General features: G+C 41.3%; 1 protein-coding gene across 1 annotated transcript; it reads left to right on the forward strand.

The window, feature by feature from the left end:
* Positions 1 to 15,263: 15,263 nt before the first annotated feature.
* On the forward strand, positions 15,264 to 56,931 carry LOC147636913 (phospholipid-transporting ATPase 1-like). Its single transcript, XM_086800505.1, has 7 exons — positions 15,264 to 18,111; positions 18,359 to 18,707; positions 18,849 to 19,698; positions 46,554 to 46,677; positions 46,778 to 46,997; positions 47,487 to 47,954; positions 56,368 to 56,931. Exons 1-7 carry the CDS (start codon positions 16,299 to 16,301, stop codon positions 56,567 to 56,569), a joined length of 4,026 nt encoding a protein of 1,341 aa, XP_086656631.1. The 5' UTR covers positions 15,264 to 16,298; the 3' UTR covers positions 56,570 to 56,931.
* Positions 56,932 to 72,089: the final 15,158 nt, after the last annotated feature.

Below are 72,089 nucleotides of genomic sequence, written 5' to 3' on the forward strand. Positions count from 1 at the left end.
AAAAAAAAATCTTGGGATTTAAAACAATTTTGAGAAAATAAGTCTAAAAGAAATTCCCTTATGACAAAGGAAATTATTCACACACACACACATATATGAAAGTCTTGGATTTAGATATAGTTATTGATAAGTACTATGTATATATAAATATATATAAATCTAAATTCATTGTTCTTTTGTCTCTAGCATTGGATCAATCTTTGAGGCATACAAAATAAGGACTTAAGGTTTACAACTTTAATAGGGAAAAAAAAGGTCGTATTTCCTTTCACCTTATTAGTTGATGGTCGACACTGTTGTGTAATGGCTGCTGCCTGCCAATATTTGAAGTCAACGTTGGGGTCGCATTACCTTGCACTAGACAACTCAATCAAAATCTACAGAAGCCAACTGGGGAGAAAATTAACTTGGAGAGAGGCTTTTAGAAGCCTGGTGGCTAGAAAAACGCAACAAGCTAGGGGGTAAAGAGAGGTGGAGTAGAGTAGAAGGTAGAAAGGAGGGGAGTTCATGAGGATTAGAGGGCCTTTAAGGTTTTGTTGGGAGAGGAGGTGGTTAATTAGATGTGGCCAATGATCAAAGAGAAGAGAGAAGGCTCTCTCATACCCTATCACATGGCTATCTCATGCCCCAAGTCCTTCAACTCCTCTAATTTAAGTTAATTAAATGCTTCCCAACTTAGACTAAGGTTAGTTAACCTTAGTTTCATTAATTCCCCTTTCTTCCCTTTTGTCCCTTTACTTATGTTTTTTGTAACTATACTCTTGAAAAAAAGAATATTGGTCCTAAAAAGAGGATCATCTTCAAAAATCCGAGTGGCTAAACCTATTTCTTAATAACATCGTCTTGAAGGGCCACTTTATTATTTATTTATTTTGTTGTATGATGTTGAAATAGAGCCAGTGCTAGAGCTAGTGGTCGAGTATGAACCACTAACCTCACTTTAGCATATCCCAAACCTGATCCTAGAGCCAATTATAGACCCACATAGGGAACCTCAAAGTTTGCCCAAGGCCTCCAACAAACCCATAACCATTCTTAAGAGATAGGGACATGCAGTCATATAAGGTCTTTGTATCTTAATGTATGACCTTGTAAATAGACCATCATCTCAACTCCCTTGGCCCAAAGATTTTCAACCCATGCCCATGCTACATATGTAACACTTCATCATATTTGTGACAATATTCAAGCAATTCGAGCTTGGAAAAGATAAATTTCAAGGGTGCTCTACCTTGACTATGTGTAAAAGATAGATGTAAAAACCATGTGTAATCAGCATTGTGAGGAGAAAATGTGTGCTCCTACACTTGCCACGATCAAGTAAATGATGAGAGGTTATGGATCTAACCCATCTATGTTTAGTGTCTCTTATGTCTTGTGGGTGCAAGGGTATCTCAGTGTCCATGAAGGTGGGCAAGGTTTAAGTAAGGTCTAGCTTTTAAAGATAACTTGCCTAATCTTCTCAAATCAAGAATCCTGGAGTATAGGGGCGATCATGTAAGGAAATTTGCATAAGGGGAGTATAGGGGCAAGCATGTAAGGAAATTTGTCACCAAGGGGAGCATTAAAATATGGGATGATGGGTTGGGGGCACAGTCCTTAAGTTTGGATACATGTGTGGAGGTCTAGATTGGGATGATGGGCAAGCAGTATAGTCCTTAAATTTGGATACATGTGTGAAGGTATAAAGGGCGTCAATTTAAAGGTTTTTTGGTCATATTACATAGAGTGTGTGATGGAATAATACTCATCATTAAGCTATAAAACTAAGTGCTTGGGGTCACATTTGTATGGGAGATTATTAATGCAATTATGCCTTGAGTTTATCTCTTGCTTGATAGTTTATCACTTTATGAATTTTTAACCAACATGGATTTAGTGCTTTGTCATGATCCACCTTAGATCTACTTCGGTTTACTAGTCCCGTACTTTGGTTACACCTCACTAAGCTCTTATGATTAGTGAGGCTTTTACTTATGCTTTTAGCATGGGAATATCAAGGCTTTAGACAACACCAAAGAATTAAAAATCTTCATTACAAATATTATAATGAAGTAATGAAAGATTCCATATTCTTAATGAATGGAAATAGAAAAATAATATACAAGATACATTATATAATCCATAAGATGTACAAGATTCCAAAGAATAATACAAAGATCAAAAGGCTGAGTATCTTGGCCAATTAAGTTTGATCAACTAATGTGAGGATTTATAAGTTATGGGAGTTTCTCATTACTACCTAAAATAACTAGAATCAATAAAAACTCACAATAGCCTCAGATGTTTCTTTTATTTCTTATGCAAAATAAATTTCACACATGTAAATGGATTCATTTTTTTACATTATCACTTTATTAAGTTCTATATAAGTGGATACATGCCCACATCATAGTGAAAGTTCCTTTTTTGAGAGAAGCAACATGGAGAAAATTGCATAATGATATGTTGTAGAAGTTTCAAACTACAAAAAATGATAAGAAAGATTTAGCAAGGGATGTTGCTATGTGAAATTCATGGCAAGGTATAGTGGAGTATATAGTTTAAAAGTAAGTTTTTTAAAATAAAATTCTAAGTGTCTTTATGATAGTAACATGTTCTAATAAAATAAAATTTTAAGTTTTGCCATGTTTATTTCACTAGCTCCACTCAAATGTCAAGGGAGTTTGAGGAAAAAAATCTTTGAGTTATATAATCGTGATTTAAGGCATCACCTCAATTACAAGTTAAAATGATAGCATTAAAAAAGAGAACCGTAATTATCATCATGATTTAAGGCATCACCTCAATTATAAGTTAAAATGATAACTAAATAGTAAGAAAAATGAAAGAGCGTCAAATTTACATGGCACAATGAAGTATTGCACCAAATTATGTTCGAGGTTTTGAGGGTTGTGAGTGAAATGTGTCCATGAAGATGAAAAGATAACCCCCATCCATAGTGGCTTTAGTATCCTAAATCTCTAATTATTATGCTAATCCTAATCATGATGCCAATGACTGTAGTGGAAACTCTTTCTTCTTTTGCCTTGTTCTTTACCAACTGCTCCCTCCCCAAACTTACTCATTTAAATGGAATAGTAGGGTATACTTCATGAATGATCAAGCATGAATAATTTCTCCCATCAAACTTTGGCCCATTAGAGAACCCCTCTTGATTGTGAATATTTTGAGTGCATCGCTGTCACCTAAGGTAGTGATTCTTCTCATCAATGTATTATGATGATGTAGGTGTAATGGGTACTTTTGTTAGAAATGCATGTATTCTTGTTGTACACATCTTTTGTAGAATGTGGTTTTACAATTTCATACTTATTATTGAAAAATGAGATTTGCATATTATAGGATAAGTGGCTTCACAATTACATAATCGTTGAAAAATGAGATTTGCATCTTTTATAGGATAAAGTGGTTTCACAATTACATACTTATTGTATGCATCTTTGTATATGTGGTTTCATAATTACATACTAATTATTGTATGCATCTTTTGTAGGATAAGTGGTTTCACAATTATTTCACAATTGCATGCATACTATTGTAGGGTAAGTGGTTTCACAATCATTTCACAATTACATACATACTTATTATTTCACAGCTACATACTTATTAATGAAAAATTAGATTTGCATACATTCATAGGTCACTTTGAGAGTAATCTCACTTTGAGGGAGAAATTACCACTATAATTTATTTAAATAGCATTTTCTCTCTATCAAGGGGAATGGTCTACACCAAAAAAGTGATGTGAATTATGATGCTGGATTGTGATTAATGAAGAATTATGTAAACGAGAATTTTTGAATTTATAAATTGTAAAATCATTACCAACAACTTACTTGACAACTAGAGTCCATTAGGTGGTAACTATTTAAGCCCTCTAGCTCGTAAGGTTATAGAATTCTAACCATTTTTTTAAATATATAGTCTATTCTCCAACATGAGTTTGTAATCAATTTATGTATGTTACCATATCATTATCTTGATTACATATATTATGGACTGACAATCATTATTAAAGTTTTATGTTTTATTGAGTGGAACAAATTTGGCATTATATAAGAAATAATGTCTAACTTTGCTTAGAATAAAATCATGTTACTTCTATAAGGCACCCTTAAGATACTTGTAGGAATTTTGTCTAACTTTGCTTAAAATACAAGCATGTTACTTCTATAAGGCACCCTTAAGATACTTGTAGGAATGTTGCTTACTCTTACAATCATTTATACATATAAATAAGTGTGGATTGCATAATTAATCTTGGAGTTATTCTTGTACCTCACATGCTAAGTACCTCACAAGGTTTATGCTTGCTCTTACCATCATCTATAGCTAAGTATAACTATATAATTATTCTTGGAGTTTTTATTTTACCTCAAATCCACACTTTGTCATGATTATGTTTTAATACACATTGAATAAGATAATATGGGCATTACCAACATGATAGAATATTGTTACATACATATAAGCAACCATGGAGTACACATACTATTACATATACATAATTACATAAGTACTAGTTAATCGTGGTTCTCACACAACCAATTTTACGATTTCATTAGCTATATAACCTCAATGTGTGAATATTCTAAACTTGGGTATGTATCTCTTCCAAGCAATTTACCATCCCAATTATATTTAAACACAATTACCTAACTTAAATAATCCATCACACCTCAAAATCTCAAGGTATGATAAAGTTGTAAAATAAGTGTTTTACTAAAGTAGTTACATATGAGCAAACATGCATCTACAATTAAACTATTGTAATTAGGAACAAATGTAGTTTAGCTATTGTAGTTAAGGTCAGCATAGTTCCAAAATGCTAGGTGATGTGCAAAACACAAATTCCAACTTTAACTAGTATGAAAATCAATGCTGCTTGTTAGAAAAAACACTTAATTTATCATATGCTTGTATCCATTTTCATAAAAACTAAGGAAAAATCATACATTGGTTTTTCAAAAAGCCTCAAATTTGTAGAACAAAATCTATAAAGGCTAGAGAACAATGCTGGAAAGATATTCAAATCAAATAGTCAAAGTAAACACTTTCTATGAAGGAAAATCATTAGATATTTATTTGAGGGGGTGAGGGGATCAACGTTAGGACGTGATTCATTTCCCCATCTGAGTACTCTAAACATGATTTTCTTATATGTTTGTTTGGGGGGGGGAGGGACTCAACGTTAGGACAGGATTCGTTTCCCCATATGAGTACCTCTATATATGATCTTCTTACATACATGATTGGTGACACATCTTGTTCTCTTCAAATGTTGTATCGCATAAAACACTGATAAAGGAGACCAAAAATTGACTTGAATTTTGGTTCAATGTCCATTAATCAAGCTTAAAATAGGTGCCTTTTGAATGCCCATGAAAGTAGCCAACATCTAGCCTTGTAAATTAACTGTCCTAGCCTATTTGTGTTGAATGGGTATATAATAGAATTTCAAGGATATAGAGTTTGGTCAATTACAAGAACTTAGAGGGAGGCAGGGGACTAACATTACATGTTATATTTGCAAATCTTTTTTTAAGACAATAAAAAATAGAAGCTTAAGTTAATGCATGTATAAGTTTTTTAAAAAGGGTATAACTTTAAGTATTCCAACTTTATGGCATGCTTCATTATCAAGATTTTATGGTCTACCCTCCCTTTTCTTAAGTATGTCAAAGCTTTAAAAGATACCCCTTTAATAATCTTTAAGACAATTTATTCAAATTTCATTATATTTATGTTGTGCTCTACCAAATTAAAGGATGTATAAATCTTTAGGTTGATAAGATCTAATTAAAAAACATTGTTGAGTATTCAATATGTTGAGATAGTATGCACATAACTTGTCATCTATCTCATATCAAGTAAACATGGTCTAAACTATAAGCATGTGTTAAGTACTTTGCATGTATTGAGTAATGTTCTTGACCAAAGAGCTTATTGTCTAGGAGCTCACAAGGGGTGAATTCCAACTCATATTTGGCCCACCACTCTCGTGTTAAAATGCCCTAGCTATATACATGACTAATTTGAAACAATTATATTATGATGTCATCTAATGGAATCATAATATAAAGTAAAGATAGTTAGCATCACATTTTGCCATGTAAAAGCTAATACTTTGGGGACTTCAAAAAAGTAATGTTTAATGCACATCATGAGTGTACCTTGTCGTCATTAGCATGGTTATTTTTTAATTAATTAAAAAGGAGGCTTACTTTAAAATTATTTATCCTAAAAAGTAGTTGCTCTTGGGAATGATCATCTCGCTAAGTTGAATCCCAATAAAAAGTCATATCTTAAAAAGTAACTCGTGATGCAAGAAAACTACTTTCAATAAGTTAGCTAGAGTTACAATCTTGAGGTTTCTCTTTGAATGGATATGCTAAGCTATAGAACCTCCTAGTAAAATTCCACTCATGTGTAGATATAACATGAATGGATATGGGTGTGACATACCTTGTATTCAGCAAAGGTTGCAAAAATGATGTTACTATTAAATCATAGTCCTAGAACTAAGCACACATGTGTCAAAGACCTAACAAGTGCCAAGTTAGGGAGGAAATTTTTTGTGAGGCTCTATTCACTAATTACATAGTGTTTGCTATCCCACCAAGTTTCTTTAAAAAGATACATATACATACAAGTAATCAATATATAGGGCAGTTGTGTCTAGAGGGTTAGAAAAACAAGCATCACAATAAAGAGGAAACAAAATGGTTACAAGAGAGAGAGAGAGAGAGGAATTTTGCTACATAAAAATGATCTTCTTTATGAAAGGAAGAAAAGGAGATGTAGGGGAGAAAGTCGATATGTCACATAGCTAATGTCTTTGTGTTCAAGTCCAAACTTAGATAAAAACAAGAAAATGGAAAAAAATGCATGGGTGCTGGTAGTAAAGAAGGCATTGGAAGTTAGAATGAGACACCGTGGGCTTTTCCTTGCACCACCAACCTGTTCATACTTTATAGATTAGAGATTACAAGTTTACAATATAACAAGCAAATATTTATAGGCTTCTCTTACATCAAGGGTAAGACGATGGAAGTAGTCCATATACATTAGCATTGCATTATGCGCCCTTTGAATATTTCGCACCTATTATAGTGTACAAACTTTATGATCTCCCTCTTGGAGGTACCCCTAACGTGGAATCAATTATACCAACAAGAATAAGCATCCATAGGTGTATGAATTCCTTCTTAAGGATAGGATTCCAATAAGGTCTAAGTTGAAACATAATAGGAAAAATAAAACTCACCACCCTTAATATAAAATTAATATTAGTCAAAGAGTTTAGGGATAAAAGGCTCTAAGATAGTTCCTCTTTTGACAAGTACTACGAGAACTCTGCTTAGTTTTGGCCCACACCACCACCAAAAATCCTACCCAACTTAGTGGTCACCCATTGGCTACTAATTAATGTCATTTTCCTCCATGGGTCCTCTCTTTCTCTCTCAGAGGCACCCCTAATAAAACAAAGTGATCACAATAGTGTAAGCAACACCTTTGAGAGATGGAGTTACTTGTGTATGTCCTTTCCAAGAAACTCAAACATGGTTGTGTAAACATCAACTTAAGAATGGGAATCCAATAAGGTTCAATTAAATTGTAATAGAAAAAGAAAATCACTACTCTTACTGTAACATTGAGAGTTATCAAAGACTGCATGAATGAAGGGTGCTATGATAGCTTGTATAATGGGAAATTTTCTCAAGTTAATGCATGCCATTGGTGGCTGAAGTTCTACCCAAATTGGTGGTAATAATTGGCCACTCCTTATTTTGCCCTGTCTCCTTAAAGTTGCACTCTCTACAGAGTTGTAATAATACTTGTTTGGGGATGCTACAGTGCAAATAGAACTCAATCAATCCCCCCCCTTAGTCGCCCCCTCTCTTTTCATATGTGTAAATAAGGGGGAAGCCTTGCCCACATGAGTAGTTCCCCGTGTCTCTACATTCCCTTCATGGTTGTTGTTGCCTTGCCCAAAACAACACCTCCATTTGTGCCCTTCTTTGTAGGAGAGTGTTGAAGAAAAAGTAAATCACCACTCCTAAAAGTAGTGATGCTTTTGTGTGCTTTTTATCCTTCTCATAAGAGGCATTGAATTGTGATGACATTTTAAAATGCTTTCTTCTCCTCATCAAGGAAATGGGAATATCTCCTCATCCAACTTCACAAGAACTGGAGTTTCTTTTTGAATCAATGCAAATCATACCTCATGATTATATTTGTTATGATGAGTGAGGACCGCCTCTCTAGCTCTAATTTTGATATAAGTTGAGTAAGTTCTTTAAAAGAAAATTCTAAGAGTTTCTTTATGTGATAGTTACATCTCATAATCGCTATTCAAAATAAAATTTTGATTAAAGCCATGGCATTGCCATGTGCATTTCACTACTCAAATGCCAAGGTTTATCATCATGATTTAAATACCATAATGGTTGAAGCACAATTAGAGGCAAGTATAAAAAGGCATCAACTCAATTAGAAGCTTTGAAAATAACTAAACGTATGAGTCAAAGATCATCAAAAATACATGGCACAATAAAGTATTACACTAATCAATGTCCAAGGTTATAAGGGTTGTATGAGCAAAACGTGTTCATGAAGATGAAAGGATAACTCCCACATCCAAAGTGGCTTCAAGTCCTTCTACCTTATGTCTTTACCACCTCCCCCCTCCCAAACATCACCATTTTTGTATAGCTCAACTTCAAATTCAAGTTGGAAGGAAGCTATGGTGTATAGAAGTGGATTAGAGACATGTTTTAGCATGATGATGGCTTAATGACAATTAGCAAGGATGACTAAAGAACACATATTTTTTGCATTAGATTGGTACCTCTTATAAAGGATACTTAAGTACATCATTAACTTGCTCTAAAACAAGAATAATCAATCCCTAATTCTCTCAAGGATTCACCTCCCCTCAGATCTAGGTTCATTTAATGCTCATAATTTACTAACATGCACACACTTGCCCATTTGTTCTAGGCATCTCCTTTTGATGCTATTCTAAGCTAATTTTTATCCCTTACATCATGGATTATGCATACAATGGCTCATCCAATCACATACCTTTTGATTTTTACACCCTTCATAATATTTCTAAGGTTACATGCTCCCCCCTTAATTAACCCTTCATCACTTGTTTTTCAATAGCTCATAATTCATGAATTATCAAGCATATAGGGCAAGGAATGTTATCTCCCATCAAACTTTTTTATAATTCAAGAATGATCAAGCATACAAGGTCAGTAATGTTATCTCCCATCAAACTTTTGTCCATTAGCAAAATCCTTTTTGTTTGTGAGTGTTTTGAGAGCATCACCAAGGTAGTGCTTCTCATGAATGTGTTATGATGAAGGTGTAATAATTATTTTTGTTATGCATGTATACTTGTTTAAGCATCTTTTTTAAGACAATATGTGGTTGCACAATTACATAATTATTGTTAAAAATGAGATTTCTAAACAATATGTGATAGACTACCATGAATCCATTATGGAGGCTCATTCCATTGTTTATGATTTGCCCTTGAAGCAATTCCTCCTTTATAAAAGCTGCATAATAGCAAGCTTTTTTTAAATATATCATCCTTGTTGATGGGGTTTGAAATTTTCATCGTTGATATAATACATTTGTAGAAAGTACACCATATTCAAAACTCTTCATGTGCTTGGGTCACTTTGAGAGTAATCTCACTTTCATGGAGTAAATAGCATTAGAGTTGCTATATCATCCTTGTTGATGGGGTTTGCAATTTTCATCGTTGATATAATAAGCACATCATATTCAAAACTCTTCATGTGCTTGGGTCACTTTGAGAGTAATCTCACTTTCACAAAGTAAATACCATTTTTTACTCCAAAAAGTGATGTGAATTATAATGCTAGATTGTGATCAATGAAGAATCATGTGGATGAGAATTGTTACATTTATAGATTACAATTTCAATACCAACAACTTTCTTGCACAACTATTTAAGCCCACTATGTGGCAAGGTTATAGTATTCTAACCATATTTTTACAAAAAAAAAAAAGCCTATCCATGAGTTTCTAAACAATTCATGTATGTTACCATATTGTTATTTGATTAAGTCTCATATGGAGACACAATCATTGTAAAAGTTTTGTGGTTTATTTGGCATTATAGAAGAAATAATGTTCAGCTTTGCTTAGTATACAATATTACAATATTACATTTGATCGTCACACTATTACAATAATGTTCAGCTTTGCTTAGTATACAATATTACATTTGATCCTCCTCCAAAGATATATCTAGGATTTGCGCTTGTTTTAGCATTATTTATAGTTAAAAATAGGTGTGGATTGCATAATCAATCTCGGGGTTATTATTGTATTTGTGCTTGCTCTTGTCTAGCATCATTTATAGCTATAAATAAGGTATATTCTTGGAATTATTATTATACCTCACATCCAACTATATTCTTGGAATTATTATTATAACTCACATCCAACTATATTCTTGGAATTATTATTATACCTCACATCCACACTTTATTTTTAATATGTTTTAATACACATCAAATAAGATCACATGGGCATGCAACAAGTATAATGTTACACATATTGATACACATGATTTTGATGCACAAGTTTTTGAACCACGGAGTGGATTTCTCAAGGAGATTTCACAAAAAGCAATTTCATGATTTTATTAGCTAAATAGCTATATATCCTCAACGTGGTAAACATTCTAATTTTGGGTAAATAGCACCTGTTCTAATGAGATTACCTTTCCAAGTATGTTTTGGCATAATTAACTAACTTGGAAAATCCACCACACCTCAAAATCTCAAGGTTATGGTGGCCATCCTTTATACACAAAAACTTTATATGAAACTTACTTGCATGTATATGGATCTTTCTAAAGAAATTTGGAGGGAGAATTACTCTTGCTATGACCAAAACTAGTGAATAGAACCTCACGAGCCACTTTCTCCCAAAGCTGGCATTTGTTGTCATGTCTTTGAAACATGTGTGCTTGGTTCTAGGAATATGATTGAATATTGACATTAGTTTTGCAACGTTTGCTAAATACAAGTATGCCACACTATGTCAACTCTTCAAAGCCACATTATAAGTAGGCAAATGGAAGCCTTGCTCTAACATCAATGGTTAAAAACCAAAGTTCTAAGTAGGTCACCATTCATGTTATGTCTACACATGAGTGTGCTTCCTTCAATGGGAGGTTCCATAGCTTGGCATAACCATTTAAAGATGAAAACCTCAAGGTTATAGGTGTTCCCTAATCTAGCTACTAGCATATTGAAACCACTATTCTTGCAATGCGAGTTGCTTTTTTAGATACAACTTTTTCTTGAGATTTAACTTAGTGAGATGACTATTCCTAAGATTAATAGCTTCTAAGATACTTTAAATAATATTAAAATAAGCCTCTTTTGTAATGTAACTGATTGCAAAACCATGCTAAACAACAAGGCATACTCATGCTGCACATTAAACATTGCTTTGAAGTCCTTAAAGTATAGACTTGTGCATAATTTATGCTAGCTATATTTACTTTATATTAGGAATATATCAATGCTATAATTGTTTCATATATTAGTTATGCATGGAACTAGGGCATTTTTGTTAGATTTTGGGGAGACAGGCCATGTGTCAAGGTTTGTCCACCTAGCCATCCCGAGGAGGATCAACTCCCCCAAAATGTGCACGGGGGATATTAGTTTCCTCTACCTCCTCACTCCTTTATATGTGCAAGGGAAATAGCCACCACATCCTATGAGATAGAAGGGCCAAGCCTACTGCCATGTGTTAAGCTCAAGAGAGGGGAGGATATTTCATTTCCAACATCCACCCTAAAATGGAATCACGCGATTAGCCACTTGGCAGGTTTTTACCCTCCTGCACCACACAACCACTACTCCTAGAGCGAAGGCAACAAAATAGGCCAACCTTAGTGCCAATAGATAGGTACGCATGGATCACAGATGCAGCAGAGCCAAGTGATGAAGATAGGTAGGTGCTAGCCACCAACCTTGCTCTGATACCAGTGCTAGATTTTAAAGAGACGGGCCATGTGCTAGGATCCCCATGCCCGGCTACCTAGCCATCATGAGGAGGACCAGCTCCCCAAATGTGCACAGGGATACTAGTTTCCTCTACCTCCTCACCCCTTTATATGTGTAAGGGAAATAGCCACCACAACCTATGGGATAGAAGGGTCAAGCCTACTGTCAAGTTGAAGAGAGGGGAGGATGTTTTATTTCCAACAATTTTCACATGAGAGTGGTAGGCCAAATGTGAGTTTGGATTAAACTAGGAGTCTCATTCGTATGAGTTCCTAAATAAGAAGCTCTTTCATCAAGAACATACCCATATACAAAGTACTTGATAACAAATATATGCTTATGGATGACTATAGACTGTCTTTACACAATATTTTGATGTTAAGTTATGTGCAAACAGTCTTCATAGACAATCGTCACATACAAATCTTCATAGATTGCCTTTACGTGATATATTCATGTTAAGTTATGCGCAAACTCTCTTCACATACAAATTACCACAATGTTTCTTTTTAGTCTTATACATCATTGGGATCTTGATTCTTATCAACATGCTTTAGGCTTGGTTGAAGCACAACAAAAAGAGAATAAAATTTTAAATATATGGCCATAAAGATCATTAAAATGGGGTATCTTTTGAAGCTTTGACATACTTAAGAAAAGGGAGAGTAGACCACAAAAATGAAGCATGCAATAAAGTTGAACTATTAAAGTCATGCCCTTTTTAAAAACTTAGACATGCATTCACTTAAGCTTCTATTTTGTATTATGTTATAAAAAGAATTGCAATAATACCATGTAATACTAGCCATTACATGATCCCCACCTTTTATGCAAGATAGCTCCCTCTTAGCTCCTGTAATGGACCGATCACTATAGTGTTAAAAGATACAATTATATTACACCCATTTAACACAAGATATGCTTGGAGAGTTGATTTACAAGGCATTTTCAAGGCTAGTGCTTTAAAAGGCACCTATTTTACAAGCTTGATTAATGGACACTAAACCAAAAATTTTACTTCATTTTTGTTTCCCTTATCAATGTTTTATGTGATACAACTTTTTGAGAAGATTGAGACTCTTACCATGTGCCACACCGGCCATGTATGCACGAACATCATGTTTGGGGGTACACAAATGGGGAAAGGAATCATGTCCTAATGGTGAATCTTCAATCCCTTCGCTTCTAATGCTTTTCCTTTATATAACGTATTTACTTTAATAATTTCAGTTGAATAGTGCTCCAACATTTATCTCTACCCCTTATAGGTTTTGTTGTGCAAAAATGAGGAGTGTTTAACAAATTAACACATGAATTTTTGTTAGTTTTTATTACGGTCGACATTAGCATATGATAAATTGAGTGATTTTCCTAATAAGCATTGGTTTAGTAGATTCTTAAATGTTGCCCAATTTCGACATACTAATGAAAAGGTTCCAAATACATGGTGTATTATTTGAAAACTCTGATAATCCATACACAATTTACTTTTATTACAACTTTTAATTATGTAGATAAGACTAGTTAAAGTTACAAGTTGTGTTTTCTGCATAACCTAGCATTAATACAGTCTCTTGTCCCTAACTTCAATATTTAGTTGTAGATGCATTTTCACTCTTATGTAACCACTTTAATAAAACAATTACATTTGCATAGATTACAATGCCAACCATGAGCCCAAGGTGAGTCTGGCATGAAGAGGAAACCTAATGGTTACAAGAGAAGAAGTTGCTAAATGAAAAAGAACTTATTTATGTAAGGGAGGAAAGGGGATGTAGGGGAGGAAGTTGATATGTCACACCATAGCTAATGTTTTTTTCTTCAAGTCCAAAGTTATATAAAAAAAGACAATGAAACAATTGCATGGGTGCTTGTAAAGAAAGCATTGGAGGGTGTTAGCAAGTTAGGATGAGACACCATGACCTTTTCCTCGCACCACCAATATGATATATTAAAGGTGTTCATACTTTATGAATTATAAATTATATGTTTGCAATACTACAAGCAAATATTACAAGCTTCTCTTGCATCGAGGGTAAAGACCATGGAAACAATCCATATAAATTAGCCTTGCATTATGAAGCCTTTGGATATTTCCCACCTGTTAATAGTGTGATCAATCCAACAAACTTTAGGACTTATATAATAATATTTTGTTGTTAATGAGAACAATGAAGACATTATCAAACAATCTTGTTCATCGCATTAAGACTTGTATTTATTTTTGCATCTACTTATATCTCTTTGGCTAGCTTATGAATGTTAAGGGAGCATACTTTATGTGATCAAGAAATGAGCACTAAGGAAGCATACTTCGTGTGACCAAAGACTATGGAAACATTTTCATAGACAATGGTAATGCAAAGCTAGGGCCCTTGTGCACTTGCCATGAAACAAGAAAAGACAAAGATCTCCACCATTACTAGCCCTTAAAAAAAACATTAATCTATAAGCCATTTGGTGAAGAAGTCATGACAACTAAGTGTATGTGAAGACCCTCAAATACCTCATAAAATATGCTAAAATGTCTTAGAAAAAAGGTTACTCTTGCATGACCAAAGTAAAGCTTCAACTTAGCCTGCAGAGACAGGCGTGTAGCTCGGCTCGTAGAACAGTTGGGTTCCACAATGAGGACCTGGGTTCGATACCTAGGGACTACAGGACGGCGGCACACATGGCACGCACAAATCCACCCCCCCCCAAAAAAAAAACCCTCAACTTAGCCAAATCATGGTGTGATTGCAAGGTAATGAGCATTTAGGAAGCATACTTTGTCGAGCGAAGCGTGATGGGAATGCATTTCAAGACTACACCAAAACACGCATGTGGGTAGGGGAAAATGTCTTCAGATGGTATAATTTCCATTATTTCCACAATGGTGACATAGATAGATAGAGTTTTCAACATCATAGCCAAGCTAGCGGAGCACATCAGTATGACGCAAGGAGTGGATCGATCTTGGCTTGGATTTTCATGTTGAACTGAGTTGAAGTTCCATTTCCACCTTGAGCTAGGTGGCTAGAAATAGGGAAAAAAATGAATTAGATCATGATGTACAGGGAGATTATATAAGTCCGGGACAATCACTAAAGAAGGAAAAAAAAGAAATGTGGTAAACCTTAAAAAAATGAAAATGTAATATTTTTATTTTTATTTTTTGTTTTACACAATTGGAGGAGGGTTGTGTGTGAACGTTCCTTTTCCGGGAGATCGGTCGAACGTGGGAGTTTGCTTTTGTCGTTTGGCGACCATGAACTCTTCGTTGTCACTTGTGTCGAAGTATTAGCAGCGTCATCATCATCAGATCGGCAAAACGCCATAGCCAGCGAACTTCGAGCTTCGTCGCCATCGCTGCAACAGTCCTCCATCTCTTTCCCATTGTCAAATTATTGCCATAGTCAGGTATTCTTTCACTGTTGCCTTCATTTCTCAACGCAGCAGATCGGAAAGATCTCCATTGCCACGGCGCTTGGAAGTCGCCATCGCCTTCGCCATAGCCACAGAGAGCTTGGAGCTCCCCTTGTCTGTAGCCATAGACAAGAGCGATTGCAACCTGCCATTTCCATTCCATAGCCAAGGCCAGAGCCATAGCGAGAATATCATTTCATTACCGTTGTCTCCATAGCCAGAGCTCGCCGTGAGTTCTTGCGCCTTTCAGCTCGCCAGATCTCGATCTTCGTCCGTCGCCTTCTCTTTCTCTGCCCCCCCCCCCCCATCGCTGTATCTGACCTTTGAATCCTCGTTTGTTTTTTCTTAGATCCCACGGCTTTGCAGAATCTCAGGAAACCCCAATCTTCGACTCCGTGTCTTAGAGGTCCTAATTGCCCCAGCAAACCCCCTTTTTTTTTCACTCTGCAAAGGTTAGGATACCCAGGAAATTCTAAATTCCGCCTCCACACCATCTCGGAAAACCCTAGTTTCTGATTCTGCATTTCTAAAACCCTAACATTCCAATTGTGTCCCCGACAATGGAGAATGCAGTTTAAAAAATGGCACAGAAGCGGTTGCAAGCGGATTCTCAAAGCTTGACGTTCAGGATTATTAGACCAAGAAGAACAGAAGAGAAGGAAGAAACAGAAGAAGAAAAGGAGACAGAAGGATTCCTTACTGTGGAGTGAAAACTGAAAGTCCAAATTTTTCTGTTGCAACCTGCATTGCAGACTTTCCCAAATCTGAGGTATCCTCGAGCTTTTCTGCTCTTGTTTTTTGTCTGTTACGTCTAAAATGTCATTGAGCGGCCATCATCTTCTTGCTTCTCCGTCACCGTCTTTGGGAAGCTTACAGCAGACCTCACCGTCGTCGCCCGCCATCAATGGAGGTTTCGGTTGCCTGTGTATCAATGCTGTTCCTGCAGCACCAGGTGAGGCTAGAGGTTCTTCATTGCGGGAAGGTCACCCCCTTGCTGCTGTGGTGGCATTTCCCTTCACAGCTCCCAATGATCTGACATCTGAACCAGAAAGAATCCCTTCTCTGAGTTTGTCAGAACCAGACACAGGTTCAAAATTTGATATGCGCCCATCCGTCTCTCACTCCCGTGCCTCCCAATCTGGTTCTTCGTCTCAACTAGATGTTTCAGTTCCCACTCTTGAACGATTTCGGCCAGAAATAGGCCGTCCTTCATTCGAGCTTCTTGAGCCATGGGACTCCAAATTTTCTCACAGAAGCTCACAGGCCTCGTCTGCCCTGCCTTCCGTAGATGTAGCGTCATCTAACCCTCTCCAGAGTGAAGAAAAACAGAAAACCAAGCCTCGCAGAGTGTATATCAACAATCCATTGAGGACAAATGATCATGGTGACATGGTGGGTAATAAAGTGAGAACTAGCAAGTACACCTGGCTTACTTTTTTACCAAAGAATCTGTTTGAGCAGTTTCGTCGGGTTGCTTACATTTATTTTCTGGCCATAGTCATTCTGAACCAGATCCCTCAGCTTGCTGTTTTTGGTCGAACAGCATCTCTTTTTCCTCTACTGTTTGTTTTGGTTGTCACAGCAATCAAAGATGGATATGAGGACTGGGGAAGGCACAGATCTGATATTATTGAGAACAACAGGTTGGCACAAGTGTTTTCCCAAGGAGATTTCCGACCCAAGAAGTGGAAGCGGATAGAGGTCGGAGAAGTTGTCAAGGTTGATGCCGACACCCCTGTCCCATGTGATATGGTGTTGCTTGGAACCAGCAATTCAAGTGGGGTTGCTTATATCCAGACTCTCAATCTTGATGGGGAGTCCAATTTGAAGACTAGGTATGCTAGGCAAGAGACACAAGCGAGGCAGCCTGACATCAATCCTTTGTCGGGCTGTCTGGTATGTGAGCCTCCAACTAGAAATATTTATGAGTTTTCAGCATACATGGAGTCAGACAGTGGAGAGATTGCACTAGGGCCTTCGAATGTTATCCTTCGTGGATGCGAGCTGAAGAATACCTTATGGATAGTTGGGGTTGTTGTTTATGCAGGAAAGGATACAAAAGTGATGATGAACAGTGCAGGGGCACAATCAAAAAGGAGCAAACTTGAATCTCAAATGAACAGTGCTACAATGTGGCTGGCTTTCTTTTTGCTCATAATTTGTTTGGTGGGTGGTTTGGGGATGGGGCTGTGGGTTGGCAAACACCAAAGCATGCTCGATTCTTTGGCTTACTACCACAAGATAGATATGTCCACGGGAGAGGATGTAGAGTTCTACAATGTAGTAGGGGAGGCAGTGTTTGCATTTTTGAGCTTTGTGATAATGTTTCAGGTTATGATACCGATCTCACTGTACATATCCATGGAGCTTGTTCGATTAGGGCAGTCAACTTTCATGAGTAGGGATATAGAGATGTACTATAGTGGATCAGATACACGCTTTGAGTGTAGAGCATTGAACATCAATGAGGATTTGGGTCAGATAAAGTACATTTTTTCTGACAAAACTGGGACCTTAACCCAAAATAAGATGGAATTTTACACAGCAAGCATAGATGGTGTCAATTACAGTGATGGGGTAGCAGATTATAACATTGATGTCTCTTCTTCACAGGACCTGACAAGAAGAGGTGCGTGCTTTGATATGAGTTAATACTTGCAAACACAATATATCAACAATGGATCCCAATGCCTAAAAAGCTGCCCAACTGAAAGGAAAAAATAATTACACCACCGCCACCACCTCCTCCACATGCCAAACTTCCTCATCCCCAAAGTGTATTATCTGTGACACAGCCTTTTTAGGCCCTCAAATTCCCATCTGCACATCAATATTTGCCTTTTCTTATACTCGTTTTATTTTTCGGTGTTTTCTAGATAATCATGGAGCAAGGGCGAGGCCAAAACAGCTTGTGAAAGTGGACCTGAAGCTGCTGCAATTGTTACAAACTGATCGCCAGACATTAGAGAAGAAAGCAGTGCAAGAGTTTTTCCTTGTGTTAGCTCTGTGTAATACAGTTGTTCCAATCAGAGTTGATGAGGAAACTCCAGTTGATCCCGAGGCCCCCATTGTGGATTTGTCGCCTGAAAGTTTCCCATTTATAGAATATCAGGCTGAATCACCCGATGAACAAGCCCTTGTTACTGCAGCAGCATCATATGGTTATGTTTTAGTGGAGCGAACCACTCGGCATGTTATGGTTGAAGTGCAAGGTGAACTTCAGAGGTATTGTGCTCTTCTAATTGAATGCTTCTTGTACTGGTTCAGGCGCACCATTCTATCTGCTTTGATCAGACTTTGAGTGTTAAGGCTATGGGGATAACTAATCATTTCAGCTTTTATCTCGCTTGCTGATTGGGTATGCAGGTATGATTTATTGGGACTTCATGAATTTGATAGTGTACGCAAGCGTATGTCTGTGGTTGTTCGATGCCCTGATAGATCCATTAAAGTGTTGTTGAAAGGTGCTGATACAACTGTCTTGGATCTGGTTACAAAGCATACAATTGCAGCAGCATCTGAAGCAGAAAAACACAGTGCCAGGGTTTTGTCCTCCACATTGGCACACCTCGATGAATATGCCAAAGCAGGGCTGCGAACACTTGTAGTGGCTTCTAAAGAGTTGTCAGAAGCTGAATTTCATCAGTGGGAGAGCAGGTATTCAAGTGTAAGCACTGCACTGGGCAATAACAGAGTAGTCTTGCTGCGTAAAGCTGCAGAGAGTTTGGAAAAAGACCTAACTCTTTTAGGGGCAACAGGAGTAGAGGATAAGTTACAAGATGGTGTTCCAGAGACTATTGCTGCATTAAGAGAAGCAGGAATGAAGGTGTGGGTGCTAACTGGAGACAAGCAAGAAACTGCCATTTCCATCGGCTTCTCTTGCAGCCTATTAACACATGACATGGAGCAAATTATTATAAGTGCAACCACGGCAAGTGATTGCAAGGATGCAATCCTTAAAGCAAAGGAAAGTGTTGGAAGGCAGAGAACCTTTTCTTTGCAGAATTGCAGCAGCAAGGTTTCTGAGAGTATGCAGTCAAGTCCTCTTTCTAATGGTGCTATGTTAAGTCCTCGCTCACTGGAAACTCTCTTGCATGCTGATGGAGACAAAGTTCAGGAACCTTCAAGCTTGTACAATAAGAGCAGTCCACCACTGGCTCTAATCATTGATGGCAACAGTCTTGTCCATGCTCTAGCAAAAGATCTTGAGCAGGAGGTAATACCCATCTCATGCTATAGCTGTATCTCTTCTCTGAAAAGCATTTGTGAACAATTTTTCAATGTGAAGTAAGGTTAAAAACACTGTAATTGCCAAGGAGGTGGTAGCTCAAGTGGTGAAGTGTTTGTCTTGGGACTGGGAGGTCTTGGGTTCAAACCCCCACTAGGTGCTCCCTCAGCGGCATCGCCTACGGGTAGAAAAAAGTGCCTATGGGCAGTGAAACGTGCTTACGGGTGGTGAAAAAACGGTAACTATGGGAGGATCTTAGGCCTAAGGCCAGTCCAAGAAAAAAAAAATAAAAAAATAAAAATAAAAACACTGTAATTATCTCCCGGACAGAGCTTACGTCCTTCACAACATACAAAGTGACTTGTAAATACCATTAGAGAGGTTTGTTTAAGATAGATTTGAAGTACGGGTGCTATAGAGATTGTTGAGTACCTAGTAGTTGGATGTCAATTGTAGACACCACCAAGAGAAAGGACCATGGAGGGTGCAAGGAGAAATAGGACGACACTACATTAGAGGCCAAAGTTGGTTTGGCCTTTCTGGTACACTGTGTGTCCCGGACTAATGGTCGAACCATCAACAAGAAGCCACTCCTACCGTTACTTCCTCCCCTTGGGTTTGCTTGACACGAACCAGATTCTAGGGCCCAGGGGTCTTGACACATGCTGCGTTACTCTCCTTGGACATGTGCTCTTCTTCTGGGAATGTTCGTGGGTGACTGTTGTAGGCCGAAGACTCAGTGATGTGTAGCATGGGGGTACGGGCGGGGACATAGGGGGCGTGTGAGTATGGTGTGTGGCTGGTAAGGTACACACTGGATGCCCGGGGTCACTGGTACATATAATGGTTGGGTGGCTAAACATGGTATGCCAAGCTAGGCAAAGTACACACTGGACGCCCGGAGTCATTGGTATATATAATGGTTGGGTGGTTAAACATGGTATGCCAAGCTAGGTTCATTTTAGCTATTCTTGAGTTCTTCTTCTTCTCTCACGTTTTTTTATATGAGGCTAGATTTAGAGAGCTAGAGCTCCTTGCATGGAAGCATGACACAAGTAAAGGTGGAGATTCCAAGACTGAAGGAGCTCCTAGGAGACGCAATCACCGAAGGTGGTGGTCTTGAGGAGGTATTGTTGCTCGAGATGCAGCTGTTAGAGTCAGAATTCGAGAGCCAACAACAAGAGCAGGAAGATGAGGTTAGCTTGTTTGTTCCCATGGAGCTTTTGAAGAGTCTCTCGAAGTTCGATACGGAGGAGGACGAGGCTACTTCCCTCGGCTTATTTGTTCCCATGGAGCTTTTGAAGAGTCTCTCGAAGTTCGATACGGAGGAGGACGAGGCTACTTCCCTCGTAGACGATCCAGTAAATGAGCGAGAACTTGGAGATCGAGAGGGTGGATATGGAGCTGAGTTTACAGATGGATTGGAATAGAAGTGGATCAAAAGTGCATGATTTGCCCTAGTGCTCTAGGTTTAGGAGGAGGGGATGTCATGTGCATTACCCATGTAAGTACCACGTGGACATGCTGCCTACTTGTAGCCGCCTTCTAGGCAAAGTACATGGCAGAGTATGGCATGTTTGGAACTGTTTTGGCAGCCCAATAGGTGCCTGGAGGTGCCCAAGACATGGACCAATAGTCGGGACACAAGTTTGGCACATTATGAGGCCTTTCTAATGACTCTTTGGGATCTTAAAATCCCTAGCCGACTTGAATACGACTTGCTATCAATTCCCTATATAAAGGCAGGTCAAGGGTCAATCTTGATCATCTTATTCTTGCACACACAGGTGTTGACACCACTGGATAGAAGGTGGTACAAACACAAGCATCTGGAGATCCTCACAGAGATTGTGATGATCTCCAGAGGTTCGGGGTCATGCTTGACTATCTCATTCTTGCACACATAGGTGTTGACACCGCTGGCTAGAAGGCAGTCCTTGACTCCCAAATGCAAGCATTGGGAGATCATCACTGAGGTTGTGAATAAACAAGTCATCTTAGTAGAAAGGTATGCATAAGCAGAATCTAAGCCAAGATCCAAGTACATTGTAAATACAACATGTTTTTTGCATTATACAGTAGATCAAGTCTCTCTCTCCTTCTCTATTGTGTTTTGCTCAATTTCGATTAGCATTAATTTCTCATGTACTTAGCGTTTACCCTACGTTTAAGTCTTTTTGCTGCATCACTCATGTGACATACAGTGCCTAGTTTTCTTCAACTGAGGTGATTTGATGGAAGAGTGCAGCAAAATCACAATCAGAGATTGGACGACCGAGGTGGAAGAGGAGCAAAGTTGCATCACTCATGTGACATACAGTGCCTAGTTTTCTTCAACTGAGGTGATTTGATGGGAGAGTGCAGAAAAATCACACTTAGGGACTGGATGACCGGGGTCACCGTGGTGGAAGAGGAGCAAAGTTGCATCTTGTTCCCCTATGTCCAAGTTAAGCAGGATGTGCTGTCATGTGCATCACACAAGTGAGTGCCGCGTAAGCATGGTCCCATCCCAGGCATCAGCCGCTCAAGGGTAAATTATAAGGAAGAATAGATACCTTTTGGGCAGCCTGAAGGGGATCAGCCCCGGTGTCCAAGTCATGTGCCCGAGTGTGAAGCAGCATTTTATGGGGCTGTGTGTTGGCCGACCAGCAGTGAACTGTGACGGGCCTACAGCAGCTGGCCAGTCTATTAGAAGCATAAAAATAGAATGATGAGGAGAAGTTGTAGGCATCAAATTGCCAGCAACGCAATGTGAGATCCTAGAGAAGCAGAGATGAGTCTTGCATCAGCAGAAGGGAGTTCCTAAGGAGGAAGATTCAGCCTTGGAACAACTAGGCCAATAACCTTATCCAGTCGCGGAGGTGATAACCTTTGGTGCCAAAAGGAATGCCTCGTTGAGGTTTATGCCATTTGATTAGTGATGGAGACGATACAATGTTTTGTTGCACTGAGTTTTAGGAAACTCTCCTACAATTCCTTACCTTGTATGCTAGTTTTCTTATGACTTCACTAGTATTATAGTCTCCAGACTAGGGTTTTCAATAACCGTGAGGTATGGACTTCGTCCGGGCTATTTTGCTCAGCATACTAGATCAGATTGTAGTGTAGATTTAGGATCATCATTAAAACCCCCTCTCATTCGTACATGGCAGGATTTATGCCTTTTCCCCTTCACATTTCACCAAAACTTACAACCTTTTTTGTGCCTTTGTAACCCCTGGTTGGACTTCATGTTGTGGCTACTGGTGGCATTTTGGTAAGCCTCCTTATCTCCTTGGGAAGGTGGATCACTTCTTGTTGCGCACTTTGGCAGTCCATGACACCATGTCAAACCATCATTTGCGAGAGAGGTAAAGCACATTTATGAGCATTTCCTTATGGTTTCTTTATTTGCCATACAACCTCATGGAGGACGAGGAGAAGATGAGTTTCTTGAGTAGATGAGTTTCTTCAGTCTTTCTTCAACCATGTCAGCATAAATGGGAGCTTTCTTGAAATCCATAGTAAGCTTTATACTGTTGCATTATCTTTGATGGATGATCAACTTTTGCATTGCATCCCTTTCCCACACAATCTCAACATTTATTGTCCCATGGTCAGATTCTGGTATCCATGACCCCAAACATACTCTTGCACATTTGGATGAGTTTTTTTCCCACGATGGTTAGGTTCCTTTTGATCCACTGACTTTCTTTTGCATTCAAGGCTATTGGTTCTTGTACGTAACCTACCTTGGCATGAGTGAGTCTGCCGTTACAGTGGCAGTTCGTGCTTTCATGTGTCCCAACATGACATCAACTCCCTTGCATCTGGTCCCTTGCATCTGAATATTTTTGTCATCCTCAAACTCCACAAAAGGGTGGTCACGGTTGAGTTTGGTATAAAAGGTGGATGATAGTGATTCAGACGCTAAAATCTAGGCAGATAGCCAACCTAAACCCCAAGTTAACAATTTAACTCTCGGGTTAGCCTCAGGTACATAATGGTGGAATCATCTCTGTGGAATGGGGTCAAGGGGTAGCCTCTTATGCATCTCAATTTGGACCCACATGTATCTCTTCTTGTACATCCGCTATAACTGTTGAGACTGGATTTTAAATGTCGTTTGATCATGCATGTGATACCACCATTTCTGTCACGACCCTGTGTTTTTCTCTGGACAGTATGCAGGTGGGCACGGGGACATGGTGGACAGTGTGAATGGCATCAGTTTGGAGTTGAAAAGGAAACCCATGTGTGGACAACCCCAAGTGTGAAAGGGACAAAGAGATTTTAATTAAAAAGGTTTTATAATCTTTGGGGGCCCAAAAAGGCTATTTTGGACAGCGCTACTCTTGCTTTTGGAAGAAGTTACTGGCGGGCTGCTCTGAATCATGGAGAGGCGCAGCTGAATATCATTCCACGCCTGCTTTTTGGGAAGAGTTCATGGGCTGGCTGCCGCGCTACAGAGAACAGTATGCTAGGCGCTTGTTAAATCTCTCTGTCTTTGGCTTTTGGAGGGCTGGTTGGCTGCTGCGCTGCAGTGTATACAGGCGCCTACTGAATCTCCTTCTCTTGTGCTTTTGGCAAGACGCCAGCCGGCTGGACTGCAGGCGCACAGGGCTGAAACACATGCGCTTTTGCATAGAGTCAGGCTGCAGCTTACAGGCTGATTTCTCTAGACACACAGGCAGCCAGGTGTGTGCTTTTTGGAGGACGGCGTGTTTTTGCAGAAAGGAGGGACTGGTTTCCTGGACACTCAGGCGGCCGGGACTATAGAGGTACACAGCTTTTTGAAGGCAAACTTGGACTAGTGTGTACAGCTCCTTTCACTCATAGGTGGCTGTTGGACAGAGGTGCACAAGTGTGCTGATCCTCCTTGCAACAGGGATGTTCTGAGGCTGTTTTGCTTGGCTGCAAGTACATTGTGTACATGGGTTATTGGCTGCAAGTACAAGGTCACCTGGTTATGTTTCTTGGCATGGGAGCGACCCAAGCTCCCATGGGTGCATACCCATGGAGCAGATTGCTTTCTTCCTTCTTGGAAGGAACAAAGGGACCTGCAGTTTTGGACATACCTATGTAACATAGTTGTGGGGTAGAAGTACAACCAGACATATTCAGTAAGAGCTCTCTCTTTTGTTTGTGTGTTGTGTTGGCACTACATTTGAGTATGTGCCGAGAATGTTTTCACGTGGAAACAGGACACGGGTTTCATACTGGGCTAGACCAGATGTTTAATGGGGAAACAGGTCACCCGATGTTTGGTGAAACAGGTCTTTGTTTCATGTGGAAACATGTTTATGGTTCTCCAAGAGATAGGTCACATGCAGGTAGCGGTCACAGGAGTGGTCATATGTTTGGTCCAGCCTTGCTACTAATTGGACAGAGGACAGGGAATCCATGACGGAGATGGATAGTATCCATGACGGAGATGGATAGTATCCTTGGAAGGTAGAGAGGGAGTGTACAGGTGTGACTACTGTATGGTATGCTGTGCTGTGATACGAGTTCTCTTATGGGAGAGTTTGGGAGTCTGTGTGTTGTGATGTAGAAGCACTGGATGTGTCAGGGTGTGATGCCGTTCATAGGGTGAGAGGCTATGGATGGTTGTGGCAGCCCTGATCATGGGAGAAAGCTTCTGAATGCAGTCTCAATGTGAGAGAGTCTTTCGATGTGAACAATGGCTGGACTTGTTTGTGGATGCCAAGTGGACAAGAAGCCATGATGCAAGGTCTTTGTAGGCTTCAGGAGTTCTACTGTGACGGCTAAGTTTCCAGCCTTATTGTAATCAAAGCTCTTATAATCAATTAAAGAAATACCGTAAGAGGCGCCATTGCACTGTTTGTAGGAGCACTTTGGCTCCCCCTGTTTGTTTTCCTTTTCTAGGTCCTCGATGGTATTGAAGTGTTTTGTGTGCAAGTTTGTTTTTGCACCGCCCTTTGGTTTTGTTGAAGGCTATGGCTTTTGACACTTTGTCACCGGTGGTATCTTCACGGAGGCTTCATGGGTTCGGAAGACAATTTCTTTCTATGTTTAGCAGTGGTGGTCTACTATGCTTCGTCGGGGACTTGTGATTACCACTTGGGTGGAGTGCAAGCAGATTTTGGGTGTCGAAGATGTATCAGATGAGGCTTAGACGGAAGCGGAGGAACTTTATGTAACACGCGGAAGCTCTGGGAGTCTTCTTTCAGCCCTAAACACTACTGGCAACATGCCGATGCAAAGTGCAGATATAGAGAGAGTAGAGAGAGAGAGATGTGCTGGAAATTCAGTATATTGCTATAGTACAAAAGGTACTCTTACACATAGCCCTGCGCTGCCTTGAATAAAAGGTGATTAACACCCAAAACTGTCCCCCTATGGGACTCCTAGTGACCCAAACCCCGAGAGGGTTGAATGGTGACTACAATGAGCATATGCGCCTATTTATAGGCCTTGGGAAAATTGTAGACCTCCGACTGCTGGTCGGCCAGCAGTCGTGGAGAAAAAGCCATACAAATCTTGCGTTATACTGATCTGGACCAATCGCCTCTGATCTGGTCCAGTCGCCTTGAACTGGTCCAGTCGCCCACCTTTGCAAGCAGCCGACAGCTCCACCTTTTCCTTCCATGCCCTTGCTACAAGTCCACACTGGTCTCTGCTGCACCAGATGCTCCCTCTGCTAAACTTGATGACGGGAATCCAACCTGCTCTTGGATGACTGTCATCATCCCAATCCTTTCCCGAAGTCCCTCTGTCATCCATCCATCCCTGGCAAACCCTTTTCTTTGAAAACCCGGCCTGTTCTCCAAACCACTCTGTCTCAAATGAAGATCTATGCATCTGTTCCATCTAGTCCACAATCCATTCCTGCCTTGACTCTGAACACGGTCTTGATCTTCATTCCTGAGAAATGAGTCTGGCACTCTCACATCACCCCTTGGAGGATAAACCTCCCTTGGGACCATTGCTCGAGAACCTATCTGGCTCACAGGAGTGCCATCCCCTCTGGCACTGTGGAACACCAGCAAACCTCCTGGGAGCTCTTCCCGATTCTGTGCTCCTTGCCTTGGGCTTTGCATCCGTGTACTTTCCTGTACCTTGGACCTGTACACCATCATATGGGACTGAGTCAGTGTTTAGCTTTGCTGAGCCTAATGCTCTGATACCAATGTAACGCGTGGAAGCTCTGGGAGTCTTCTTTCAGCCCTAAATACTCTTGGCAACATGCTGATGCAAAACGCAGATATAGAGAGAGAGTAGAGAGAGAGAGAGATGTGTTGGAAATTCAGTATATTGCTATAGTACAAAAGGTACTCTTACACACAGCCCTAGGCTGCCTTGAATAAAAGGTGATTAACAACCAAAACTGTCCCCCTATGGGACTCCTAGTGACCCAAACCCCTAGAGGGTTGAATGGTGACTACAATGAGCATATGTGCCCATTTATAGGCCTTGGGACAATTGTAGACCTGGCCGATTGCTGGTCGGCTAGCAGTCGTGGAGAAAAAGCCATACAAATCTTGCGTTATACTGATCTGGACCAGCCACCTTTGATCTGGTCCAGCCGCCTTGAACTGGTCTAGTTGCCCACCTTTGCAAGTAGCCGACAGCTCCACCTTTTCCTTCCATGCCCCTTCTACAAGTCCACACTGGTCTTTGCTGCACCAGATGCTCCTAAATCCTAGTTCTATTGATCTTTTACCGGCTGCCCCCTTCTGGATTAGCCCTGAGAAGCTACATGGCATTGATCATGCACATGACACTTTATGAGGTTCTTATTCCCGATTAGATACTGGCACATAAGGAAAGAAAGGTACAGGGTAAAGTTTCGCGTCGCTATCCTGTGAAGTTCAATAACTGTTCACCGATGGATGCGAAGTGGATTGAGGAGGGTGACTTAGCAGATTCACCTTAGGTATTGCAACTTTATCTTGATGCCTTTGAGTTGGAGCCGACTCTTGCTACGGCTCATTCAGGTTCAGCAGAGCATAGGTTTGGAGCATTGCCTGATGCTCATGAGAGGGGTAGCACCTCCGCTCCCTTGTTACAGACAGGCTCAGTTGTCATCTAGGAGTCGCTTGGTGACATCTTTGTATTCACCCGAAGGTACCGGAGGCTGACAGTACATCTGCTTATGGGACTTCTATGATATTGTGTACTAGTCACATGAGATGGCACAATTGGGTATGGTTCACAGTCGGCCGCACCTTGAACTATAACTGCAACTATGGATAATGTGACATGATGGAGGTTAAGACCGTAGTAATCACAACCGTAGTCTGACTAAACTGCACTTAATGATGTTTAAGAGATAGACAAATATGTGTCAATGCAATGCAGCTATATTAGATGAATGAATTCGGTTACAATGAGATCCAAATGGATCTGTACTGCTGAATATGCTGCCTATATGCTGAATATGCTGAATGAACTGAATGAACTGCTGTCCACTATCTTTCCCTTGTCTCCTGGGAAGGAAACGCTGAAGGGAGGCTTTGGAACAGATGCTGAATGCTGATGGGATGATGAAACGCAGACCTGATGGCTGAACTGAGCTGAATGTTGCTGCGTTTGCTGAAGATGAAGGCTGATGCTGATGCGTTACTGGATGCTTGATGCGTTGGCTGGTTCTGCTGCTCCCAAGGCTTCCTGGAGGAGATGCGTTGGAGCACAATGGGCTGAATGCTTCAATGATGAACTTGCCATGCTGAATGGGGAGTGGACTGAATATATATGCAAACATGCTGCTGGTCGGCCAGCATAAGGGCTGTCGGCCAGATGCCATGTCCACAAAATGTTGTCGGCTGCCCCATAAATGCCAGTAAATTACCTATAAAATTGCATAAATGCCTGAATAATGCCTGATGATGCTAATGATGCCATGTCACTGTACACCTGACTGGTGTGCACGTGATAGATAACTCTGTGGAGGGCATAATTCTTGCGAGCAGTCCTAGAGTTGGTTTGGTTCATCGATAAATGGATCGAACTCTATTTGTGCATGTATGCATACACTTTTTGAGGTATTATTGTATTCTGGTGCCATTGGATCCTGGTACCATTGAGAATACTTTGGGTAATACTCTGGATTGTGTCGTGTGATGCATGTATATTGGTATGATACATCAAGTACATTATTATGTTCATGGATGCACCACTGTTGGGTGTGACTCCTGCGGGATGGCCATGAGACATATGTGGGAAGTACTTAGTGAATGTATTGTTTGGATGCATTGAGTGCTTTCATATGCTCATGTTGTACCACCAGTCATGGGTCCTGTGGGATGCCCAATGGGCGTAAGGCTTGCGAGCAGCCCTTAGACTGTTACATTAGAGTAGGTAGAGCATTTTGAGGAGCATATTGTTTGCGAATGCATATATGTGTCATGTATATGTGTGCCATGTGTAGAATGATGCATGGTTTTGTTTTTGGCTAACACAGGTTACGTGTTTCCACTTGGTTTTAGACTTTTGCTCCAGGTTCTGAAAGAACAAGCAAGAGTTATTTGTCACTTTGACGTGACGGTGTGGCCATATTGTGCAGGATGATTGTTTCATCATCCAGATGCAGTTGAGGCCCATTGCTTTTGTTGTATGGGGAGTCTTTGCTCATAAGATGCCTTACTGTGCCATTGAGTGCAATCGACGACGCTTGCTATTTTTCAAGAGGGGGGTCTGTCACGACCCTGTGTTTTTCTTTGGACAGTATGCAGGTGGGCACGTGGACATGGTGGACAGTGTGAATGGCATCAGTAACTCAGTTTGGAGTTGAAAAGGAAACCCATGTGTGGACAACCCCAAGTATGAAGGGGACAAATAGATTTTAATTAAAAAGGTTTTATAACCTTTGGTGGCCCAAAAAGGCTATTTTGGGCAGCGCTACTCTTGCTTTTGGAAGGAGTTACTGGCAGGCTGCTCTGACCAGCGGAAGGCATACAGGCACGCAGAGCAGAGGCATGGACGGATCCAAGCGAGCCAACTCAGGCATCCTGGGTGCTGCCTTCAAGCTCGTTACACAAAGAAACTCGGTCTACGTCTCCTTCATCATCCTCCTCGGCGCCCTTGTCGACGAGCGATAGAGAAACCGGTGGTGAGCGTTGTCTGCCTTCTTCGCCTCGCCAGGAGACGTGGGTTCCCTTATTGGCTCGCATCACCTTTGCTGTCTCGTTCCCCTCCGTCGACTTCCACTTCCTGATGTCCAAGGGTACAAGGCATCTCGCTTCTTACAGCACTGCGACACCTGAGTGCTAACACTTGGCTACACGAGTCAACAAATACGATGCCCCCCCCTCCTTCCTGCAACAGAAATCAGAAATTTCAGAGGTATTTGCTTCAATTTTGGAATTTGCATGTCCATTATCATCAATTGAGCAGGTACAGGTCCAAATGGCTCAGATTTTGAGCAAAATTGGCAACATTGGGTGACATTGGTCACATTCCGGGTCAATTTGCAAGAAATTGGGTGTCAACATTTGGGGCTTTTGATGTAATTGTGCCATTGGGCATTCATACATGCTGTATGATGTGAGCGATCTCACATTTGGGGCTAAATTGCAGGAAATTGGAGTGCAAATCAAAGGGCTTTTGTGCCAATTGGGTTGATTTGTATGCAGGCACTGGCATTTGATGCTTTGGGCAATGTGTTGATGCATGTCAAGCACTCAATGTGCCAGTAAATCAAGGGGCTTTTATGTATTGGATGTATATGTGGCCAGGGGGAAGCATTGTGAAGACTCTAGATGCCTTCATGTGCATTAATGTACCATGCATGATCAAAAATTGATCTTGAATCAAGGGGCTTTTCAAGATTTTGTGCTTGTTGAGCTTGGCAAAGCAGCAGGGAAGACTTTTATGCCTTGAACCCTCAGAAATCCACTTGCAGTCAAGGGGCTTTTGCCCAAATTTCTGTCCGGGACTGTTGTATGCAGCAGTGGTGGGGACTGTCAAGGTCTGATTTTCACTCATTTGGACAGCCAGGAGAGCATTTATTGCTACTATACTTGTTGGTACAGATTTGGTACAACTTTGTACAAGTTTTGGCATGGCTGTACATTGATTTGAGTGAGGAAAAGGCTCATTTTCAGTTGTTGTACTTGTCGGTACAGATTTGGTACATCATTGGTGAGCACTTAGTACTGTTGTACAGTACTTTGGAAGGGGAACACAGCACATTTAAGGTGCTGTCATAAATCTGCAGCAACCAGATTTTGGTGATTTTATCACATTTAGTGGGAGGAGAGTTGCATTCGTGCTTCTGCAGTGGGAGATAAACTTTGGGAGAACAACTGTGAGCACTTTGTGTGCTTTTGGTGCAGTGTTTGCACATCTTGGAGGGAGTTAGGCATTGACTGTGTCAAAGGTTGCATATTGTTATGGCAACCACAGGTGAGAGCTCTTCATTGCTTCACATCAAAAAGCTTGAAGGCTCACATAATTATGACATTTGGCAAACCCAGTGCTATAATGTGTTGCTCCAGAAGAAGCAGCACAAGCCCATCAAAGAAAGGGGTGTAATGCCCGCTTCTCTTACTGCTGAAGAATGGGAAGATATGGATGAGCTGGCAAGATTCACCATCATGTTGTCTGTGTCAGACACTTTACTTTTCAGTATACGTGAAGAGAAGACAGCTTGGGGAATGTGGCAAAGATTGCAGGACTTGTATGCCCAGCAAAGTGCCTCAAGCAAAGTGTATTGGTTGAAGAAACTCATAGGTCTTCAAATGAAGGAAGGGGCGTCTATGACAGCCCATCTAAATTAGTTTAATGGTGTTGTTAGCCAGGTCATCAATCAAAAGTTGGCAATGGACGATGAGTTCAAAGCCACCTTTCTCTTATGCACTTTGCCAGAGTGTTGGGACACATTCAGGACAGCCACTAGCAATTCAAATGCTATGCTGTCGTATGCAGATGTGGAGGGTGCTCTCCTTCAAGAGGAGATGAACATGAAGAACAACTCTGTTGGAAAGTCCAATGCAATGAATGCACGTGGGAGATCCGAGCAAAGGGATAAAAGCCAAGGACGGGGAAGGAGCAAGTCCCGCTCCAAAAAGGACTTGGAATGCCATTATTGTGGCAAGAAGGGGCATATCAAAAAGCAATGCTACAAATGGAAGAATGATCAAAAGGAAAAGGGCAAAGGAAAAGACAGACAAAGATGAAGCCAAAGATGCAAAGCCAAAGGGCAAAAGTGGAGTCAAGATTGAAGAAGTCAATGTGTCACATGCAGGTGAGAGTGAGGATGAAGTCCTATTCACGTCTATGCACTCATGGATCATTGATTCAGGTGCCTCCTTTCATGTCACAGGTTGCAGAGACTTGTTTGTCAGGTATACTGCTGGCAATGAAGGAGTAGTTTATTTGGGTGACAACATGCATACAAGATTCTTGGCAGAGGTGATGTGAGGCTTGTGTGAAGGCCTTTGGGGTGTTAGGGTTAGGGTTTGGAGGTGCTGCAAGTACAAGCGTGGGAAGCAGAGAGAGAGAACACGACTCTTGTTTATTCAGATAAGAAATGTAAAGTACAATAGCCACATAATAAGTGACCTAAAAAGATGTGTTCACATGTCCGGCCATAAAATGTGCCGGGTGGACCAAAACACTTATAAACTGCTTATAAGTGAAACTAAGCTAAACTGGGGGAAAAAACCTCCACTAACTGAAGTAAAAAGTGCCCCAGTAATCTACTAATGATCACTAGCACTCCTCTGGGTGCATACACAGCATAAAACCCAACAAACCCCCCTGGAGTGATATGTGATCACTGTACATCATCCACCAAAAGGAAACAAATTCAAAGTGTTGCGGAATGCTTCGAATTTCGGATGTGGTAATGCCTTGGTGAAGATGTCTGCCACATTCTGATTTGTAGGACAGTAGATGAGATTGATATCTCCTGCCTGGAGTCTCTCCCGAACAAAATGATAGTGAATCTCAATGTGTTTCGTGCGAGCATGAAACACAGGATTCCTGGCCACAGCAATGGCACTCTGACTATCAGTATAGATAGGTGTAGGCTCCTCCACTGAAATATCCATATCAGTCATGAGACGACGCAGCCAAACACACTCAACAGTAGTAGTGTAGGCTGCTCTGTACTCTGCCTCACAAGACGAAGTGGCCACTGTGGTCTGTTTCTTGCTTAGCCAAGAAATGCATGAAGAGCCAAGAAAGAAACAATTTCCACTAGTGGAATGTTTGGTATCAAAATCACCAACCCAATCTGAATCACTGTAAGCGTATAACTGCATGTCACCCCCCTGAGGATAAAGCAATCCAAGAGACAAGGTACCCTGCAAATATCGGAATACACGCTTCACAGCTTGCCAATGTGACAACCGCGGGCTGTGCGTGAATCTGCTCAACTAAGAAACTGCATACTGAATATCTGGCCGTGTAGTACACAAGTGAATAAGGCACCCAACAGCCTGAGCATATGTAGTGGCATCAAAGGAAATACTGTCATCTTGTAGTGACAGTTTCATCCCAGGCTCCATAGGAGTGCTAATAGGCTTGCAATCCTGAAATTTAAACTTCTCCAGAAGTTTAGCAACATACCGAGGTTGCAATAACCCAATGCCTTTGTTATCCTGCACAGACTGTATGCCCAAATAGTAATGTACAAGCCCCAAATCAGACATGTCAAATGTCTGTTGCAGTATCTCTTTAAAAGTTGCAATTTTGTCATCATTTGATCCCATGAGCAAGAGATCATCTACATAAAGATTGATGACCAGCAGATCTGTCTCCTTTCTTTACATACAAGGTGGCTTCTGATGGACTGTTCACAAATCCTTGAGTGAGTAGGAAAGCATCTATCTTTGCATACCAAGCTTGTGGAGCTTGTTTCAAACCATACGAGGCCATTTTCAGCCTGCATACTCTCCCTTCATGACCATGTTCTGCAAAACCCATGGGCTGATATACATAAACTTCCTCCTCGAGGTCCCCATGTAGGAATGCAGTCTTTATGTCCAATTGGTGAACAACCCAACCACGATGTGCAGCCAATGCAATGACACACCTAAGTGTCGACATACGGGATGTAGGAGCAAATGTCTCCTCATAATCAATGCCCTTCTTCTGTGCATAGCCCTTTGCAACTAGACGGGCTTTGTACCTGTCAATGGATCCATCTGCATGTCTTTTCAACTTATAGACCCACATAGTACCAATTGCTTTCTTGCCTTTGGGCAGATCAACCAAATCCCATGTTTGATTCCTTTTAATAGAATCAAGCTCATCCTGCATGGCTTTGTTCCAATGCACATTGTCTCATGCATCCACAAATGAATCAGGCTCATCATCATCCTGTAAATTGGCTGCCATAACCAGATTCAAATCCATGATGTGTGCATGCTCATTGGTCCGTGTCTCCCTACGAGTACGACCAGCAAGAGGACCCTCTAGATGGCTGTCCTGTAATGTCCTCAAATACCATCTAGGTATGTGTTTGACCTGTGGTGCCTGCTGCCCCATATTTGGTTCAGCTTCTGGCTCAATTTGCTGCTGAATTTCTGCACCACCTTCATGATTTGCTGGCTGTCCTGTACCCTCATGAGTTGGATCACCAACTGTGGAATGAAACTCCATAGGTAGTAGACCTTCAAACACATCATTTTCAGCCTGATTTGCATCATAACCAGCCATGGATATTTCTGATTTTTCATCAAAAATCACATCCCGACTAGTGAATATCTTCCTGGGATAGTGGGTCATATAACCGGTAGCCCTTGCTCTCACGGCTATACCCAACAAAAATGCATTTTGTGGCTTTATCATCCAACTTTCTCAACTCTTTGGGTATGTGTGCATATGCAAGACACCCAAAGATACGAAAATGTGATACAGAAGGCTTGCGGCCATGCCAAGCCTCAAAAGGAGTAATGGAAACCAATGCCTTTGTGGGACATCGATTCAAAATATGACAAGCACACATGACAGCTTCCACCCAAAAGAGATGTGGTAGCGTCTTTGCCTTTAGCATACATCTAGCCATCTCCATGAGTGACCGGTTCTTCCTTTCTGCAACCCCATTCTGCTGTGGAGTATAAGGAGTAGTATATTGATGTTTTATACCTCTACTCTCAAGAAAGGAATTCAACATGTGTGACATATATTCCCCCCCTCGGTCAGAACGGAGAGTCTTAACCTTGCATCCTGACTCTGTCTCAGCAAGTGCTACAAAGGCCAAAAATGCATCATATACGTGTGATTTCTGTGTCAAAGGATAGACCCAGCATATACGAGAGAAGTCATCAATAAATGTTGCAAAATAGAAGCAACCACCTAATGACTTCGTCTGCATGGGACCACAAAGATCACTGTGTATAAGCTGCAACTTTGCAGTTGCTCGTGGAACCTGATCACGTGGGAAGGAAAACCTATGCATTTTTCCCAAAATACATCCTTCACAAATGTGATCTGGAGGCTTCTCCATGAGAGGTAGATCTGTAAACATGTTATGTCGCTGCATAAGCATAAGACTATCAAAATTTACATGCCCCATGCGAGCATGCCATAACTCCGCATCAACCATAGCTGGAGTAAGAGTGAATGCATTATAAGCAGACTGATCCATTGGCTGAAATGCATCCAACTGATAAAGTCCATGACATAATGTACCAGTAAGCATCAAGGTCAAAGCATTAGCTTTGTCTCTGACCATGCATTTATCATCATCAAAGTGGACTTGCATACCACAATGTGCCAAAGAAGAAATGGACAACAAATTCTTCTTTATCCCTGGTACATATAAGGCATCTGTAAGGCGGAGAATGGAGCCATCGATGGCTGTGAGCTGAATCTCCCCAATGCCACGAACTGGATATGAAGCATTGTTGGCACACTGAACAGTTTTGCCAAGAGGGGCAGGGCCAACATGACAAAACAAATCCCTGCGAGATGTGATATGCTTTGAGGCACCACTATCAAAATACCAAGTACATGCATGCTCTGTCATACTGAGTGCCTGTGAAGACCAAGAGGCATCATAGCTGCATGTATAGAAACAGTAATCCCTGTCCTCAACAAAAGAAGCAGTCTCTGGAGGAGCTTTAGAGGCATCATTTACAGACATCCGAGCTTGCTTTGCCTACTCTTTGGCAATCCTCTTTCTACACTCTGTGATGTAGTGACCTGGCTTCTTACAGTAATGACATTTGCCGTTCTTCTTGGGCTGTCCATCACCTTTCTTGGTATCCTGAGATGAACCACCATCACCTGAATTCTGATTTGAACTCTTTGGCTGAAGTAAAAAGTGCCCCCAGTAATCTACTGATGATCACTAGCACTCCTCTGGGTGCCCCCAGTAATCTACTGATGATCACTAGCACTCCTCTTGGTATCCTGAGATGAACCACCATCACCTGAATTCTGATTTGAACTCTTTGGCTGAAGTAAAAAGTGCCCCCAGTAATCTACTGATGATCACTAGCACTCCTCTGGGTGCATACACAGCATAAAACCCAACATTGTGTTTTCAGATGGCTCACAGCTTATGCTCCATGATGTCAGGCATGTGCCTGAGATCAAGAAGAACGTGCTTTCTACTGGACAGCTTGATGATGTTGATTATGTTACCACATTTGGTCGTGGAAAGTGGAAGATTAGTAAGGGCTCACTGGTTGTTGCCAGAGGCTCTAAGGTGGACACTCTTTACTTCATGCATGCTGGTGTTTGTCACCATGCTAATGTAAATGCAACCGAGCTGCCGGAAATCTCTATGTGGCATCGCCAGTTGGGACACATGAGTGTCAAAGGAATGGAGCAATTGTCTCGTTTTGGTTACTTGCCTTCTCTAAAGTTCTCAAGTTTTCAGTTTTGTGAGCATTGTATATATGGCAGGCAACTCCAGTGCCCCCACAAGAAAGCTCTTGGACAGAAAGATGCTCAGTTAGAGCTTGTGCATACAGATGTATGTGAGATGCCTCAGCTTTCTTTGGGAGGGGCAAAATATTTTGTGTCTTTTATTGATGATGCCACACGCAAGGTGTGGGTTTATCCTCTTTGTTTGAAGAGTGATACATTCTCAGTGTTTGAGAAGTTTGTTGCTCATGTTGAGAATCAAATTGGCAAAACACTGAAGGCTTTGTGTTCCGACAATGGTGGAGATGTCCAAACAGTTTCAGGACTTTTGTGATGTTGAAGGCATCAAGAGGGAGCTCTCTACTCCTTATGATCCTCCACAAAACGGGACAGCAGAGAGGATGAACAGGACCATTCAGGAGAAGGTCCATTCTATGTTGTCACATGCTGCGTTACCTCATGGTTTTTGGGCTGAAGCTGTTATGACAGCCGTTCATCTTATAAACAGGTCACCTAACACGAGGCTTGGTGGGAAAGTGCCAGAGGAAGTATGGACAGGGAAGCCTCCGTCCTACAAGCACTTGAGAGTGTTTGGTTGCGTTGCGTACGTGCACATACGCAGGGAAATACGCACCAAACTTGATCCTAAGTCTCACAAATGCATATTCCTAGGATATGGTGACAGAGGTGAAATGGGGTATAGACTTTGGGATCCAGTGAATAGAAAGATTATACGCAGCAATGATGTCATTTTTGATGAAACATGCATGTATAAGGAGCTTGCAAGGCAACAGGAGCCTGGCAGAGTCATCTTTGATGATGATGGACATCATGGACAACAACCAAGGGCTGTAAATCAGCCATTACAGCAACAAAACCAGCCCTTAAATGGTGCTGAAAATGGTCCAAATGGACAGCCAGAGATGGCAGAAGATATCCCTATGGATATCCCACAGTTAGAGGAGATACCGGGCATGATCTTTCAACCTTATGGCATGGAACAGGAGCCACCAATAGGTGATATGCAGGCTGGACAGCAACCTGCAAATGATGGTCATGGGGTACGGAGGTCCACAAGACCCCCTGACAGGTTTGTTCCAGGGGTTGACTACTTGATGCTCACTGATTGTGGGGAGCCCTCTTGTTATAAGGAGGCTTTACAGAGGGCAGACAAGGCTCTTTGGGAGTGTGCTATGAAGTCAGAGATGGATTCTCTGCACAAAAATGGAACACGGAAGTTGGTGCATTTGCCTACAGGCAAGAAGGTTTTGCCATGCAAGTGGGTTTACAGGCTCAAAGTTGCACCTGATGCAAAGCCAAGATACAAAGCCAGGTTAGTGGCTAAGGGCTTCAAGCAGGAATATGGTGTGGACTTTGATGAGATCTTCTCTCCAGTGGTCAAAATGACCACACTTAGAGCTGTATTAGCTTTGGTTGCTCATGATGATCTGAATTTGATTCAGATGGATGTGAAGATTGCTTTTCTTCACGGTGATCTCCATGAGGAGATATATATGCAACAGCCAGAGGGTTATGCAGTGAATGGAAAGGAGAAGCTTGTATGCAAGCTGAAAAAGAGTCTTTATGGGCTCAAACAGGCACCAAGGGAATGGTATCACAAATTTGATACATTCATGAAATCCCAGGATTTCAGAAGGAGTGACATAGATCACTACTTATACACCAAGAAAGCTTTGGATGGCAGTCTATTGATCCTCATCTTGTATGTTGATGATATGTTTATTGCCGGGAAATCTCGTAAAGAGATGGATGCCTTGAAGAAGAGGCTGCATCAGACCTTTGATATGAAGGATTTGGGTGATGCAAATCACATTTTGGGTATGCGGATACTTCGGGACAGAAATCAGCATGTGTTGTATTTGTCTCAGAAGGAATACATTGGCAAAGTTTTGCAGAGGTTCAATATGGAAGGGGGGAAGAAAACTAGTACTCCTTTGCCTCCATATGTGAAACTCAGTGCTATGGACAGCCCACAGTCGGATAGTGACAGGGTTGATATGGCCAAGATTCCGTATGCTTCAGCTTGTGGTAGTCTCATGTATGCCATGGTTGCTACCAGGCCGGACATTGCATTTGCAGTGGGAGTGGTTACTAGATACATGGCCAAACCTAGCAAGAAGCATTGGGAAGAAGCAGTGAAAGGTGTCATGAGATACTTGAAGGGCACACAGGATATGTGCATTTGCTTTGGCAAACAGGATGCATTAGTGCATGGTTACACGGATTCGGATTATGCCGGTCATCCAGATAACCAGAAGTCTACTACCGGTTATGTGTTTACATTCACAGGAGGTGCTGTGTCATGGATATCCAGGATGCAGAAGTGCACTGCTTTATCTACTACAGAGGCCGAGTACATTGCAGCCACAAAAGCTTGCAAGAAGGCATTATGGCTATCTCGGTTAGTGGTTGATTTGGGTTATACAAGTGATATTCCATTGTTGCATTGTGACAGTCAGAGTGCCATCAAAGAACCCTGTCTTTCATGCAAAGACGAAGCATGTGGATGTGAAGTATCACTTCATCAGAGAGGTGATAGAGAACAAGCAAATTCAGCTTGGCAGGATTCATACGGATGACAACCCGGCTGATCTGTTGACAAAGAGTTTGCCTCCAGAGCGGTTTGCTCATCTCGCAGACACTTGATGGGCATTGGATGAGGCCAGTTTCAGCCTTGATATGGCCTTGTATATTATCATGTACATGCTGATTTTTCTTTTCCTTCATTTAAGGGCACTTTGCCTTTAAGTGGGAGGTTGTTGGGGTAAAGGCATTATGCCCACCCTTGTAGTGTGTACAAGCCCATAAGTTTTATAATACATAGTACACTTAGTACTCTTAATGTACTAAGTGCACTGTGTACAAGAGCAAATATACATGTGTGATAAGGGAGTCACACACTCATACTGTGAGTTGACTTATCCCCATACGTCTCTCTCTCCTTCTTCTCTGTGTATGTCTCCCACATGAAACCCTAACTCTCTCCCTTCAGAATGATCATCAACAAAAGAAACAAAGTAGTGTGCACCCCCCATAGATTTGGTAGGCATGCTAAAAACATCAGAATGTACAAGATCGAACACATTAGATTTGCGAGAGACACCGGAGTAATAAGAACTCTTCACTTGCTTACCATATTGACATTCATTACAAAAGTCAAGCTTTGTGCCTTTAGCATCAAGTTATTCAAATTACAAAGCTTAGTAAGGCCTTTTTGGCTCATATGGCCAAGCCTCTTATGCCACAACTCCATATGTGAGTTAAGGCAGCCATGGTCATGTATACCTTGGAAACAATCATGCATGTTCCATTGAGGGTATTGGCACTGTGCATCTTTCTATAGATGCCACAAATGAGCTTGTCTTGCATGATGTTAGACATGTGCCGAGAATCAAGAAAAGTCTGCTTTCTGTTGGCCAGATGGATATGCATGGTTACAGCATTTTGTTTGAGAAAGGATCATGGAAGATGACCAAAGGCTCAAGGCTGATTGTGAAAGGTACAAAGAAAGGGACACTTTACTGCTTGCATGGAAAGGCCTTGTTGGGCAAATTTATTGCTTTGGCTGAAATGCATTAAAAGTAGAGAAACACTCCTTGATAGGAGTCACATGAAACGAAGCACCGGAATCGACTATCCAAGTCTGGGATAATGCATCATTAATAGTTAATAAAGCATCAATTAGATCACTCTTGGTGATCTGCATATCATGTGTATGAACATTGAGAGAGGCATCAAGCTCATAAGCATCATCAGCCACAAAGTGGCACATAAGATGTCTTCTACATCTGACAGCTCCTCAATAACAACCCTAGAGGCCACATTGGCCTTCTCTTTGTCCCTTGAGCTGTCCTGTGCATCTGTCCTGATCTCCTTCTTTTCTTTCTTCTTGTCTCCACCATTCTTCTTCCTTTCCAACTCTGCCTTATAGTACCTGCAGTCGGGTTTCTTGTGACCTTTCCTGCCACACTGATAGCATGTCACATCACCCTTGCCTTTGCTGGCATTGCCCCTTTCTTTACTCCTACTCCTGCTCCTTTGTGCATAGGCATTCTTCTTCTCTGTCCTGCCTCTAACCATGTTGGCTGAGCCGCCTCCCTCTCCACTTGCTTTCCTCCTGATTTCTTCATTCAGTATTGAACCCCTAACTCCATCAAAGGTCAAATTGGGATTATTTGAAAGTGAGACTACCAATGTTTCCCAAGAATCAGGTAAGGTCATCAGCAAGAAGATAGCTTTCAGCTTATCATCAAAGGGGGGCAAGCGTGAATCCTGTAACTGAGATAGAGTCCTTGTAAACAATGACAAGTGCTCTGCAGCGCTCTTGGACTCATCTAACTGCATGCCAACAAGTTTCCGCATTAAATGCACCTGGTTGACTGGCGTTGTATTCTCATACGTTGCCTTTAGCTTCTCCCGCAACTCAAAAGCATTGGTAAGACCTTTCAGATCTACCAAGATCTCGTCAGAGACGGCCATTTTGATGTAGGTAATGGCCTTCTTGTTCAGTGTAAGCCATGCTGCATCTGACATGTCTTCTGGCTTCTCTGCTTCAAGTGCCCTATCACAATCTTTAAGAAAGAGGATTCCTTGAATCCTATCCTTCCAAGTGTAAAAATAAATGTACAATGTACAAAGAGATCATTTAGGCCTTTACAGACCCAACATCTTTTAGGGTTTCGAATTGCTGTTTTCTGCTGTTTTAGGGTTTTGAATTGCTGTCTGTTGCTGTTTTAGGGTTTCGAATTGCTGTTTTCTGCTGTTTTAGGGTTCCGAGTTGCTCTCTTACTGCTGTTTTAGGTTTTTAAACTGCTGTTTTTCGTTGTTTTAGGGTTTTGGGCTGCTGTTTTAGGGTTTTGTACAGCTGTATTCTGTTGTTTTAGGCTTTCAGCACAAAGAGAGAGAGAGGGAGAGTCAGGAGAAAGTGGGAGAGATGCCGACTCTCAATGAAGATTTCATTAACAAAACAGTGGCGCTTTGGGTCTTGACATTGACAAAGGCGAGACAGAGGAAGAACTTTGTGAGCTAGGCCTTTCTAAGAGGCCTAAATGTTCTGCCGGTGACAATGAAGATGAGGCTATGGTTGTGGCGGAAACCCTGAGACAAGTATGCCCTTGTTGGGTGATGGGTCGAACAATGTTTGTAATGATGCACAGGTGGATTGGGATCTCTTGTTGGATTTCGCGAATTCCCTTCTTTAGGAATATGCGGAACATTATGAATCAAAGGCAGTGGATATCCCTGAAGAGGATGTTTTGGAAGTGTCGATGGACATGCCCCGTGTTTTGCAGGTCCTTGCAGCCTTCCATGAGAAGGCTGCAATTTTCTCATTCTTAGGCTGCTTGCCACCAATGCATATGATCCGCCAATGGTTGACTTCCCTTTTGCAGTCAGATGTGGTAGATGAAATTTTCGATGGAATTTGCGCCCTCAATCTATCAGGGCTAATGAGCCTTCTTCTTCTTTGGCTTTTGATAGCAAGGCCCTGTCGTCACCCCTTGGGATAGAAGGTATACGAGTGAAAGAGGTAAACAATGGAATCAGCCCTCTTCATCCGGTCAGCCATCTTTTGGGGTTTTGCAAAATGCTTTTGCAGTTTTGGGTGACTATATGGGTGATGTATGTGCATCGTTGGCTGCTAATGAAAGGTTGGGCAGGTTGCAACCTCGCTCTCATTGACTTTGTTTCTTGTCTTTATGAAGCTTATTCATTGGAATGTGCACGGGATTTCCTCCCGTAAGAAGTAGTATGTCTTGTGGCAAACATTGTTGTCTAATCAATGGGATGTTCTTTGTGCAGTTGAGCACAAACAACATAGTCAGGCGGGTGGTGGCTTTATACATAGAGTTTTCTTCAATGGACACCCTTCCACCCAGTCAGGGGTGGTGGCTTTATACATAGAGTTTTCTTCAATGGACACCCTTCCACCCAGTCAGGGGTGATGATGATTGTCCATAATCGTTTTCAGCCTTTTGTTGTCTATCAAGATGTACATGGTAGATTTACAGTTGTGGAGATCACCTATGAAGAACAACTTCTATGGTTGGTTGGTGTTTATGCTCCCCATACAGTAGGGGCTCGTTGTTCTCTTTGGTGGGATATGCAACAATGTTTGAGGTTAGGAAAACGAGGTTTTCTCATGGGGGATTTTAATATCTGCTCTTCTGCGACGATCAAGCTAAATTGCCTCACCCTATAATGGATAATCCGGAAAGGCGGGTTTGGGACTCTTTTATGTCTCTAGTTTTTAAACAGGACATTTGGTCCTGGTTGCATCCTTATGATTCTGGCTTTACTTTTCAGTCTCGCCAATATCCTGGTAACTTGGAGCAAGCTGGATAGAATGTATGTTATGCACGATGATTTATTTTTGCCGCCCCGACAACCAGATCCACCCAATGGCCCAGCAGCAGTCAGCAAAGCCCGCTCTGCTCAGGAGATGCAGGCATCGTTCTTGTTTGCGTTCAGCAAAAGCTGCGCTTCACCTATGCTCAGCAGCATCAAGCCCCTCTCTTGTTCTGTTCTTCTGCAGAGCTTTTCTTCAACAACTGGCTATGGTGATGATGCTCATGCGGCGGCAAGCTTCAGAGCCTCCCTGCGCGGCTGCCCTTGGCCTCCTCGCCAGTTCTAGGCTTGACCATGCTTTCGGATCATTTGCCAGTGGTCTTGGACATAATGCATCAGCCTGTAGAAGTTTATAAAACTTTGCTTGGGAGGCTGCCTTTGCGCTTCAATCATAGCTTTCTTGATCATGAGGTCTTTCATGGATACATGCTACAATTGATTGATAATTTTCAGCTATGTTTTACACAGCAGGGAATGTTAGCCTGGGATTGCTTTTTGTCTAATGTTCAACGCCTTGCTCGTCAGTATGGTATTCATCAGGCCTTGAAAAGGAGGCAAGAGCTGACACTGCTGCAATCTTTACTGGGGGCCTTGCAATCTCAGGCGGCTATATCACTGGGGAATATGATAGAGTGGATACTATTGTTACTTGGCTCTCTCGTAGAGTTACTGAAAGTCAGGAGGCAAGTTATACAAGGGCTAAGTTATCTACCCGATGAGGCCCTTAAGGATAATAATTGTCAGACACATAAATTTTATGCTCAGTTGCATCCCTCTTATGCTAGAGATTGTGAGGCTTGAAAATTCATTGGGAGAGATGATTTCAGAGCCTCATAGCATCATTGATTTGTGTGTTTAGTTTTACTAGGAGCTTTTGGGCACTCTTGAGGTGCTATCTAATGATGTTCATCAAGCACGCGCTAGTATTCTAGCATTGGTGCAACATCAAGTGCTTTGGACTCGACCAACATTTTAGATGCTGATATTTAAGAGGAGGAGGTTGGCTTTGTGCTTGCTCATTTGCCCAAAGACAAGAGCCCAGGTTGGAATGGGATTACTAATGAATTGTTTTCCAAGTATGCGGATCAGTTGAAGGGTCCATTGACATCCATTTGTCAGGAGATTTGGCAATCTGGAGCTATGCCCGATTCTTGGAAAGTGGGGGTGATTCGGTTGTTGCCAAAGGTGCCTTCTCCCTTTGCTTTAAAACATTGGAGGCCTACCTCTTTGATGGGTTGTATGTATAAAGGTTTTCTCTAAAGTCCTGGCAAATAGATTGCACAAGTTTCTGCCGGACTTGATACACCCTGCTTAGTATGGGTTTATAAAGGGGCTCAATATCTTGCATAATATCCTTAATGTTCAAATAGGCATTGATTATGCAAGGAAAACAAAGCAGGAGCTGGTGATGGTTCAACTGGATTTGGAGAAAGCCTTTGATCATGTCAGTTGGTCTTTCCTTGCTGAATTGATGCATTCTATGGGTTTTGGGCCACGTGTGTCTCATTTGATCTACACTCTCAGCCATGGATCTCAGTCTCGGATTATGATGAATGGTGGAGTTACGTTCCCATTGTCCCTTACTCGCTCCTTGCGACAAGGATGTTCGTTGATCCCTGTGCTATTTGCTTTGGTTACCCATTCCATGCTTACTTTGCTTACTCAGTTGGCTCGAGAGGGGGAGGTGGTTGGGCTAACTTTGCCTTCGGGTCAGCAATTGGTGGGTCAAGCACTAGCTGATGAGTCATTTATGTTTCTTAAAGCCAACAAAGCCAACGTTGAGAGGACAATGGCAGCTTGGTCTTTGTTTGTGATAGCTTTTGGGTTGTATATAAATACCCAGAAGTCAGCCCTTCTTAGTTGCACAGAGAGAGATTTACAGGAGCTTGGCTGGTAGGGTCATTTTGTGCCGTATGGGACCATTGTACGTCACTTGGGCTATCCTATCGGGGTGGATGTCACCAACAAACAACTTTTAGAATGAATCTCAAGCCGTATTGGGGATAAGTTTGTGTACTGGAAGTCTCAAGCATGGTCGTTTCACACCCGGCTGAAAGCGGCACATGTCATTATGCTAGCTATGCTTTCTTATTTCTTGCCCTTACTTCCTTGGTCTTGAAAGGCTTTGACAGCTCTCACCTAGCCACTTCGATTGATGTTGTGGAAAAAGAAAGGCAATAATCCAGGGTTGACTTGGGTTTCATGGAAGCATATTACCACCCCGAAGATTGGGAGGGGCAGCTCTGTTGGATGTTTGGGTACACCTTCTTGCCTGTAGGCGGACTTTACTTTAGGCTATGTGTGTTGATTCCGAGCCATGGATAGACATGGCTGTTGCATTTTTGGAGGATGTGGGTTTTGGTTAAATCATGGTAGGAGATGTTATGGTTCACTTCTTGGAGATCTCCACATTCTTGTCGAGATGAGAACTCCCTGCTTGCAGAGGTGTTGGCCACCTCTCGTGTGATTACTTGGCAAGAGAAGAATAATTGTAAACGGCAATTCAATCGTATGGCGAGATTGGGTGTTGTGAGGATGTCTGATACTTTGTTGCTCGGGCGGCTGTGAATGTTATCATTCCGCCGTGCTCGTCATAGATTTCGTGTGCCTTGAGATTACAGGTGTATTTGGTTGTAGTTGCAGCAACAAGTGCAGTCTCTGGCTTCCGCTAATGTTGTATATCATCTTTTGGTCCAAGAGAAGAGATGGCTTGCAGAAAAAGCTAATAAAGTATGGAATGTTAATCCTATTCTGTGGTTGGCATTCCAAGCTTTCTTTTCAGGGCAAAGTGTTTATTTGGTGAGTCATGGTTGGGGGCTTGCCTTGGGCCACCACTGCCCTTTGGAGACTTTCGAATGGCAACTGTTTCTTTTGCCAAACTTGTCCAGAATCTAGTTGGCATAGGTTTATTTCTTGCCTGGTGGCTCGCCAGATATGGGAGTTCATCTCTTCAGTGTGGCAAATGGTGATTGGACACACTTTGTCACCCAAGCAGTGGGTATTTGGACATGATCAGCTGGGGGGGGGGGGGGGGGGGGGGAACAATTAGCATCCTTGTTTTCTTTCGATGGTTGGGTCTTTGGCATAATTGGCTCATGCGAAATGCTTTCATCTTTGATTCACAATCAGGGGTGAAAAGTCATGTCCAGCATGTTCGTGGTCTATTGCTTTGGCAAGTTTCTTCTTTGATCGATGCACATGTTATCACTAGGGCGCAAGCTGACCCCTGGTTACATGCTCTTCGTACGGTGGGCATACCTCATGGGGCTTGACTGTGTGTGGTCTGACGGCCTCTATGTACATGTTTGTATAGTTGGTCATGCGACCTTTCCTTTGTATTACATTTTCGTGATCTAATCAACCAACCATTACGAGAGAGAGAGAGAGAGAGAGAGAGAGAGAGAGAGAGAGAGGTTATTAACGTCTACGAAAGACCCGAAGTGTATTTGAGACCAAAAAGCTGTCACATGTGATACACGAGTAAACTGGATGTCAAGACAACATGAAAAAAGTAAAAGGCTAGCTGCCGGAATGAAAAATGGGGTCAATGTACTACATAGACCCTGTGCATATAATAAAGTAGGCTGCAGAAGAACGACATGTCCGGGCTCATGATGTGTGTGTGTGTGCGTGTGTGTGAGAGAGAGAGAGAGAGAGAGAGTTTTGAGAAAACTAATCTTGTTTTTTCCACTTCGATGGCTTCTTTTCAGCTCTTTGATTTGGCTACAGCTTGCCAAGTTGTGATCTGTTGCAGGGTTGCCCCGTCACAAAAGGCTAATATTGTCTCCCTAATCAAGGAAAAAGCACAGGAGATGACTTTAGCAATAGGTGATGGTGAGTGGGTAACATTCATCATGGGACATGGAGGGTTTTATTGAATAATGTTGGTGATAGGATTCATGTTCCATCTTACATACAATGCTGTCGATTGCAGGAGCAAATGATGTGCCAATGCTACAAAAGGCACATGTGGGGATTGGACTTAGTGGTCAAGAGGGAAGGCAAGCAGTCATGTCTTCTGATTTCTCCATGGGGCAGTTCAGATTTTTGAGCAAATTATTACTGGTCCATGGACATTGGAATTATCAACGGCTATCCTACATGGTGCTTTATAATTTCTATCGCAATGCTGTGTTTGTCATGATGCTCTTTTGGTAAGTGCTTACCAAGCATATGCAAGTTGTGGAATGCTTGAATGGGCCCCATCACAAGATGAAAGGACCTTAAAGCACCTCCATAGTGTACCCCTCCGTCCCACATGATATTGTATCCCCTCACTATATTCCACTCACCTCCATAGCGTACCCCCCCCCCTCACTATATTCACACCCTATAAGGGTTTCTGTTTACCTTCCATTTCCAGTTTCATTTTCTAGGTGCCTGTAGTATCATCTTTATTTTTCATTTTTTGGGTTAAAAAAAAAAAAAATCTAGACATTGTATCAGATCCACCATGATGTAACTTTTGGTCTCATAGGTCATTATGGCCTTTTGAAGACGTTAATATAACATTTCATTTCATTTCATTTCATTTCATTTCTCTCTCTCTCTCTCTCTCTCTCTCTCTCTCTCTCTCTCTCTCCCCTCTGTCCCCTCTCTTGCTCAACTGTAACCTTGATGTCATTTGGTGTTCTGTTGTACAGGTACATCCTTCAAACGGCTTTCTCACCCTCATCTGCTATTTTTGATTGGAACCTTATGTTTTATTCTCTGATCTACACATCTGTGCCCACCATTGTGGTAGGAATTCTGGATAAGGACATTGGTCAGAAAACTTTGCTTAAGCATCCTCCTCTTTACGGAGCTGGACAGAGAGATGAAAATTACAACAGTCTGCTCTTTTGGATTACCATGTTGGATACACTTTGGCAGAGTTTAGTACTCTTTTATGTTCCACTTTACACATACCAAGTTAGCACAATTGATATTTGGAGCATAGGCAGCTTGTGGACGATTGCAGTTGTTATCTTGGTAAATCTGCATCTTGCAATGGATGTGCAACGGTGGACATGGATCACACACTTGGCAATTTGGGGCTCAATCGCATCTACCTTCTGCTGTCTTTTCATTCTTGATGCCATCACACAAGAATCTTTTCTGCCACACTATGGGTAAGCTGATGACCACACTCTTTTCGAAATGGCATGCTTTTAAGGCTCATAAATGTGAAATGAGCCTCTGTTTTTTAATTTTATCTTGAAGGCGATTTTGGAATTTATCTGTGTTAATAGTGCGTGTACATGCTGCTATGCATCTTTACATAAGGGGGGAATCTATAGAGGTGGTGGGTTCTTGTGTTTTTTAAAGGATTGCTTGGGCTGCAGGTGCACGTGTCAGTAATAGATACACATTTCTTGTCAGGTTGGAGCACCAAGGTTTCTAGGCAAACTTTCAGAATCCAGATGAAGAGCGTACTTTTTAATGGCCAGCAGCCAGGCATGGAGAATCTTTCCAGGGATCTGATCTAGACTGGATGGGTTGGGTGAGAGTCGAGACAGAAGCATCTATGGGTTCTGATGTTGTGGATGCTGCTCATCAAGAGCAAACCCACAGCTCCACATCAGATTATCTTGGGCCGAGCTTGGTGCTTTTACAGTAGGGGTTGATGTTGTATTCATACCGAACATATCTCTTGAAGTTGGAGGGCTTGGATGATGGATTGCATCCCATCTGTAGTATTAGATTCCTCCATGCAGCTCACAAGATGATGCTTCATACTACTAGTCTTCTAGTACATGTTGAGGTCTCCATGTTCCACTCCGCCTTAGTAGGTTCATCAATTGGTTTAAATTCTAACTACAGCACTTTTGCAATTTGATTCTCAAGGCATGTAAGTTGCAGCTCTACTTGGATCTCTTTAAGATATTAAAGGATATTCATGTGGCTGCATACAATGACATGTCACATGCATTTGTTGGCCAGTTCAGAGTCCCCTTGCCTCAAGTCCCCTTGCCTCAGGAGTGAGGCAAGGATACACTCTCCAGAGTGGCAAAACAGCACATGCCAACTTGTCCTCCTTTCAACCTCCTGTTGGGTACTGGAATGACACAATGCGATGTCACAAAACTGATTAGGATCCGGTCGCTGCAGCACGTGATTCAAACTTCCAGAATTCTGACCGTCTGAACTGGAAAAATGGAGGAAACCGCTACTTCATTGAGGTCAAAGTGCAGGCCCTACTCCATATCTGTGCTTCCAATGTCTACTGGAACTATTGACATGGGAAGAACCGCAGAACTCACCTTATTCCCTGCTAGATTGAATTTAGAGAATGATAACAGGTGACTTTTGACTATCAGCGTTGTCACCAGCTCTGGCTTCTATTGGACCCAAGAGTTGGGTTCCTGAACTAGCATTGACTCTGCAAAATCGGACACTATAACTTCTTGGTTGGCTTTGGTTTTCTCATGTGTGTTTCTGGAATCTCTGTGACCTTTATCTTTCAACATTTTAAACTCTTGGATAACTTCAGATCCTCGAAACTCTCTGATTGTTGAAGAAACTCCCTCCTAAACGACTTTTAGTCTGGCTGCCAAGGAAACTCCTTTGTGGTGAGTTTCAACGTGACCTTACATTTCTCTGCCTTCGTCAACTTTGCTTGAGCCTTGCGTTTACCAACATTGCTTTGTTGCATTGACTTGGTCTCTTAATTTCTTCAGATACCTGGTTTCATGTTTTTCAGCTTGCCACCTATATCGGGCTTTGCGTTCTTCATCTTCTCGTCTATACCGGGCTTCACGTCCTTCACATTTCCGACCCTATTAGGCTTCGTGTTCTTCCCAGGAGGCCCTCCTGTGCTTCTTGGTCTCAATGATACTGCTCCTCTCAGATCGCCCGTTCTCGCAAATGCGATTCTACTATGGAGGCCACATTTCCCAGTGGACACTTGACTTATCCCAAAAAGACAAAAACACAAATCTGGCTGTGTACTATTTAGACCTAGACTTGCCTAGATAAACCCTAGCGGCTTTGGCTGAGAATCTAAGCATGATTTTCTAGAAAAGACCTTGGCTTTAATAGTGATGTAACATACTAAGCATAGTTGTCATCTGTTGCAAAAACGTTCCGAAAAACATTTCAAAAACGTTTGTTATCTTTACAAAATGTTTCGAAAACGTTTCATACTTTTAGGGGCTGTAAAAGTGCCCAAAAAACTCTAGCGTTAGTCTAGAAACATGCCAAAATCCCTATGTATGCAATATTTTCCTATCTTTGTGTTTTTCCATCAAGGAATTACCATTTTACATTGGAAAATGTGATTCCTGATTTTTGATTCTCAGAATCGAGTTACGAATAGAGAGTCTAGAGAACATTTAAGGGGGACTGTATGAATAAGTCCTCCTTGTACACTGTCGTGTGCATCCATATGGACATGCTCATCCCAGGGCTAATCTGTGAAAGGCAGGAGAAAAACCGAAGTTTTACGGCATGAGCAGGGCACAAGAGGATCCCAGAATGTATCCCAAGGATGCAGGAACGCATCGGCATGGCACTGGGGCTGTCGGCAAAAAAAGATATTTCATGGTCTTTTTCTGCTGGCCGACAGCAGGTGGGCCTGTTGGGGATCTCTCTTGGGGCTTTGCCAAGAACCCTTTCTAGCATCTGACAGAAAAGGACAGGTTTGTTAGGTCACAGAGTAGCTTAGGTAGGACGAGTTTTCCACCTTTTCAAGGGCATGCCTATGGCTGCAAGAGTTAACTACCTTTTTGTACAGTATGAATATACTGAAAATACAGCTCTCTCTCTCTCTTCTGTCCATCTCTTCTTTGCAGTTTGCATATGTGTTCATATGAAAGGTGTTTAGGGCTGAAAGAAGACACAGACCTTCGACGCATGTAACATTGGTATTAGAGCTTCAGGGTCAACAATGCTAAACATTGATGGTGTCCTAGATGAAGGTGCACAGTCCGAGGAGAGTAACACAAGACATGGAAGAAGTTCCTAGGAGGTTGGTTGGTGGTGTTCCACAAGACCCAAGGGGTGGCAGCCCTGTGAGTCGGATGCCACTTGAGGCATACCAAGAAAGGCTTTTAGGAAAATGGCTCCAAGGGATGATGATCATCCGAGGGGTGGAGTGAGAATGCTAGACTCAGTATTCTGGAAAAGAAGAATAAAGAAAGTGTTCAGGGACAGGGCAAGAAGGCAAGGGGACAAAAGGGGAACAAATGCATAGATCTTCATCTGATTTGGAGTGGAATTGGAGACAGGACAAGGTTTTCAGTGAAAAGGTTGCCAGGAAGGAAAGGATGACATGTATGGGAGACAATATGTGGAGACAGGGGATGATGAGAGCCATCCAGAGTCAGAAGTTGGAATCCCATCATTAAGTTTAGCAAAAGGGGATGTCATGTATGTGCACATGGACATACCCATCCTAGGGCTAATCTCTGAAAGGTAGTAGAAAAACAGAAGTTTTAGGGCATGAGCAGGGCAAGGATGCAGGAACTGGTCGGCATGGCATTGGAACTGCTACTAGGCTGTCGGTAGAAAAAGGTATTTCATGGTCTTTTTCTGCTGGTCCACAGCAGGCCAGCTGGGGATCTCTCTTGGGGCCTATTTAAGGCTTTGCCAAAGAACCCTTTCTAGCATCTGACACGTTTGGGTGTTAGGTCACAGAGTAGCTTAGGTAGGACAGGTTTCCCACCTTTTCAAGGGCATGCCTATGGCTGCGAGAGTTATGTACCTTTTTGTACTATATGAATATATTGAAAATACAACTCTCTCTCTCTCTCTCTCTCTCTCTCTTCTTTGCGTTTTGCATCTGTGTGTTCCTATGAAAAGTGTTAAGGGCTAAAAGAAGACAGAGAGCTTCCGTGCATGTAACATACACTCAACAAGTTAAGGCTCGTCGAAGTGGCTGTTGATGAGTGAGAAGGGGCGCGAGAAGGGATCTGAGAAGAGAGTGGAGTGGTAACATTCGAAGAGATTGGTCCCGAAAACTTCACTATACTTTCCCTTCGAGGTGGTTTTCTTGTATGAGTTAAGTTAGCAACAACAATAAAAAAAATAAAAATTGAGGCTGAAAAACGAGGTTTGAAATGTACGAAACGTTTTGTACTTTTCTCAAGGCATGAAACATTTCTTTGGAACAGCAAGTACACTCAATATCATGCATTAGTAGCATAATGCACATCATTCAAGAGTTCAGATCTAGTCTCATTGTAAATATTCATTCATGCTAGTAATATATACATTAGATTAGTATTTTTATTGATGTACCATCCTCTTTTATTCACATGCCAGCCTATGGGCTCTTTACTTTTGCATTATACATGTCTATGGGCAAGAATTTTCACAACATGTATCTTTTTCCCTTCTCTCTTTGCATGTTTCGTTTTTGGAATTTCAATTGGAATTTCAAGCAAACGAAACGATTTTTAAACATTTCGTAGGTACCATACAATTTGAAACACGTTTCAATGCAACAATGTGCCTGTACAATAAAGGCCTTCATGTATGCTGTTTCTACACCCTTATCTCCTTTGGATTCTTTGTGGTCTCCCCTGGGTAGTGGATGTAGTTCCATGAATCCTGGGTTTGTGTAATGGTGTGGGTCTCCAAGATGTTGTGAGACTTGTAGTGTAAAGGAAGATCCCTTGGTCGTGGTGGTGGTGGTTTTTTCTTTTTCTTTTGGGGGGGCGGGAGGGAGTTTTGGTTTCTCTTGAGGCTGTTTGTACACCCTTATCCCCTAGGACTCTTTGTGGTCTCTGGTAGAATATGCAGCGGAGATGAAGACAAGATCTGAAAACACTAGAGCAAGTGCACAGTAGCAAAACACAGAAATGAAGAGAGAGAGAGAGAGAGAAGCATATAACTTTGCTATATACACAAGAAAATCCCAGATACAAGATGAGAAGTGTGGGAGGGCAAGGGGCCATTTTATATGGCCCCCAGCAACCAGTCGGCTTGCTGAAAAACAGCCGATAGGCAGCAAAACAGCCACGACCTGCTCCCTCCTCCGGTCGGCCAGCATCTCTTAGTCGGCTAGCAGCAGAGGAAAGTCGGGGGCAGCAGAGTCAGTCGGCCAGCATCTGGATAGCCAACAAGCACAGGACAGCCTCCCACACCAAGGAAAAATAGGGAAAAATATGGAGAGTGGGGAAAAATAAGAAAACACCTAAATCGGGCGGGGACACCCACAATAGAGGCCCTGGTGTAAACATACAGATAGGAGATGACTACTAACACCCCCTCTCAGCTCTTGGATGTGGAACCAACCCCAGGGAGCTGGAGTGCTGCCGGAGCATAGCCTGAGGTAGAGACTTCGTGAAGAGGTCCACCGCACTGTCCTTCGTTGAACAGAACTCTAGTAAGATGTCATCAACAACAATCTTTTCACGAACAAAATGCCTCTTGATGACCGCGGTTCTGCCTCTGTCGATGACAAGGCAATAGTTGGCTGCCTCTTACTACATGAAATTGCTCCCAAGCCAAGGGAAAAATGGTAGCCTGATGTCAAGGTCCTCGTGTCTGGCTCTCCTCCCCAATCTGAGTTACTCCATCCATTAATCCCCCTCCTATGTAAAAGAGTCCAAGATCATTTGCATGTTGCAGAAACCACAAGATACACAATCTTGCCTCCCAAAGAGTCCTCTGCAAACATGAGCTCAACAGCCTCATCAGGAAGCTCCCATCCAATTTGGTATGCATCAACCAAGACAATGAACCATTCTGCTTTCGAGTCAAGGAGGCATCATATTGCTCACAAGGATCAACAGGGATACCAAGTCCTGGAAACCTGTTGAAGACCACTCAAGGCCTTTGAAAACCTGTAAACCACCCCCTCTGAATCCGGAACCACAAAACTTGGAGAATGTGCAACATCCACCTCCTCCTGCAAGTAATCAACTGCCACCTGCTTGGCCTTCCAATAGGTCCCTGTGGAAAGAGCTTCCTCAACTATAGGAATTTCTTTGTCTAGAATGCTACGAGACATCAGAGCATAGGTTACTTGTAAAGTTTCCTCTGACTGACGAACACAAGAACTACCAACATTTGTACTGGAAAGGTCTTGCCAACTGTTGCTATCATCTGGCAAGCCATCCTTCATCTGGTCCGGGAAAGCCTGCACCTGTAGCGTATCCACACTTAAGTGGCCATTCCGAGACTGCCACTCTTCACAAAACTGAGGACTTGGGAGAGAGAGTGCTGAAAGTTTGTAAATTCCATTCTCCACTCCGCCTTCCCAAACTACCTGGCCTGTTGCTTTGTATCGGAGAGCAACAAAATGCTCATCAAACTCCACCCGTATGCCAGCCTTGCAAACCTGATGCACTGACAATAGATGAAAACCAAGTGATGGAACATACAACACTTGGGAGGAATGCTTCCCCACTCGGCCATTGGGAACTATCTCCAACCTGCCCTCACTATGAATTGGGATACTGGATGTATCCCTAATAAGGATGTGACCAGAATACCCGCAGAGATCCTGTGAAGCCGTGCGAGAAGGAGTCATGTGCCTGGAAGCACCACTGTCTAGAATCCACTCTCGAGTATCCATAGCGGTGAGTCCTCCAACCTCCTCCCTGCACGAAGAAGATGAAACACCGGTGTCCATAACCTCCAGGTGCACAGAAGCTGGAGTCTTTCACGGTTGCTGTTGAGGAATCTGCACCCTACGCGGTGTTCCATTTAGGACACCACCTCCAATAGTGGCCTTTCTTGCCACAATCATTACAGGTCCTCTTTGCCTTCAGTTTCTCTCGGTCTGAGTCGGCGGGCTTCTTCTCAGAAAACTTCTCCGATGAAGCCTTCCCTTTGCCCTTCTTGTTGTTATTACGGCCTTTCGACCATTAGCCAGTTAAGGCCTCAAAACCTCCGCCCTGTGGAGGGTTCGTGAATCTTTCCTCCTGGTCCAATACCATGGGCACAAGCTCCTCCCATGTGATGGTGCTGAGGTTGCCATTGGTAATCAACGAAGAGTCTGTAACATGACTTCCTCCCACCCTATCGGCCGGGTCCTCAAGCATGTTGAAGTCTCCCCCAACACACCAATGTGCGGCCTCGGGCAATGCATCTGTAACAAGGGTCCAAAACTCTGCTCTGGCACTAGCATGATTGGGCGCATAGACATTGAGCACACCAATGTACTCATCGTGCATCCTCAGAATAACATACTGCGCTCTACCAGGCACAGTGACCCTTGCTCGAGCCTTCGCCTTCGCCTCCGCCTTCGCCCTCGCCTTCGCCCCCCGCCCGCCTGCCTTCACCTTCGTCCGCACCCTCCCCCTCGCCTTCGCCCTCTCCTTCGTCCCCGCCTGCTTGCGCTCCCCCCCCCCCTTCTGCGTCCCGCCCTTACCCGCCTGCCCCCTCTTCCTTTCGCGCCCCCCGCCCCCCTTTCGTGCCCGCCTACCCCCGCCCCCCTTTCGTGCCCTTCTCCCCCCTTTTCGCCCCCCCCCCCCCCTCCCCTTTCGCGCCCTTCCCGCGTGTAAAGGAGGATCCCTTGGTGGTGGTGGTTTTTTTTTATTTTTGGGGGGGGGGGGGTGTGTGTGTGTCAGAATATGCAGTTGAGATGAAGACAAAATCTGAAAACTCAAGAGCAAGTGCACTGCAGAAAAACACAGCATTAGAGAAGGAGAGAGAGAGGTGTGTAATTCTGCTATATATACACAAGAAAATCCCGGAAACTGAATACAACATGTGTGGGGGCAAGGGGCCATTTTATATGGCCCCTATGATCCAGTTGGGCAGTAGCAAGGACAGCCGACAGCATCTGAAAGACACCCGACCTGCAGAAATCCTAGTCGGCCAGCTTGTGTCAGTCGGCCAGGCTGCACACGTGTGCAGTTGGCTAGCTACAGAGAGACGGGGAGCAGCAGGAGCAGTCGGCTATCAGCTGGATCAATCCCAGAACCACATGACAGCCTCCCACACCTAGTAAAAATAGGGAAAAAATATGGAGAGTGGGGAAAAATGAGAAAACGCCTAAATCGGGCGGGCACACCCACAACAGAGGCCCTGGTGTAAATATACAGACAGGAGATGACTGCTAACAGGGGGTTGGGCGGTGGGGTCGTCTCTTGAGGTGTTTTGGTTTCTCGGGAGGTGCTTTGTCCTCATGCATGTCACACTGGCAATTCTTGATGCTATTGTGTGGGGGCCACCTCTCTCCTGGCCTCAATGTGGAGTAGGTGTGATGACACTCTGATCTAGCCCTAAACTCCTGAGTGCATGCCACACAAGCCCCCAGGTAAACCCATCTGGGATCACTGTGAGAAAATGGTCTTGTTAGAAGCTAATTCTGGATCCAGTTGTATCCATGTTGTAAAGATGTATATCTTGCTGTTTTGGCATACCAACTGTTCTCTAATCCCTGTTATGCTAATTGCATGCTTGAAGACCAGGCCAGCCATGGGAGCCATTATTTGGCCTTATGTTTTGCCCCCAATTTGTCGTACCCTCCATATGTAAGTCATCAGAGAGGGTTTGTGCAGGTACACAGAGAGAGAGAGAGAGAGAGAGAGAGAGAGAGAGAGAGAGAGAGAGAGAGAGACGATGATGATGATTTTGGTTTCCATGCAGGGTCATATTTAGAATCATTAAAACTTTCAACTACTGGTATGACATCCTTTTGATTGTTATACTCGCTCTCTTGCCGCGCTTTTGCCTCAAAGTTGTGGTACAGAGAATTTGGCCTTCAGATGTACAAATTGCCAGAGAGGTTGAAAGAAGAAAAAATGGCAGAGGATCTGATGCTGTTCAGCCCTCTTTAGAACTTGGTTAACTGTGTGCTGGTATGAAAAATTCATGCAGAACCCTCGGTAAAGTGCAAACCAAAGAGTACCAATTAGGTGGTGAATGCAAGAAGCTGCTCAGCACACACTCTCATCTCTGAGATTCTCTTTGATCTTACAATGCATGCAAATTGTGTGTCCAAATAATTCTTGAATGGTCAATGTGTAACTGAGATCTTGAGTGTTGTGTACATTCAGACCTCCCTTACTGATTTGGGGAGATACAAAGGATCTTCTAATATCATTGTACAATATCTTCTGCATTGAAGCTCACCGTGGATCTTAATTCTTTAGAGTAATAGAAATTCAACTTTATGAAATGTTATCTTCAATAAAGGATGGTTTTTCCGAAGTTGGACACTATACACTTCCGCATTTGATAAAGCACAAAATGTTCATGCATGTTGAAGGTGGAGTTGTTCCTGTACTTCATATCAAGTAACAATCTTGTTATGGAGTTAAGTAGTAGATTAGTGCAAATTAATCACTCATCAATGAACATCTTGAGTCTCTTGCTTTAGGTACTAATCACTTGGGGAACTAAGACATGGAGAAAGAAGAAAGAAAGAAGGTTCTATTAACATCTACAAAAGATCAAGGGTATATGAGACCAGAAGTTTTACAATGTGTACATGAATGACATAATCATGGAAAAAACATGATGAAAACCCCAACGAAAGTTGAAAGGGAAAAACCACCAACATGCAAGTGCTAGTGGTACAGTGGTACATACAATGTGAGGGGATCAAAGTGGGTCCTCCACATCTATTACGCAGAGAATCTCCTTGGACTTTTGGGTGTCAAGTGTCTAGCTCATTGTGCTTGGATCACTCTATCTATAGGGAGTAGCATGAGTTGGGGTGTCAAACGTGTTAGTGTGCACTTTTGCGAGCGTTGCTTGGTCTATCGTGTAGGGGCATTTGAATAAGGGCTATCTTGTGGTTGTTGGTGAGGGCCTCCATCTTGGGTCCATGAAGTAATAAAATCATGGAAAAAACATAATAAAAAGTAAGAAAGTTATGTTAATGTCTACCAAAGAGCAAGTGGTCTATGAGACTAGAAGTGTTACGTGTCCATGAAGTGACTAACAGAATCATGGAAAAAGGATTAAAAAAATCCAACAAACGGTGAAAGGAAAAGAAAAACCCACCTTGTTAGTGCCAACAGTATAATGAATGATACAACGTGAGGGAATCAGAGTGGGTCCTCGACATCTATGATTGCATAGAGGCACGCTTGCACTCTTGTATCTTGAGAGGATCTCTCAGATTTGAAGTTGTTGGGTGAAGCATCTCCTTCAACGAGGGTCTAGAGTGTCTAGTTTGTTGCACTTGGATCGCTTTGTCTAGGGAGATGCTTGGTTAATCTCTTGTAAACATTAAGAAAGATCATCTGAATGGATACGTGTCCTCGGAGCTTGTGGTGGTGCAACTCTGTCATGTATAGTCCCAAGCATTGCTCATTTTAAAATCAATGATCCAAGATAGTGGACCAAATCCCGCCTTGAAGAGGCAATGAAACCACCCTTGAATCTCATAGTAGATTGGAGAGAGAGAGTTTTCTTAATGGCCCCAAGGGGTTGAAAGGCCCATGAGACAAATGTTGATATGATATGTGGCACTACTGTGGTAGGTGATGTAGAGGGCATCCTCTATAACCTAAATAAAGCGTTATGTATACGAAAAGTAGATGGAGGTTTTTAGGTTTGCCAAGAAAAACATTGATGGCATGGTATACCAAAACTTGATTATCCATGGCACACATACAATCCAACTACATTCAATTTATGGTCACCAACGCATCAACATGACCAGGTGGATAGGTTTCCTAAAATGTAGACTCCAAAACGAATACATTGGGAAGCCAACCCTGAGTTAAAGGCTACACAACCCCGATCAAGTTTGCACCCTCAAGGCATCCATGCCCTATACTATGCATCCCCAGACCTTACAATTATCACTCATGTGCCTATCCAACGAGCTAAAAAGTACCTGAGTCCTTAAGCCTCTCCCAAGGTCTTTAGTCTCTCCCCATGTCTAAAGTCCCACAAAGGAATTCACACTAGTAACCCAAATGTATTGCTTATAATCTAGTTCACATCATGAAGTAAATTATTTGGTTTCATGCTAGCCTTTGTTATGTCCAACATGAAACATAATTTTCTTTCTTTCCTAGCAAGAGAAGATTTTTATATTGGCTTGGAGTGAAGCAACATTCTCCGAAGTGTCGTCTTCATCCGTACAATGTGTGCATTTAATCAAGACCACTCAAAAGCTGATATGTTTCTAAGGGTTTGTTTCTTATGATCAACAATTACAACTGGCTCATGGATAGATTCTCAAGTCTTGCAAGCTCCTGGTCAGAACCAAGCTATCTCTTGCACCCAATGTATTGATATGAAAGACAAGTTGCACATTAACTCAATCCGAGAGACACAATTTGTAACCCACCACATTAATCTTTTTCATAATAAAAAAGTTTCACAATATCTTAAAGATAACTTTACCAGTCCTCATTACTTGAGAATATTTAAGGATTAAGAATTCTCAAGTAAACCCACCACGGGCCTTCTTCCAAGGTTCTTTTGATCAATTTTGATTAGCATTAGAATTATGCTCTATCTTGCACACTTCGTATGCTCTCTCTAGCAAGGTACTATGTCTCTTGTGGTGTTTTAAGAAGTCAAACACAACTCGGACTATATCTAAGCCAATCATGCATGGGGCTCTATGGTGATATCCACACATTAGCATAAAAGGGTTTATCTTAATAGCTGATTAGCCCTATTGTAAGTAAACTTAACTTATATAGAAGACCCTCTTTCCAAGTAAACTTTATTAATATAAGACCCTCTTTCCAATTTGACCATCTCATACATATACATGTAGCATGCCCTACGTTGCACGATCCATACATTTTGTCTGCCCACTAGATTTAGAATGATTACGAACTTATGCTCGACTTAGTGTTCAATTTCTTCAACAAATTTCTAGTGAACTTAGGATCTTTATCTAACAATTTCAAATGGCAACCTATAAAGTCAAAACAACTTCTTAACTAATAATTGAGCAAGTTGCACACCTTAGATCTCCCTCAAATTTTCTATTTGGTAGGAAAAAATCATGCCAGCTTGGTGGGCTAGTCAATGCTCACCCAAATGGTATTACTCCCTATTAAAGTCCATGGTAATCTAACCACAAAATCCATAAAAACACTATGCCATTTCTTTTTTTAAAAGGTATTTTCAAAGGATACAACAACCCACCATGTCTCAAGTGCTTAGCTTATTTGACTTTGCATTTCTCACAGTTTGGAATATATGATGCGACATCAACTTTTACCTTTGGCTAAAAGAAATCTTTTCTTACCAAATGATTATGACACTCAAACAAGATGTGATTGCTCTTGCACCATCCACCTCAAGTACATAGACTTTCCTTTATGAGAAAACAATCCATTTTGGATAGAATACTCTCTCAAATCAACACTATAACAGAGGTCTTCCTAGCCTACACTATATCCCAAATTCTACTAAAGAATTGATCTCTCGAATACAAGCCCTTAAGAGAGTCTTAACGGTCACACTAGACCTTAGTAAATGAAAGTTGATTCAAATGTCCAATTTTGCTTAAGGCATCTACCGCCTTATTGGTAGATCCTTTTTGATGACATATCTCAAAGTTAAACTCTTGCATAAGATCTAAGCAACAAGATTTTCTCTTCCTCCTCAATTTAAAGATCTACAAAAGCACTTTAGAGAAGAGTTATCCACACAAACCACAAAAGTAGTTTCATATAGATAATGTCTCCACCTTTTTAGTGCATGAATCACAACATTTAGCTCCTTCTCATGTGTAGACCATGTAAAGGTGTAACTGAGAGAGAATGCGAATGAAATCTATAGGGTAGATATGTCAGCCAGATTTGTTAACATTCCCCACTTCCCTATCCAAGTCTCATTCTCAAGATTATCAAGGTTTGTTGAAGAAGATTCCACCATAGAATTGGATGCTATTCTATCTAATCTTACTGGCTTCATTTGTTATAACTTATCTGTTATATGTGCCCTCCTGAGGTGTATCTGAGAGAGAATGCAAATGACCATTAAAATCTCTCTCTTTTTGTCTTTTTGATGGAATTATATTGTGTGTTTTGGTGGCCAATCTAGTCTATGCCGGTGCACGAGCTATCAAAGGGACTTTGTTTTTGTTTTTGATTGAATAAAACCCTCTCTTTTTTGCATTTTAATGGAATTAGGGTGATTTTGCGTAATTTACTTAGTCAATAATGTGTGTGTGTGTTAAAAACAACGAGTGAGTGGGAATGAGCAAAATAAAGAACAAGCGAATCTCGTCAATACAATCCCAAAAAGAAAAGACGATGCCATCTACAATGTCTGTTGGAACGAGCAATTCATGCACAAGATCATGTCACTTTGGCACAAGATCATGTCACTTTGGCACAAAAAAGTTTGAGGTTTCATTTACTTAATTAGAGAAACATTCCATTCATAGAAGGCACAAGGAGCCACAAACCATAGTGAAAACATAGCTACTATAGCTGATCGCATGTGAAAACATAGCTACTATAGCTGATCGCATGTGCTCCATTGGACTACACCGAGTCGCACTCATCATCAACAAACAAGTTGTGTTTGTGTTGGTGCTCTCGACATCTTTGATCATATCAGGGATTGCCTACCATGTATCCTACAATTGTCTCAGCTTACTCTGGTAGCATCATCTATGCACACAACAGAGAAAGCAAATAAAAAATTACATCTCCCTTTAAAGCATATTTCAATCAACCACCAACCAAAAAATGTTGATATACGAATTGACGCTGGAAAAAAAAAGCATTGAAAGGTGCCAAACATAATAAAACAGCACCATTGCACCTAAGACATAGCCAATGTTCCCATGACATTCACGAATCCATACCAATATAGTCACAAACGATCCAACCAAAAATGTCATAATAGGAAATGAAATAGTAATTAATAGTGCTAGTGAATACGAGGTGGTGAAGGTGCTCACTAGTCGTACAGATTGCTCCCCACTAGTGCGCCCACCATATCATTCCCAATACGTGAAGTACTCGCCTCCTCACCTCCACCTCTATTCTTGCTATGAGGAAGAGGCTGCACATAAGTCGTAATAACCCTGTCATCCACATCCATAAAAATGCACATACGACCAGTGTGAAGGCATGCCCTCAGGAGTGGGGCTGTGCCGCAACAACCCAACTCCAATGCTATACCACCGCAATAGCACAACAGCTCCAACTAGCAAGCCATGAATGTATGGTTCCCAATGGTATGTTAATTTTATTCATTTTTAGTAAAAACACAGCATAATTCCATCAAAAGGTAAAAAAGAAAAGGTTTATTTCTATCAAAAAGGGAAAACAAAGTCTCTTTGATAGCCCGTGCTAGCACGGTCCATATTAGCAATGTGTATTCTACTTAATTTCACCAAACACACACAACAAAATTCCATCAAAATGCCAAACAAAGAGGGTTTAATTCCAAAAAATGCAAAAATAAGGTCCCTTTGATAGCCCATGCCAGCATGGTCCATATTGGCCATATTAACTTTCACCAAAACACACAACATAATTCCATCAAAAAGACAAAAAAAGAGAGAGTTTTATTCTATTGAAAGAAAAAAACAATGTGCCTTTGATAGCCCGTGATGGCACGATCCATATTGGCAATGTTAATTCTCTTTCATTTCACCAAAAATCCATAAAAGTGCCAGAAAGAGATGGTTTAATTCCATCAAAATGCAAAAACGAAGTCTCTATTGTAGCCCGTGCCAACGTGGCCTACTTTGGCGCACGCACGCACACACACACACACACACACACACACACACACACACACACACACACACACACACACACACACACACACACACACACACACACACCAACCCACCCATTATTGACTAAGTAAATTAGGCCAAATCACCCTAATTCCATTAAAATGAAAAAAGGAGAGGGATTTATTCGATCAAAAAAGAAAAACAAAGTCCCTTTGATAGCCCGTACGGCACGGTCCAAATCGGCCGTATTAAATTTCACCAAAACACACAACATAATTCCATCAAAAAGACAAAAAGAGAGAGATTTTAATGGACATTTGCATTCTCTGTTGTGTGCATAGATGATTGAAAGGGAGATGTAAATTTTAATGGACATTTGCATTCTCTGTTGTGTGCATAGATGATTGAAAGATGCTTTAAAGGGAGATGTAAATTTTCATTTGCATTCTATGTTGTGTGTGCATAGATGATGCTGCCAGAGTAAACTGAGACAATTGCAGAATGCATGGTAGGCAATCCCTAACATGATCAAGGATGTCGAGAGCGCCTACAAAAACACTCAATGATGAGTGTGACTCGGTAAAGTCCAGTGGAGCACAAGTGATTAGCTAGTAGCTATGTTTTCACTGTCGCAGTTGGTTTGTGGCTCCTTGTGCCTTCTATGAATGGAATGTTGCTCTAATTAATTAAATGAAACCTCAAACTTTTTTGTGCCAAAGTGACATGATCTCGTGCATGAATTGCTTGTTCCAACAGACATTGTAGATGGCATCGTCTTTTCTTTTCGGGATTGTATTGTCAGGATTTGCTTGTTCTTTATTTCGCTCGTTCCCACTCGCTTGTTGTTTTTATCACACACACACACACACACACACACACACACACACACACACACACACACACACACACACACACACACACACACACACACACACACACACACACACACACACACACACACACATGTGTACAAAAACACACACACACACATACATACATATGTGTGTGTGTGCGCATTTCATTTCCTATCAAGACATTTTTGGGTGGATTGTTGTGACTGTATTGGTATGGATTCGTGAATGTCATGGGAATATTGGCTATGTCATAGATGTGACTGTATTGGTATGGATTGTTGGGTGGATTGTTGTGACTGTATTGGTATGGATTCGTGAATGTCATGGGAATATTGGCTATGTCATAGATGCAATGGTGCTATTTTATTATGTTTGGCACCTTTCAATGCTTTTTGTTTTTCCACCATGGATTCGTATATCAACGTTTTTTGGTTAGTGGTTGATTGAAAGGTGCTTTAAAGGGAGATGTAATTTTTCATTTGCTTTCTGTGTTTTGTTCATAGATGATGCTACCAAAGTATGTTGAGACAATTGTAGGATGCATGGTAGGCAATCCTTGATATGATCAGGGATGTCAAGAGTGCCAACACAAACACAACTTGTTTGTCAATGATGAGTGCGACTCGGTGTAGTCCAATGGAGCACAAGCGATTAGCTAGTAGCTATGTTTTCACTCTTGCTAGGGACACCTCTGACTCCTTTGAAGATAGTGTCAACGTGTGAATCAAGGTGGAATTCATTGCTCTCCACTACTGTGTAACTTTGGTGGGCATTGGAGGCATGGATTTAGGTCACCAATTCATCTTTAATTTTATGTTTGATGGTGTGTATGTAGAGACTTGTGGCACGGGCCCTTCACCTTGGAACCCAAATAAAGGGGTTCCCTTCATAGAGAAGCCTTGAGATTTTAGTAGCTTCAACAGAGTGTTGGTGGCAGCTAGAATGGAATTGGATGTTAGGGCCATTGCTTGACTCTCTTTGGCTTAGGAGTTTGTTGTACATGGAACATAAGGGTTTCCCTTATAAAAGCCTTGAGCATCTAGCATCCTAACACGGATACAAAAAATGCGGCTCAGGTTGTGGGTAAAACTCTTTTTCTTGAGGCTTTGATGCTTTTTTGCACATAGAGGTTAGATTCTCGCTAAATGATGGTGGTGACTTCCAGGTCTTTAAGCATCATTTTTTCCTTGGCTTGATACCCACTCCTCCTTGGTGATCTCTGTGAAAGGTTTTCATGGGGTTGAGGTTTGGGGAGTGGTCTTCATCTTTGTTAGTGGGGTTTTGGATCTCCATAATGGTTTAAGGGTTGGGTTGATGTGTTGAGGCGAGAGGAGTGTTGAATATTAGGGGTACTTGATCTGATTGAACATGATGACGAGGCTTAGGATGTTGAAAGGTTTGTGGTATCCATGTCTACTAGGGGTATGATAACCATGACCATCCATCTCATCCAACATATGCTTTGACACTTCCATTGTAATCAATGGATCATACCAATTTAATGACATTGTGCAATCTTGTCCACCATAGAGTGCCTTAAGTGGACTCATCCCAATGCTTCTATGATGAGAGACATTATAAGAAAATTCTATGAGATGTAGATAGTTCATCCATCTCCTAGGCTCTCGTTCACATAATTCACGAAGGATATCTTCGATCACTTGGTTTACCCTCTTTGTCTAGCCACCATGATATGCAGTACTACTAAGATCTAGAGAGGTATCCATGGGTTCTAAAAAGTAGTCCCCAAAATTGGGATGTAAATTTAGCATTTCAATCACTTCTAGGCAATCCATCTGCAGCATGAAGTGTAATATAGGCCTTTTTCACTAGGATCAAGTGAGCAAATTTCATTAGATGATCCACCACAAATAGGGTGGTCATACATTGCATTAATTGAAGGTAATCTAGTGATGAAATCCAGATCCACCACAAATAGGGTGGTCATACATTGCATTAATTGAAGGTAATCTAGTGATGAAATCCATGCTTTTGGCTTCTATTTCATATGCGAGATGTCTAAAGGATGTAATTTTCTTAGCATGTGCAACATGAAGTGTAATATAGGCCTTTTTCACTAGGATCAAGTGAGCAACTTTCATTAGATGATCCACCACAAATAGCATGGAGTCATACATTGCATTAACTGAAGGTAATCTAGTGAAGAAATCCATGCTTATGGCTTCTATTTCATATGTGAGATGTCTAAAGGATGCAAATTTCTTAGCATTTTTATTTTTTTTGGCCTTGTTCTTTTGGTAGACTAAGGATTGACAAACATGTTCTAATACATCCCTCTTAAGTCCAGGCCAAAAGAAACTTTTCTTTGCATCCATGAAAGTATTCACATATCTGGGGTGTCCTACTAGGGCTATCATAAGCCTCAGTTAGAATCCTTATCTTCAAATCTCTTCCTTGAGGTGATTGTTGAAGTATAGGTAGTCATCCTCTAACTTGAATCCTTGAATTTTTTTAGTCTCATAGGCAGTCTTGCTTTCCTGTTTAAGCAAGGCAATGACAAGGGCGGATAATTTATTTGACCCAATCTTCTTAATATCGATGGGTAAGGGATTTAAAGTGGATATTACCCTTCTTGCATTATAATTTCACTTAAAAATGAATCCATCGACATCATTAGTGATCATGGAAATCATAATCCTTTCATGCAACCTCAACTTTTGGGACTCATAGGCTATGGGGCACCCTTCTTGTGTTCGAATTTCACTAATAACGAATCCATTGGCATTATCAAGATGACTTCAAAGGGCTTTTCAAATTTTCGTAGGTTCAAGACATGATTTTTCATTAATACGACCTTCAATTTATTAAAGGCACTCTGACACATAGGTGAGAATGCAAATAGAGTGTCCTTCTTGAGTTCCAAAGGAGAAGCAATCTTGGCATATTGCGAGGGGGGGAGATAAAAATCTGATACCACCGTGTCAAGCCTTAAAATCCTCTAACTTTCTTTATTGTCTTTAGTTTTGGCTAGTCAATAACACCTTGCACCTTCGCGGGATCAGCTGGATATTCCATTATTTGACACTATAAACCCTAGATATTCATACAATTGGTGAAGAAAGTACACTTACTCTTCTTAGCAAAAAGTTTATGCTTTTTGAGGGTTTCCAAAACTTTACGCACATGCTTCTCATGATTCATAACATTTTTAGAGTAGAAAAAATATCATTAAAGAAGACTAAAAATAAAATCATCATGATGCTCTCTGGAGATTTCCTATACAACCTATGATAGCAAGGAAATTTATTAATCCGACTAGAATTACTGTAAACTCATAATGCTTGTATCAGGTAATAAAGATCATCTTATGAATATCCTACTCCTTAATCCTAATATGGTAGTACCTTAAATTCAATCTTTGTAAATATCTAAGCACCATGCAATCGGTCTAAATACTCATCTATCCTAGGAATAGGATATTTATTTTGATGTTAACTAGTTCAACCCTTGATGGGGATACACTAGGTTGAACAAAGCCTTGTCCAAAAGTTGCCTCAACTATTTTTGGAGTTCAATTGCTTCTGGAATGACTATCTTATGGGGCTGTTGTCTGAGCTCTAGGTATGAAGTCTATCTCATGATCTACCTCACAAGTTATGGGCATTTTATTCAAATCCTCATGAGATATGCTAACATACTCACTTCACTATTCAAGTTCTTTAGTGTTTTATTCCTTCCTTAATTTTGCTTAATATCATAAATTACCCGTTTCTTTCTAAGTCCCTTTAATAGTTTAGATGCCTTTATAAGTTGCAAGAAGGTAGGAGCTCTAATTACACCAATCACTTGCACCTTATTCCCGTGAAAATCCATGAAGGAAATAGTCCCTTTGTAACAATGGATGTCATCTTGATTCCAAGTAAGCTAGTTCATCCCCAAGTATTCCATCATATATGCCTAAGTGTAAAATTATAAACTAACATTCGGTCAAGTTTCCATCATATATGCCTCTAAAAGTAAAATTCTAAACTTACATTCAGTAAGGTTTCCATCTAAGGATAACTGAATCATGCATGTAAAAAGAAATTAACTAGCCTATTTCACTTGCATTTGTTTACCCTTCTTCTAAATTGATGGCATGTGAAAAGAATCTTCCCACTAGCCTATTTCACTTGCATTAGTTTACCTTACTTCTAATTTATGCAAGCATCCAAGCAAAAATGAATTAATGAGCACTTCTTAAATCAACCAAAACTTTAAAGTTTTTACATTGGTAATTGGTCAGGCTCTATATCCTTGAAAATTACTGATCTAACCCCGATGCTCAATGGTGGCATGAATCTTGCCTCTCTCTTCTTCCTCCTAGTCAGCAACTACTATAATGACATTACAATAAGACGCAACTAACGGAGCTAGAACTTGCCTCATCAAATTTCTCTAGTTCTTAGGCAAGGGTACTTGATTACTTTTCACTAAATTTGCATGCCTTTGGTATAAAGATCCTGGAGAAGATAGAGTTGGAGGTGCTTGGACAATCACTCATCAAGTAGCCTGGTTGACATCTTGAACATTCGCGTTCCTTCCCTGAGTTGAAACTTCAATTCTGATAGCATCCTTGGGTAATAATCCTGACCATGTGGTCCATTGGTTTCAGAGCTTTGACTATGATCCTATCCTTGACTTCTCTTTGGTTTAGGTAGCCCAAAATCATTTAGATTTCTGTTGGGGGAGGGTGCAGGAAGGAGTTTTGTTAGGTTGTCTCCTTAGGAAAAGCTTGTGCAAAATCTTCAACCATTATGATTGCTTTGGATATGGATGAGGGCTTCACATTCTTCACCACAATCTATCTAGTGGAGGATCCAATCCTCAAAGAATCAGTAAAGAGGAGTCCATATCATCGCCTAGGACATAGTGGACAAGGCTTGCATAAGACTAATGGTACACTTCAATGGATTTTCCTACCTCCCAAGATAATTTTAAGAATTCATACATCTTTTCCTCCTAGAATCCTAGGGGAAAAACCCTTTAATGGAGGTATGAGTTCATGTCTTCCCATTTGAATTGATCTTTTTTCTCTTGGAATCCTAGGGACAAAACATTTCATGGAGATATGCCTTCATGTATCTGAGTTGATCTTGATTTGGATAGTTGGGACTCAATACAATTTCTATAACTATTTCGGGGGAAATAACAATTACCTTAAGCTAAGCAAGGGCCATGTTGCTATGTAGTCATTGAAACCTGCAATGTTAAAGTATTCATCCATGTAATTATTCCAATTCAAAACTGCTTCTTTAAGATTACCTTTGATCTATGAAGTGCCTCTTTAACATCATTATCCAACGGCTCTACTTTAGGTATAACATTCTATGCTTGACATCACATCTCATGATTTCTTCTGAAAAAGAAAAGATTCGTCTTGAATCAAAATCTTTACAGCGGTTAAGTAATAATATTACTTGTCAAAGACAAGAAAATACTTCTTTTATTCCTTCAAAACTTATTATATCACTAGGGAAAAGTCTCAATCCTTGGACCCAAAAAGTTTGAAATGATGATACAGGCCTATAATTACAAATTTACTATGAGATGGGCATTGTACACACAACTTATGACCATTTTGACTATCATCTTTCTTGGAGCTCTCATACCCAAGCTTTCAGGTGAACTTCTCACATATGAGATATGAGGATGGTGACCTACTTTTTGTGCCCAATGTTATAGGGCTTAAAGTACTTAGGTACTTACCTTAGATCTTCTTTGTGAGGCTTGACAAGCTATTTGAGTTTGGCTACCTTCTCTGCCTTAGCCGTGACTTTGTTGTTGATCTTGCATCCTGGTAGCTTGACTGAGCTTGGCTTGCTTAGAGCTCATGGGATCCTTATCACCTTTATTGGCCACTATGAAGGGTGATCTAGTCTAGGTTAAATATTCTCACTATCTAGTGTAGGTCTCATTGAATCTATGACCTCAACATAGCAAAGCCAATAAAGATCTGTCGACATGGGGAGAATACACTTCTTAGGCTTTCTATGTGGTTTTTTGCTTCTTGGCCTAGTGACTGTGGGAAATGAGGAAGTTGCTCCTTCTATGGAGGAGGAGTCCTTGGTAGATCCACTAGCTACCCATGGTTGAAAGTCATTGTTTGCTCCCAACAGGGATGTTGCATTAAGCTTCAACAACAAGGAGGTTATTCTTTTCTTGTTCAGTCTGTCTTCTTACAAATCTTGTTCCAAGCTTCTATGGAAGAGTATCCATAGTTGTTGGCAAGACATGAATCCAATCCTTAGAGTTGTAAGGCTCTCTAAAAGTAGCTCACAATCCTAGTTCTCATCTTCAATATATCCAATAAATTGTTGCACCATTTATAGATGTTGACCAAAGTGGTTTTCAATAGACAATTATGTCAAACTTATAGGTGAACAAGAATGCCTCACCTCATGGGATGGATGAATCTTTCCTAATTTTAAATAAAATTTAAGGACTAGTTACCCTTATATATATGTAAATGTTGATTGGTTTTCCTTCCCAATCATGAACCAGTCTTGGATCTCTCATGTAACGCCTTTCGATGATCATAGTGCAAGATCCCCTTCTAAGGTTAGTCTAAAGGTCTTGATTTTTACATCTTGTAGGAGGATCATAATGTAAGACCCTCTTATAAGGTTAGTCTAAAGGTCTTGATTTTTACATCTTGTAGGAGGATGCCTAATGGTTTAGCTATGTATTCATTGGCAAGCCACAAGGATTGTTCCTAGTTTCCTTGGGCATCCCAATAATCCTTAGTGTTAACTACTCCGTAGGTTAACATGGTTTCACCCACTTGACCTACCCTCCCTTGAAGGAACTTTTCCACCTTGTCCATCAAGAACTGGAACTTATATTTTGTAAGACAATGCTAGAATATATAAAGAGGCCTTACCATGTGCTAAATGTTGAATATTTTTAAGTTTAGCCAGCCTAGTGTGAAAACTAGTCACTTGTATATAAGTCATTTTTGACAATAACACAATCATTCCCTTGTAATAGTTTACTTCTTATGAGCTCTCCTCCTCCCTCTTCTTGATTTCTTCTTGTATGCAATTGGACTCATGCATGCTAGATGGATGCTTTCATGAATAGTTTTGTTTATTGGTTTTCTTCTTACATTAGCTTCCCCTTCTTTCCTCACGTTTTGTGAGAGAGACCCTTCACAAAGGACCATCTTTTTTTACCTCCATCTAGGCACGAAGAGATATCTTCCTGCACCCCATTGGCAACAAAGGAGAACTATGGTGTGACAATGGAGTGAGGATGTGATTGCAAATACGCTAGCGCACCCACATAAGGTTGTAGTTTGTGGCTCTAAGGCAAGACTTGCATGCTTTGGTAAGGCCAAGATAAGCTCTTGACTTGAACATATTTTTTGCTTGCTGGGGACTAGCCTAGGGCTTAGCTCCATGTATCCATCCATTCCAAGTTATGGGGATACTGCTCGATGTTGATTAGGAGGTCACACTCACAAAAACATACAAATGGTTTTAGAGTCATTGGATGTGTTTAGTTATTGTGTTTGATTTTGATTTGAAGGGTTTTTTTTTTGCATTAGGGAATTTTAGTTTTAGAGTAACTGGATGTGTTTAGTTATTGTGTTTGATTTTGATTTGAAGGTTTTTTTTTTTGGCATTAGGGAGTTTTAGTTTTATTTTATTGGAAGGGAAAAGCCATGGTTCATTGGTGATTTTCATGAAATTGGAGCCCAAGAGGCTTGATTTCATTGCTTTGAGCCAAGGAATAGCTTAGTAGTTATGCTTAGGAATGGAACCCATTCCCAAAACATGAGCATTAAGCTCAACTAGGGTGTAATAGAGTGGGATAATCAATTGTGTTCATGCATTTCATAAAATTTCATATTTTTTTTCGTGCATTGTTGAATTGGTAGCTTAGAAGCATGTAGATCCATCAAAAAATAAATAAATAAAATTTAATTACTTATATAACAACCATCAAAAAATTGGTATCTTAGAAGCATGTAGATCCATCAAAAAATAAATTTAAAACTTATTTACTTATATAACAATCCTTAACTAGGATTAAGGCCGTTAATCACCCTTATCAAGTCTTTAAAAATCCCATTAGGAACATTAATTAGTCCCCATCAACCTACCTAAAAACTCCATTAGGAACATTAATTAGTCCCCTTCAACAGGCCTAAAAATCCCATTAGGAGCATTAATCACTCCCATCAACAAGTCCAAAAAATCACCTTGTCAATCACCCCCCATGAAGGCCGAAAAATCTCAAAAACACAAAAAAATAGGCTAAACTAGCTCTCGGGTTGGGGACATGATAAGGTCCTATGTAAAAAGATGTAGGTCTGGACATGTGAGCCTATAAACTTGAGCTTGGGCATGCAAGCTGTGATCCTTAACATGTGAGATATGGGCTTGGACATGTGAGTGGTGAGTCTGGACATGATGTGAGCCTATAGACTTCTTAAGACTACCGGAGACATAAGTCTAGAGGTACGTATACCTAACATGGTATTGACTTTGCCTAGACTTGAATAGGGACATTCCTTCTCTTATCCTTGGAAGAATTTCTCGTCATCATACAAACTATACTAGCTACAAATTCCAAGAGAAATTCCTATCCTTTGTAATTATTAGAGAATAAAACTACTATTATCTACCCAATAAGTTTACATCAACATCAAAGTCCGAGTTCCTAACAGTCCATTCCCTCGGTAGGCTTATTTCATAAAAAGAAAGAATATGTGTGGTTCATACTAAAAAGATGTGAGCCTACAAACATGAGATGGAACACGTGAACCTATAGATGTGAACTTGGATACATGAGTTTATAGACATGAGTCTAGAGACATGAACTTG

Source organism: Cibotium barometz, chromosome 7, assembly GCF_041138505.1.
Source record: "Cibotium barometz isolate CiBa-2024 chromosome 7, ASM4113850v1, whole genome shotgun sequence".
Taxonomy (NCBI): Eukaryota; Viridiplantae; Streptophyta; class Polypodiopsida; order Cyatheales; family Cibotiaceae; genus Cibotium; species Cibotium barometz.

What these genes read in the sequence shown, in the direction of transcription:
- LOC147636913 (XM_086800505.1), top strand. Translation starts at nt 16,299, where the DNA reads ATGTCATTGAGCGGCCATCATCTTCTTGCTTCTCCGTCACCGTCTTTG. An exon ending in TTTGTCATGATGCTCTTTTG is followed by an intron (nt 46,998 to 47,486) that starts GTAAGTGCTTAC and finishes TCTGTTGTACAG; the next exon opens with GTACATCCTTCAAACGGCTT. An exon ending in TCTTTTCTGCCACACTATGG is followed by an intron (nt 47,955 to 56,367) that starts GTAAGCTGATGA and finishes GTTTCCATGCAG; the next exon opens with GGTCATATTTAGAATCATTA.